Raw genomic sequence first — 72,089 nt, forward strand, 5'->3', positions numbered from 1 at the left:
ATGTGTACCACAGTTGGGAAACTCCTGGTTTAGACGAGGGGCCTGGGATTGACGTACACTTATAATCTTAATTCTGAAAGTTTGGTGCCGCATTTCATGCCACGTTTTGGTGCTTATGTCTCAAGGGCACATCTTCTCCAGGCAATTCCCAAAACCCAGCAGTGCCGTGGCTGCATCCTACTAGTGTGAATATGCAGGAGAAACTGTCTTGAAGACTCAGTTACTTGTTAATGACTTTGATTTTTGGTGATAATTTTCCTCCAGAATAACCATGACAATCTATTTATATTAATTTGTTTTACATTTTTGTATAGCTATTGAATTTTTCAGTAAACCTGTTTTCTGTATTGTATATTTTTAGATGCCAACTCAGTTTGTGGAGTCTGTTTTGGAAGTACATAGTAAATTTGTTCAACTTATCAACACCGTTTTGAATGGTGACCAGCACTTTATGAGTGCCCTTGACAAGGTAATTTTTCACAATATAATAAACACTGCACTCCAGAATATGTAATACTTTTTTTTCACCAGAGCGTGGTAGAGTTCGTTGTTCAGCAGTAAAACAATACCCTGGAGGGAACTCTCATGGAGTTCTCTTGTTTTAAAGCAAAAGGAAAAAAAGCTAAGTAATTTAGTACTCACAAAAATAGATCCTGTGTACAAAGGAAACAGTCACGTTTTTTCCAACCATCGGTATTCAAATTCAACCTCAAAGGATGGACATCTTTTTCGTCAAAAGAGCTATTGAAAATATTGAAATGAAAATGGATCCCTTATCTCCAACTAATATGAAAATAAAATATGTATATTTATAATGTGTCTACTAAGCAACTTTTAAACAACATCAAAACTACCTTTTTTTTTCTTGGCAACAATAAATTAGACTCTGATCACTGAGGTTGCCAGGTATGTTAAATAAACGTTAATTTTTTATCTTGTTAGAAATTACTTGATCATACAGAGTTGTGTCGAAACTGTTTAATTGCTCAACATAGGTAATTGCCCTGTTCTGATTACTTACCATTTTGAGGACCAAACTCTATTTAGAATCAAGTAAATATTTTGGGAGATGAGATTTATATAACTGTTTTGTAAAATGTATAGCCAGTTAAGGCATTTGTTCCTAGGTGCTACAATTAGCACCGTATAAATATAATGCAAATTAGATTATAATAGTAGAAGTAGTAGTAGCAGTTTATTTTCAAATAGCATGACGAGGCTCTCTCACGATCAGGTTTCTGGTTTCCTCAAGAAAAGATGAATGGTATCTAATGCCTTCCACCAGTTCTTAATTTGTTGGACAAGGATTATAATTTTCACATGTACAATATTTTAACTATTAAAATTTTCTTCTCTCCTGTCACCAAACTCTGGACACCTGATGTCTTAGATATTTTTTTAGGGATAAAGATATAGATTAGGATAAATATTGTATATTTGCCATATCACTTATTCTGAGCTTCTAAGAGTTATGTCTATTTTTGTCACATCATATATTTTGTTAATACAGGGCTTTTCAGGAGTTTGTAGCCATGTATCAGGATGTTGCTGAACCACATGCTGCACTGTGCAGAGGAGTTCTAAGTTTGACCCTATTCCTGTACAGATGAGTTTTGGCTTTAAGCTTCATAATGTAATATAGAAAGTTAATGGTTATCTGTGGTGATAAATATTGCCTATATCATATGTCAATTAAATGTTTGTTGAATTTTGAAGCTTAAAATCCCATATCTGCATATACAGAGTGTAGACAAGGTTCCTTCCAGAGAAGGCCTCTGTAACCCCTTTCCTCCAAAGACGACATGTGATTCAGCAATGTGGAGCCTATGGGGGTTGGGAGGGGACTTCAAACTCCTGGAAAACACAAAAAACACAGGAGTAGGGAGCTTCAGTGAAGCCCTTCTGCTTGATTTCTTTGGAAAATAACTTGTGACCCAAAAATCCTTGAATGTATGTGAGTTCCACAGGAACTAGTGTATGGTATTTTTTGGTTTTGCATATACTCAAGTTGTGTTGCAATTATTTCAATAAGACTTAAATATGAACCGCTGTTCAGAATACTAATGTTGACAACTCCCTTACTCTTCTCATCACTTATGCCCTGATTCTGAGTTATCATTAATTCCCTTTTCTTCTCCCTCACATTCAGACTCTCTCCAGATCTCATCTTTACCATAACGTTTCAAAGATCTGCCTCTTCCGCTTCTCCCCATAGTCCTTTAGATGCTGAGATACTTTTACAGTCTACAGTGTCCCCCTGAAGTTCAAATATATGCTCCTGACTTAAGGCTTTGCTGCTGTTTCTTGTATTTAATTTGCTCTATCTTTTCACTCCCCACTGTGTACTCCCAGGCCAAATTATGTACTGTTCTGATTTCTCATCTTCTTGCGCCCTTTGTGTTCTCCCATGCTCGTGTTTGTTCATCCTGCTCTCTACTTTTGGAACATCTTTCTTCCTCTTCACCTTGCATCCTCTCTCCTCCTTTGCATTCCTAATCAAAACAATTCTGTGACCTTGCTTTTCCATACCAGATCAGCCACACCATCACTGGTTCATTCACCTGCAGGTCCACCAATGTAATATACGCCATCATATGCCAGCAATGCCCCTCTGCTATGTACATCGGCCAAACTGGACGGTCACTATAGAAAAGGATAAATGGACACAAATCAGATATTAGGAATGGCAATATACAAAAACCTGTAGGAGAACACTTCAATCTCCCTGGACACACAATAGCAGATTTAAAGGTAGCCATCCTGCAGCAAAAAAAACTTCAGGACCAGACTTCAAAGAGAAACTGCTGAGCTTAGTTCATCTGCAAATTTGACACCATCAGCTCAGGATTAAACTAAGACTGTGAATGGCTAGACAACTACAAAAGCAGTTTCTCCTCCCTTAGTTTTCACATTTCAAGTGCTAGAAGAGGGCCTCATCCTCCCTGATTGAACTAACCTCGTTATCTCTAGCCTGCTTCTTGCTTGCATATATGTACCTGCCCCTGGAAATTTCCACTACATGCATCCGACGAAGTGGGTATTCACTCACGAAAGCTCATGCTCCAATACGTTTGTTAGTCTGCAAGGTGCCACAGGAGTCTTTACTGCTTTTGCTTTCCATAGCTGACTTGCTCACCTGTGCTATTTTCTCCTTGCCTTGGTCCTTCCACACTCTTGCTTAATAAATATCACCGCTTACAATTTGCTCATCGTATACTGTTTCGCATTATGTATGTCAATCATTATCTCCCTCTTCTTGTCCATTCTTCTGTTCTATGTTTGTCTTTTGTTAGGATAGTCTTTGCCCTGAAGAACTTGCAGTGTCTTCATACCTCCCTGTAAACCACCAAAGCAAAAGTTAAAGTATTTCTTAAAATTTGTCTTTATTGTGTATTTCTACATAGGCTCTAACATCAGTAGTAAACTATAGGGAACCCAAGTCGATCTGCAAAGCGCCTGAGCTGGTAAGTAACAACTATCATGCTGTAATATTTATAATAGTTTAAAACAAAAACCCAAACCCTCAAACCAATCATTATTAACACACGGTGGTCACCAAATGAAAATAATTTTCACTTACTGAATCGTCTTGAAAAATCTTTTTTAAAAATAGGCATTTAACCTATTTAACCCACACAAAATGTGCATGTTCTGAGCACACAATTTTACATGCCTTTGTTTCAAAATATGGCCTGTTGTCTCTTGTTTGTGTCATTTGTAATCTGAGCTCTGTCAGTCACGTTTTAACCCGTATTTAGTAGTTGCAAATACTTTCAAATACTGTTGTTCTCTAGCTTGACAAGTAGATTTTGTTTTGCTTTTTGTTTTTTTACTTGAGCTGGCCAAGTATTGTGACAACTTGCTGAAGAAATCAGCCAAAGGAATGACAGAGAATGAAGTAGAAGATAAACTTACAAGTTTCATTACCGTTTTCAAATACATTGATGACAAAGATGTTTTCCAGAAGGTAATCTCCAATTTTTAGTGAATGTTAAACCAGAAATGTAATTTATCTAAACAGCTTTACATTGGATGTTTGTGTTCACATTCTTTTTAAAAAAAAAATCCTTTCTGCTGAGAAAATATTTTGCTTACTTTGTTTTGTTTCATACAGTTCTATGCCAGAATGTTGGCAAAACGATTAATTCATGGTTTATCTATGTCTATGGACTCTGAAGAAGCCATGATTAATAAACTAAAGGTAATACGAACTATTCTTTCAAAATAAAATAAATAGCAGTAATAACTGTTGAAGCATGTCTCGTTTAAGGGCTTGGCTACACTCGAAACTCGAGAAAGCGCTGCCGCGGGAGCGCTTCCGCGGCAGCACTTTGAAGTGCGAGTGTGGTTGCGGCGCCAGCCCGGGGAGAGAGCTCTCCTAGCGCTGCAGGTATTCCATCTCCCTGTGGGGATTAGTTTGCAGCTCTGGGAGCCACACTCCCAGCGCTGGGGCACTGTTTACACTGGTGCTTTGCAGCACTGTAACTTGCTGCGCTCAGGGGTGTGTTTTTTCACACCTCTGAGCGAGAAAGTTGCAGCGCTGTAAAGCGCCAGTGTAGCCAAGGCCTAAGAGGGGTCAGTAGAGGGTGCCAAAATTAATTTAGCAATTGGTAGCTGCTGTTGCCAGTAGGTGATATGAAAAATTGCAGCGTCATCTGTTCTGAATTCATGTATTAATACACAAAAAACCCATTACCCAGAAAACCCCAAATATTAAAAGTAGTTCCTTATTTTGGGTAGTTGTATAAAATGTGCCACTTGACCCATATTTCCATAATAGTAGTACCAGTCAGTGAGCAAAACTAAGGCAGTCTGTTCGAAATTTTCAGTTTTGTAAGTTAGTGTTGGGCATGGACCATTTTTAGAAATAAGTTGTGTAGAAAAGCAACCCTCTTAAGACAGGTTATATAATTTTATATATGAAGGCAATATTGGCTGTAGATGACAGTGCATTAGCAATATAGAAATCTGTAAATCAGTACTGTTTTGTGAATGTATTCATAATTTAATTTTTTAAAATAAATGTGTCTAATATATTAAGAATTACCTTACCTATGAAATGTATTTAAATGTTTCATTACAGCAAGCCTGTGGTTATGAGTTTACCAGCAAGCTCCATCGAATGTATACAGACATGAGCGTTAGCGCTGATCTCAACAATAAATTCAACAACTTTATCAAAAACCAGGATGCCATTATAGATTTGGGAATTAGTTTTCAGATATATGTTCTACAGGTACTAGTGAATAAATTATTGCTATTCAGTTGTATTGCTATTCTTGTATTTCCATTAACAAAAATAATTTTCTAAAATCTAACTGATATGAATATTTCTCAGACTGAAATTGACAACTTATAAATTTGATATCACTGTTTAACAATCCTGATGATATAAAACAGGCTATTATTCCTAGCTTTTTTGGAAGATCGTCTACCCTCTACACTGCATAATGGTAAGATGGAAACAAAGGCCTTAAACGTTTTCTTACCTAGAGCAAAGGCCTCACAACAGTATGCATTTTAGTGAGTCATACAACTCCTTTTCTAACTCGTATGTCTTATAACTTGACTTGAACTATAGGACCAGTTCTTAAGAGGAAGATTTTATTTAGTGTATATGCTCCTTGGAGCTCATTGTAACATGTTGGAATGCTAATTTTTTTTCTCTCCCGCCCCCTCCCCCCCAGGCTGGTGCATGGCCTCTAACTCAGGCTTCTTCATCAACATTTGCAATTCCTCAGGAACTGGAAAAAAGTGTGCAGATGGTAGGTTAGTAGTTCCTTGCAAATTTGTAGCAAAATTAATATAAAATCTCAAACAATCACAAACAAAAATCTGATAATTGTTATTGTGAGGCCACTGTGTCTGTCAGGTGTATACATAAATCACAGTTGTCCAAGCTTCAGTTATCTGAAATGTGAATGGGTTCCCCAGATGGATTCTGATCTTTTGAAATTCCAAGTTTTCAAATTTTAGCTGTGCCCTTCTAGCTCTTCAAATAATTGAAATTTATAGGTACATGCCTCTGAGCTCAAATGCTGATTTCTTATATTCAAGGGGAAAAGATGATCTTTTCTAATGTAAACTCTTAACAGCACACATAAGTATCTTGTCCTGTGATTCAGAGGAGCCCTTGAAAACCAAGATTCTGACTGTTCTGCATGAAAGCTCTTCTTTAACTTTTCAGAACAGTATAGGTTTGCCCTGTGCTCCTTGCCTTTGTCCAAAAATCTCCATCCACCCCATTGGCATTCAGAATGCTGTATGATTGCTTTTTGCCCTCCGTCCTAGAAGTGGCACCATTTCAGAGGCCCTGTGTTTTTATTACATTCTTGTATTCTAAATTATAATTATACGTACCCTGTATATATTTAAAATATACAAAATATCTATGCTGACCTCTGTCAACATGTATGTAGGTTGTGAAGCGCATTGGAAAGAAAGCATATAGGAATGAAAAATATTTTGATGTTATCAGATGTACTGAATTGTATAGAAGTGTACATGTACACTTTCAGGATATAATCTTAAATTGATGTCTAATGGAAAACATCTATATTTGCTGTAAAGTGTCTTTTTGCTACTCAATAATAGTGTTTAAAGTGTTTTAATGAAATATTCCAATTTCAACTTTAGTGTATTAAGCAATATTAAATCTTGTAGTACATCAAACAAGAAAATATTCTCATACACTCATTCCACGAATCCTGGCACTGCTGGGAAGTCCCACCCCGTGGCTGTTATCACTGATGCAGTTCTCTAGAGGATTCTTGGAGGTGAATATACAGCCTTTTATTAGAAGGTGGCTCCTCAACATGCTCCTAGTTTCACGGCTTCTGCAACAGCTTTCTCCCTCAGACCTATTAGGAGGCCCCTTTTACTACTGTTATTAAATGGGAACATTTTTATGCTCTTCCTTTGGTGTCTTTCTTCCCTCACTGGCCTTAAGACCCACCAACAGACATACTCACCCACAAAAGGTCTCCACTGTTAGCCAGTGAAAGCAGCTTTGCCAGTCTACTCCTTCACCACTTGCACACACATAATGCTCCTTTTTCCTATGCTGTCAACAGCTATGCCTCAGCTTGCTAAACTAGCAACGCCCCCACTCAGCAATGATTCCAAAGATGTCCAGTGAGGGCAAGACTGAGGAGGAGTCAAGTAGTCCCTACTCCACTTCTGGAATTCCTTCCTTTTTGATTCTCTTTTAAAATAATCGTCTGATCCCTTCTTCATTGCCTTGGGCTTCTGTCCGCTCCCTTTTAGCATGGCTGTTCTTTTCCTCTTCCCAAGAATTTTTATTGTGCTCCAGGTTCTTGAGTCCGCATGCTCCTCAGATAGTACACTGACAGGAATTGGATATATGAATTAATAACTACCTTAGTTATGTTTTTGGGCAAAGGCAATGTTTCTCCCTATTTCCCAGGACTCTCCAATATAAGATCCTGCAAGAATTCTTTTTAATTTCTGGACACTGTTCCTCTGGGTTTTCAAGGGCCTTCTCCTTTAGTATGCACCACACTTCTCCAGAGATTCAAAGGCAAAAATGTCTGGGGGGGAAAGACTGAAACCTCAGAGAGTTGTAAGCTTTTGTGAGTTAGATTCAGATATGGACAGTACGTTAGTCTGAACTGAGCACCTTACCTTAGTTGGTGGCTTGTCATTAAAGGCTTGAAAATAGAAGCTCTCCAGATTTTCTTTTTTCTCTGTTTCCCTGGGCCTCTGAAAATAAAGCCAATAGGGAAGCTACCTAAAGCATGTTGCCCACCCGTCGAGAACTTTGATATTGAAAGCTTGAATCCATTTTCAAGGAATTAGGATTCCTGTTCTACAGCCCATATTGTGGCTTTGATCTGTCTGGTTACTTCTAGACCCTCACTGTCTTACCTAAAAGCCTTCAGTAAAATGTAGAAACCATACTAGGAAGGTAAAATGTTTGTTAAAGGTCTCTGTGATGATATATGCTATTTGAGTTCTGTGCTGTGCTCCACATATAAACAGTATTTCAACTGACCATGATTCAGGCTCACTTCACAGGTGGTGTATTCTTTGAAGGAGATCCTAGACATCACCACTGAGGAATCCTCAGAGCTGAATGAGCTTGAGTTTCCTTGGGTGAACAAGGGAAAAATCAAAGAACCAGATTTAGACAGTACAGATACTCTGCCTTTCACTCAAAGTATCTTTTCTCTCTTTTCAGAGCAGACCCAGAGGTTACTATTCTAGATGCTCTTTCCAGAAGTGCAGGCTTTCAAACCCTATGCTTCTGTCAAGCAACAATGAAGAGTGGTTGGGCCACACCCCACTTCTGTCCTTCAAGGAGAGACTAAACCTATGTTTTTCGAGTGCTTGCACGTGTCCATTTCAATGAAGGGGTATGTGTGCCCTGAGCACAGTTGCTGGAATATTTTTCCCTTAGTGGTATTCATCAGGTTGGCTCTAGCATCCCCTGATACTGTGCACCAATGGCACCAGGTGTAAGAGGCCTTGCTGAGCTTACGCCCTTCAGTTCCTTCTTACCACCCTTAACGGTTGCTGGAACTTCCCTCGTTGCTTTGGCAATCTTTTCCACTGGTTTCCTCTCATTCGTTGCATGTGTATATATTAGTTTGAAAGTAATTTTAGTAATCTTTTGTAACCGAACACCTCTAGATGTATAGAAGAGGCTTGTCCACTCCCTGGTGGCAAGGTATGCCTCCCTTGGTCACTAGGCTTTAAGCCCTGCTCTTCTTGTAGCAAGTTGATGCCATTGAACGACCTGCACTCAAGTTGCCGAAAGTATTTAGGGGAAGCTCACAGGAAGGATCGCTGTCAGGTCTGCAGGGAGTTGAAGCCCTGCCCCCCAAAAGACCAGGCAGCGAAACTGAAGGTCCTCCTGATGAAGGCAGCCCTGAGGCCAGCATCGGAGCCACAATCAGACTCTGCACCGAGTACCTCTGCGTTGGTGTGGAGTGCGTCTCCCACCAATATAGTCTCTCGGCACTGCTCCTCCTTGCCCAGGAAGAGGCACCACAAGCACTGAGACAGAAGTTGTTCCCTAATACCGAAAGGGAGCAGGCAAGGGGACAGGAATAGTGTGAGACTCATATCATGCCAATCTCCCTCTCTGGCGCTGCTGCAGCCCCAACCATCAGCATTGGCACCGACTCCGGCTCCACATACCCTGTCGAGGGATGCACCTCCAGCAGACAGCGTAGCAGACAGTTTGCTGTATTGTCCACTCTGGAGGCGTATGCGGCAGCTAGGGACTTACTCATGCTGCCAGTACCAGGATCCCCTGACATCCAGGACTCAGTGTTGTTGAGTGGCAAAGAGCCCTCCCCCAGCCTCCAAATGGCACTGAGACCACTCTCCAGGGGTAAACCCCCTCTAATTGCCTCACCCAAGGTGTCCCCACAGAACTGCTCGCTGGCACCGGATGGATCGGCACTTCCATGGTCCCCTCATCTTCTTCATCAGTGTCGGTGCTGAGGTCCTATTTTTCCCACTGCTGGGACCGCCCATGCTACTGGGACATCTAGTGCAGTGTTGCCTCCGAACATGTGGATAATGGGGACAGGCACCGATGCAGTAGCCTTTTTGGAACCTATGGGGGTTTCAGCCAGGCCAGGGCACCATCTCAAGGCATTCTTATTCGGTAACCTTAAAGGATAGAGTGCCTCTGATTCCATGCTGCAAGACACCAGACCTGGACTCTGCTGTTGAGCCCAGTACTGAGCCTGGTACCAAGCTGCTGGAGCGTGTCCCTCAGGTCACTGCTGACACAGAGGAAAGAGCAAAGTCCTTACCCGCCGCCTCTTCTTCTTCCTCAGATGAGGCGCTGGTGGCTACTAGGGTATCCCCACCCCAGGATGACTGCAAGGCCCACCAGGACTTACTAAAGCAGGTGGCCCTGAATTTGAGCATCCAGGTGGAGGTGGTGATAGAGACCACACATGGCCTTCTGGACATTTTGGCAGTGGTAGGCCCCTCCGGAGTGCCTCGTCCCCTTAATGAGGCAATCATGGAACCCGTTAGGGCTCTCTGGCAGATCGCCACCTCTCTCCCGCCAACAGCTAAATGGGTGGAGCGAAAATATTTTGTGCCTGCTAAGGGCTGCAAATCCCTATTCTCTCCCCCTTCCCCTCGGTCCTTAGTGGTGGTAGCTGCTAATGATAGGGACCATCAAGGTCAAGCAGGACACAGGGTCCCAAAAAGCTGGACTTGTTTGGCAGGAAAGCCTGCTCCACAGGGGGAGTGCAGCTCTGCATAGTGAACCAGCAAGCCTTGCTAGGTCTCTATGTTTAACACTTGGGAAGTAGTGCAAAAATTTAAGGACATGGGTTCCCTAGGGTGCCAGGCAAGAGTTCTCTTCCCTTGTAGAAGAAGAGAAGACAATGTCCCGGGCCTCCCTGCAGGCAGCCTTGGACGCCGCCTATTCTGCTGCCAGATCAACGGCCACGGCTATCACCGTGCACAGGAGCTCATGGTTACAATCTTCTGGGTTTCCTCAGGAAGTGCAGCAGAGGCTCCAGGACCTTCCGTTTGAAGCAAACAGATACTAATTTGCAGATGCTTTATAGCTCTTACGACTATAAGAAAATTTTGAAATCCCTGGGCCTGTATTCACCTGCAGCATCTAGAAGACATTATAGGCCCCAGCGGTGTGGGCATTTCTTCTCTCAACTATCCAGACACCTCCAGAGAAGGAAAAAGAACAAGGCATTCATGACATTGCAGTCTGTCCCTTTGAAGCACCCTTCACTTCAGGATCCAGTTACTTCTATTTTTCCCAACAGTCTGTCCCATTTCCTGAGCACCTGGAACCACATTACCTTGGACCTCTGGGTCCTAAATACAGAAGAATTTGGGTATACCTTCCAATTTTTGTCAACCCCACCCTCCCCGCCCCTCTCCAGAGACTCTTCTCACATGCAACTATTGGATCAAGAAGTCCAATGCCTTCTTCGGATGGGGGCCGTGAAAGAGTTTCTGCATCAGCTAAGAGGAAAGGGAGTCTATTCCCGCTACTTCCTGATCCCAAAAGCTGGGGAGGGGCCGACTGGAGGCGTCTCAGACTGATCCTAACTCTGTGACAGCTCAACTACTATCTCAAGAAGCTGAAGTTCTGCATGGTCTCCTTGGCCTCCATCATCCCTTCGCTGGATCCAGGGGACTGTTATACCACCCTCAATTTGAAAGACACACACTTCCACATATCAATTTTCCAAGGACACAGAAGCTTTCTAAGATTTGTTTTAAACCAGACCCATTAGCAATTCATGGTTCTGCCATTTGGCCTATCAGCTCCCCTGTGGGTCTTCACCAAGTGTATTGCAGTAGTAGTGTCTTTTTTCAGAAGAAGGGGAGTTGACATTTTCCCGTATCTTGACGATTGGCTGATCAAGGGTCGGGCCAGAACTCAGGGGGAGCCCAACATCGATCTTATATAATCGACCTTCCCGGCTTTGGGGCTATTAATAAATGACCAGAAGTCTATTTTTATCCCCATCAAAAGAATAGAGTTCATCGGGGTAGTTCTTGACTCTTTGCAGGCAAAGGCACTGCTTCAGGAGAACCCCTTGTTAATTTTGATAAGCTGCCTTCAGGCTCATCCGATCATCTCACTACCAGGTGCACAGAACCAGCTCTCAGATCGCCTCAGCAGGTCCTTCTCCCCTAACTATGAGTGGTCTCTTCTCCCGGATATTGCAATGGACATCTTCCAAAATTGGGGTAGTTCCCATATACGCATGTTTGCACCCCGTGACATCAGGAAATGCCAGCAGTTCTGCTCCCTGAGGGGACCCAGCCGTGGGTCTCTTACAGATGCCTTCCTGTTAGCATGGACGACTTACCTGTTTTATGCTTTCCCTCTCTGTCCCCCAGTGTTAATTCACAAGGTTCTTTCAAAGATCATGCAGGACCAAACATGAATCATCTTTATGGCCCAGAGAGCACGGAAGTTCACTGCCCGCGTAAACCTTTCAGTGAAAGTCCCAATCCAGCTCCCACTTCACCAAGACTTAATCACACAGGACCATGGCCAGCTGCTCCATCTGAACCTCATCTCTCTTCATGGATGGCCTGGAACCTTCATGGCTGAACCCCGAAGACCAGGCTTGCTCAGAACAGGTTCGTAAAGTCCTACTGGGCAGCAGAAAAACTTCCACTAGAGCGACATACCTGGCGAAGTGGAAATGATTCTCCATCTGGTCTTCCAAGCCTGGTGTTCTACCTGTGCAGTCCTCATTGCAGCTTGTTCTGGAATATCTCCTACTTTTGAAGCAGCAAGCCCTAGCTTTTTCTTCAGTCAAGGTCCACATGGCAGCTAATTCAGCCTTTCATCTGAAGGTCAGCAGTAGGTCAGTTGTCTTTCACAAGATGGTAATTTGTTTTCTCAAAAGGATGGAGAGGGTGTTCCCTCAGATAAAGGAGCTGATATTCCTCCCCGCCCGCCCGGGGACCTAGACCTTGTCTTGTCAAAACCGACGAGCCTGCCCTTTGAGCCAGTAGCAACATGCTCACTGTTGCACTTCGCTTGGAAGGTGGCCTTTTTGGTGGCCATTACGTCAGCCAGGAGAGTTTCAGAGATCAGGGGTCCGAGGTGAGGGCTTGGCCGCCTATATACAGTTTTCTTCAAATATAAAGTGAAGCTATGCCTGCATCCAAAGTTCCTCCCGAAAGTGTTTTCTCAATTTCACTGCAACCAGCCAATTTTCCTACCAGTTTTCTATCTTTAGCTGCGTGCAGATAGGGAGGAACATCTCCATTTCTTGGATGTTAGACAAGCTCTGGTATTTTATATTCAGAGAACCAAACTGTTCTGCAGATCACTGCAGTTCTTCATAGCTGTAGCAGAGAGAATGAAAGGACTCCCCTCTCTGGTCAGAGGATTTTCTCTTGGATCACGTCATGTATCCAGGCATGTTATGACCTCGTGGGGGCTCCCCCTCTGCCAAACCTGACCGCTCATTCCACAAGGTCTTGGGCCTCTTCAGTTACTTTCCTGGATCAAGTTTCTATTCAGCATATCTGCAGGGCTGGGGTCTGGTCCTCAGTGCACACGTTCTCAGCACACTGTGCCATCACTCAAGAAGCCAGAGATGAGGCCTACTTTGGTGTCACAGTTTTGCAGTCTACTTGTCCTTAAGCTCTGAGCCCACCTCCAGTGCACCTGCCTGTGAGTCATCTACGCTGGAATGGACATGTGCAAGCACTCGAAAACAGTTACTGACCTTTTGTAATTGTTGTTCTTCAAGATGTGTTGCACGTGTTCATTCCAAGGCCCACCTACCATCTCCTGTCTTGGAGTGATTGGGGGAAAAAGCAACTGAAGGGCGCCGGCTCAGCAGGGCCCTTTGTACCGGTGCTATGAGCACACGGCTCCAGCGGGCGCTAGAGCTGACCTAACAGGTGCCAGAATTTTTTTTCCTTGGTGGTAACTGTGTCAGGGTGTGCACGCGCCTACATTGGAATGGACATGTGCAACACAACTTGAAGAACAGTTACAAAAGGTCAGTAACTGTTTTGTTTTTTACTGGCCTAGATGAAAATCAGGACCAGTGCTTTGAGATTGTCAAAGGGCTATATCATTGAACTTGTCTGCTTCTGACTAGATTCATTTCAGCTTCTCACGGGATACGTTAAAGTTTACCTCCTTACTCCAGTCTATATGGCTCATTCCACGTTCATTTGTTTTGCTACTGATAAACTGATATTATTAGTACATTGTTCTGTCCTTTGATCTTTTCTTAGCTCTAAAAATCTTCTAAAAAATCCTATTGATAATGGTGCCAACTTCAGTGTGGGGGGGAAATTTCTTGTTTTCCATAGCTTGAACAACCTGCTTGTGAGATCTCGTTTCTTCCAGCATACTTATGGACAAGTGCTCTCTCTTCTTTCAGACCATGGGTTTATGGTGCACTATAAGAGCTCTCTTATGAGACATGATCCTCCTAAGCACTCAACCTCACGTTCATATCAACCAGGTGGTTCTCATAGATCACAGGTCCCACAAACTAAAGGGTTCAGTCCAACCTGGTCATAACCATTTGTTAGATTCTATATCTTCTATGCATTCTGGTATCCTTTCAACCCATCCTTAATTCTCCCCCTCTCCAGGCTTTGTTTTGGTATGGGACTAAGGCGAGACCATATACCTGCATACCACCATTCCAGCACAAGTAATTCATTTCCTCAGACGGTGGACTCTTCTCCCAAGAGCTTGCACTAAGGGAAGTCTGTTTCTGATGTAATCATGATCTTCATGAATGCAAGCTGAGAGGGGCTGGGTTATTCACCTGGGCTTCCTCAAGTACCATGTGCAAGAAGGAAGTTCCGTACGGTATCAGCTGCCTGGAATTCTGGGCCACTAGGTTCATCCTGAAGAAATTTGTTTTTCACTGGGAATCAGAATGGTCCTTGTGAAGTGCTGTAATTAGACACCCATTACCTTCACTGTCAGACAAAGGCATTCAGCTTCTGAAGAAAGGTGCTTCATGAGGGTTCTGACATAGGCCTAAAGGAAGATGAACTATGTGTGGAAGTGTCTCTGGACTAATTGATGAACAGGCAGGCAGGTTTTCTTCAAGATCTTAGAGCTCTGGAACTTCCCAAAAATATACTTTATTTGCATCTTATAATAGCAGTTCTAATGTGTACTGCTTCAGGCACTGGGAGAAGGCAACATGGAAAATAGACATCTTTTCCTTAAAGTTGTCAAGCATGCTCTCCTATACGTTTCTCCTCTTGGCAATGATGTTTAATAATGACAGAGAAGTCAGACTGGGCCAAAATGACCCAAGGCAAAATTGTCTTTTGTTGGCCTGTCTCAAGGAGAAGTCCCTGGAACCTCCTTATATTCTTCCCATAGCCAAAGAACATCCTGACCATGGAGTCCAACCAAACTCCCGAACCTGAGCTTCTTGTCCCTTTCAGCTGAGAAACGAGAAGCTGAGACTTCTGGACTTTTGCTGGGCAGATCCTGAAAGTAGATAAAATATTAGAACTAAAACTTACCAACGTATGTGATCCATAACTGAAGCCTGGCATCAGCTGTAACAAAGGCTCAGTCAAGGGACTGCCTGTATGTTTATCTGGTTTTGAGGAAAGGTTCCAGCAAAATTTCAGGTTTAGACGGTGGCACTAGGAGCTTGGAGGATCTCTAAGGGAAGATCTACTGAATTCTCACCCCTGTATTTCTAGATTTCTTCATGCAGTCTAAAGGATCGAACTACCTTTGTGCTTTCCCATACACAGTTGGAAACTCAGTCTGTTTTGCAAGCCTTGCTGCAACTTCTGTTTGAGCTTTTGGGAAATTGCTAACTTTATCCAGAGTATCAAACTAACTTTTCTTGTTACAATTACCTTTAGCCCACAGAAGAAATGAACTTGAAGATAAATCTGTTAAGGAACCTCTCCTGCCGTCCATTCCGTACAAAAAGATCCTGTGAACCACTCTGCAATGTGTACTCCCCGTGAATTTAGTTTAGTTTTTCATATCATTTCATTTCCTTCCTAGATCCCTCCCTTTGTTCTCTTCTTTACAATTTACTAATTCCCAGCAGTGCCAGGATTGGTGGATTGCATATGGTGTGAGAAATGGAACAATTTGTTCCTTACCTGTAAATTGGTTTTCTCATATATAACAATCCACCAATCCTTTATTCCCTTCTCAAAATTACTGTTTGTTGTTGATAGGAAATTACTTTTAGATGTGGATGCTTAAGCTTTAGAAGAATCTACTGGTATTATGAAGTAACCACTGCCTATTTAGACTGGGAACTGGATTCCAAGAATCTTCTAGAGAGCCACCTCAGTTACAAGAGCCATGCTCAAGACTTCCCAGCAATGCCAGAATTGGCAAATTGTGTGTGTGTGTATGTATGTGTAAAATATATATATGTATGTGTAAAATAAAGTGAAGACCAATTTACAGATGAGGAACAAAATTGTCCCATAATACTGGGAAGATACTATTAAGGACTTTTTTTAAAAGAAAAAGAGGAAACCTTCATTTTGTTCATTTCTAAATGAACATCTTTATGCCCTTGGGCCTCTTGTCTTATTGTATATATTTTCTGTGTGTGACTATAATATGAGCGTGAGAAATTTATATTGAAATGTCTTAAAATAGTCGCACCAAAAATCAGTTTCCAGAGCTCTCAATGTGACACCTTTCACAAGCACTAAAATGTATGTAAAAACATAAAGGAGGAAGAAATTAACAAGATTATTACTGTTTTGAATAATATTCTTCAAAGGTTTTTCAAGAGACCAATGGTTTTAAGTGCTTCAGGTTTTGGGTGTCTAGTTTGATGTCCCTTAAAAAGGAGACTATTTTACAAGTGGTGAGTATTCAGCACTTCATGAAAATCAGATACCTTCAAAATTCAGTGAGGGCAGCCAGAAATTGAAGCCTCCGCAGTAACTACTCATTTTTAATAATCTTGGCAATTAGATCTTGATAACTCAGTTGTGGCAGGCCTGAGATCATATTACTCTCTATAAACATCAAAATAGTAGTGGAATTTGCACTTTAACCTTGCTTCCACAGAGACACATCTGAAAACTGGGGTGGAGTGGGTGTGATTGTATTATCTGCAGTTGTTGATGGTTAGTCCTGCTGAATTTGTCAGCCTACTAGAAAGAAATGAGGCCCTTACTTTTGGTAAGAGCTAATCTGCTTACATAATGCCTTTGTTGGCTCATCAACAGTAAGCACATGTCTAGTAAAACAGGACAGCAGCAAATGTAATGATATAAAATGTAAGTAGTGAAGGAGAGAGGAAACTGGATTGCTAAGTGTTTATTTTGCTTTCCTGGGGCGGGGGGGGGGGGGGACTTAAAAGTAACCTATTTAAAAAGAGTTAGAACCAATTCTTTTTTTATTACATGTTTAAAAACATTTGACAGGGTTGTCTACATAACTTAAACATGTTAATCATATTTAGTCCAGATAACCTAATACAAATACTCTTAAAAGTGCCTACTTCAGGAGTATGTAGGCTTCAGTTATGTTACAGAATTATTCAGAAATTCAGGCTGTGCTCATATCTTGCTCTTTCTTTTTAATGCCTCATATGGAAAATTGTAGCATTCCTGTGCTTTGAAAATTAATTTTGGGACTTAGTTTAACTCTCACTGTGATGTTGAAATTTATTTTTCAACTGTTTGAAAAGTGAAACAATACTAAAGTGATCCACACAGGCTGGCCAATGCAACAGTAAAGGGAAATTCAATCCACCTTTGATGCTTTTGAAGGTCACTGTTTGCTTTTTAAGGGACATATATCTCTGTGGCTTGTTGGACCCCTGTTGTGAATAATAATGAGGGGATTATCTGATGGCAATGTTGCTTCTAGACTTGGTCCTCTTTTTTTTTTTCCTTGCGGATATGCAGAATTAAATGTTAGCTACAGCTTTTACTTGTATTTCTGACTTTATTGTGCCATTTAGAGTTGTGTTAATCAAAATATGGTACATTTTTGTTTTGATTTTATTTAGTCAGTAGGAACTTACAACTAATTGTGCTTGCTTTAGGAGGATACAAAATCTCTTTAGATCTAGCTCAAAACAGCTTCAAAGAACTCATTAAGAGAAAATAATTGTTCTTCTGAGCTTTTATTCTTCTGTAATCTCTGGCTGTCATGGGCTATGCTCTGAGAAGTCATCACCCCGATGTTGGGGAATTAAATAAAACCTGCTTTTTGAGGTCTTTCTAACAAGAACTCTTCTTTAAGCACCCACTTCCTTTAATTTATTAACATAAATATGTGTGGAGGAAATAGGTAACATAAAAATGGGTACATATTTGTCATGTACAATAAATTTCTGAAATTAGAATACATTTAATGTAAAATAATTATCTTTTACGTTTCTTTATTGATGCAAGTTATTCTGAGAGATGTTAATGTAGATTGTTTCCATATTTGTGCAGCACCATAAATAATATGTATGTATCATAATATGTAATCATTATATATGATTCGCTTTAATAGTAACATCCATCAAAACATCTAGCTCTAGCTAAATTATATCAAAACAGATGAAGTGGGTTTTCTAATTTGATTGAAACAGTGAATCAAAATTAGTGTATAAAGGATTATGATTGCATCAAAGGAAAGGTTACAAATAAAACTGTACTGTGCATATGATGATAGAAGTGACAATGTAACAACAGTAATAGTAGTAATGCAATTTTAATACCCTAATTAATACTATAATAGTAAATATTATAATTGTTATAAAAATTTTATCAATTATTCCTTTGAGATCAATATTGACAGCACTTAGATTTGAACAATACTGAGCTACAGCATTGATAATTCATATATTGATTTCTTAGTGTCATCTCTGACACATTCAGTCTCTAAAGTCTTAGGTTTCGAAATATAATATGTAGATTTAAACATGTTTGGCTAAGACATCTTAGTCAAAACTAAAAGCTCAAATTTTTCAACTTACACCTTGTAAATATATGAAGAAATACTGTGTAGTATTTTTAAATGTGTAGGTACAAAATGCTGAATATTAAGTTAGTATTTCTTTTCTACTAACTATAGTAGTAATGTGACAATGAATTATTAAGGCTATAAATAGTTATAAGTGATTTAACTGAAGATGACTTTTGTTTTACAGTTTGAATTATTTTACAGTCAACACTTCAGTGGGAGGAAGCTTACTTGGTTACATTATCTTTGTACAGGTAAAATAAATGCATATTTCTGGTGTATTGAAAACTTACAAAATAGCACATGCTTCACGTAACAGGCAATAAATAATTTTCTGTTCTACATTTACCTAAGCTCCTTTCTAATTTGGAACAAAGTTTTTTATAATTTGGCCATTTTTTACATTCATAGGTATATTAACATGGTTTTGCCCTTATCTCAAGCAGCATTTCTTAATTAATCTTTTATGATCTCCATTTTATGCATATAATTAATTACAGCCAATTATTGGTTTTAAAAAAGTTGATGTACATTGTAGGCTTTGAAAGACCATGGGAGAACTTCTGCGTTATTAACCAATGAGCTGACCTTCAACCAGCTAAGTGCTCTATACTACTTGGGTGGCCTTTTTGCTTAACATGAGTACACACGTTTTAAGTGAGACCCGTTTAAGTTAAATTGCCAACTACCATTTAAAAAAAAATTTAGTAATAAATTGGCTTCCTTTGCCTGTTGCATGAGGTTCAGCTCTGTGATTCGCAACTAGGAGGAAGCCGTTAAAAAAAAAAAAAAAAAAAAATTATGCTTATTAGCAGTGTTCTCTCTAATTTTTTACATCCATGTGCGGAATTAATTTTGTTACGTGCACCAATATGGAAGTGATGTGAGGCCAAGGGGTTCGGAGTGTGGGATGGGGCTCAGGGCTGGGGCAGAGGGTTCAGGTGTGGGGGGGGTTGAGTGAGGAGTTCGGGATGCGGGAGGGAGCTCAGGGCTGAGGCAGAGGATTGAGGTGCGGGAGTGATGGCTCTAGGGTGGGGCGGGAGATGAAGAGGTTGTGCTACAGACTGCCCCGGGGTTGCAGTGGGGAGAGAGGACTCACTCCAGCCCTCTCTCACCGCAGCAGCTTGGGGCCAGCTGAGAGACGCCTCTCCCTGGCCACTACAGCTCCAGCTGGGCTGGGCCATGGAGGGGCACCTCTCCCTGTGTGTCGAGGACTGGACATACACCTTTTAATAATCAAATCTTGTATGATTTTGCAACACAATTGTGAACTTATTATACCAGTTTATGAAACTGTTGTTTTTATTACTACTACTACAGGTGAAGTAAAAATGAACTATTTGTGTAAACCTTATGTAGCCATGGTCACAACATACCAAATGGCAGTACTGCTTGCCTTCAACAACAGTGAAACTGTCAGTTATAAAGAGCTTCAAGATAGCACACAGATGAATGAGAAGGAACTTACAAAAACCATCAAATCGTTACTTGATGTCAAAATGATCAGCCATGACTTAGACAAGGTATGTTGTAATGTCACAAAGAGAATGTGTAACATTTCCAGTCATGGTTTGTTTCTGTCTTCTCATGATGTTTATTTTGTTTAAAAAAAAAAAAAAAAGTGCTTGCCCTTCACTTATATCCATATTATTGTCCCCTATGCCTGTTCTCAGATCCCTGTGGGGAAGGCATGAGCAGCCACCTCTGGATGGAATAACCAGTGGGGAAGATAGACAAACAGACATGCTATCCAAATTCCTCACACTGGGCTGTGTGCCAGCAGAGTCTGCTGAAAAGGTAATACAGCTGAGGCAGTATTATCTTTTCTGCTGAGCCCCTTTTGTGTGCAAAACTTCTCTTTATGGCTTCAGAGGCAATAACTATCAGTGGAAACTCAGTAAGCATAGCTCCACTAGAGCCAGGCTGATTTTGGAGTAAAGAAGCATTGTAGTGGCTTGGGATGGAAACAGTGCAAAGGCACTGCCCAGATGCTGGGACCAAACTACTTGTTCAGTATGGTCTCTTAAAGTCTTAGCCCTGGTCTATATTACGAGTTTAGGTCGAATTTAGCAGCATTAGATTGATTTAACCCTGCACCCGTCCACACGACCAAGCCATTTTTGTCAACTTAAAGGGCTCTTAAAATTGATTTCTGTACTCCTCCCCAACGAGGGGATTAGCACTGAAATCAACATCACCGGGTCTGATTTGGGATAATGTGGATGCAGTTCGACGGTATTGGCCTGCAGGAGCTATCCCAGAGTGTTCCATTTTGACCGCTCGACAGTATTTTGAACTCAGATGCACTGGCCAGGTACACAAGAAAAGCCCCGGGAACTTTTGAATTTAATTTCCTGTTTGGCCAGCGTGGCAAACTCAGCAGCACAGGTGACCATGCAGTTCCCCCAGAATGTTTCTACGCTCCCCTTTCATCTCCGTCCCTGAGGTTATCGCAGATTAGAAGGTGAAAAAAATGCACTCGCCAGAACATGTTTTCGGAGCTCATGCAGTCCTTCCGCACTGGTAGGGCACAGCGTAATGCATGGAGGCATCCAGTGGCAGAGGCCAGGAAAGAATTGCTGTGTTTGCTTAACAGCAAAAGTATCATGCCTCACTAGTCATCCTGCCCGAGCCAGATTGCTGTGTCACATGCACAACGTGTTGTGTCAGCCTTGGGCGGGGGCATAACCGCTTTGTGAGCAGGAAGGCCATAGATATAGACATGGTATTAGGTAACTTTCTGGAGAAAACGTTCCTGTGCATTTGGCAAAGTCTGTGGCAAAAAAAGAGAAGCCCCATAGTGTAGTGGTTATCACATTCGCCTAACACGCGAAACATTCCCGGTTTGAAACTGGGCAGAAACGGGTCACTGTTCCTTTTTCTGACTCCCCTCCTGCATTTTTAGCCTTAGAACAGATCGTACTGTGAAATTTTACTTTGAATTCAGTCAATTATGAGTTAAATAATATGGAAGCTCTCTCTAAGTTATAGTCCTGGGTTCCTTACCCTATCAGCTGCTCTGATAAATTAATATTTTTGTTAGGGGTGGGGGGGAATTTTTATGAAACCTTTTATAGGGACTAAATGCTATCTAAGACTCTGAAATAATCTTAACATGGCCCACAGAGTGCAATCCTTCGTTCTGGATTTGTCATTCCACAAGTTGAACTGCTCCTTACTACTGGCCAGGCTTCATGAGCCACGGGAGCAAGGGGCAGGCTGGGGTAGGTGCGACCATGCGGTACTGCCAGCTGGGAGAGCAGCCTGAGGCAGAAGCCTCCAGCTTGCATGATATTCCAGGCAGGACTGAATCTCCATGAGACGAAACTTAAAGAAGAAAATGACCTGGACTCACTCCTCTTAGAGCACCGAATGGAAGGATAGCCATGTCTGTCCAGGCATCCCTGGTAGACCTAACCAAGGCCTGCCAGCTGAACGAGGCTGAGCGGGATCCCGGCTGGCAGGAGCCGGCAGATGGAGCCCCAGACTGCCGGCAGCGCTCAGCCCACTGTCTGCCTGGGGTTCCAATTATCCAGGCAGGCAGCGGGTTGAGCGGGTCCGTCAGACAGGACCCCGGAAAAAAGGCACAAAACAATTATCTGCCGTTGCTTTCATGGAAGGTGGCGGGGAGGGGACTGATGACATGTACCCAAAACCAGCCGCGACAAAGTTTTTGCCCCCATCAGGTATTGGGAGCTTAACCTAGAATTCCAATGAGCAGCGGAGACGGTGGGAACTGGGATAGATACCCATAGTGCACTGCTCTGTAAGTCGATGCTAGTGAGGACGCACTCCACCAGCTTAATACACTTACTGTGGACATACGCAATAGACTGTATAAAATCGAATTCTAAAAAATCGAATTCTATAAAATAGACCTAATTTCGTAGTGTAGACATACCCTTAGAATAAAGTAGTCCGTGAAATAAAAAATGTTTTTTGTTGAAGGTACCAAAGGCTTGCAAAAAATAGGTAGCATATATGAGAGAAATGCTATATTTACTATCTGATACACCTTTTGTCAGGGGAATGTTCTACCCTTATAGGTGCTAGACAAGATCATATAATGCAGCTGTTCTCAACCAGAGGTCTGGGGACCCCTGGGGGGAGCAGATTTCAGAGGATTCACCAAGCAGGGCCAGTGTTAGACTCCCTGGGCCCCAGGGCAGAAAGCTGAAGTCCCACTGCATGGGGCTGAAACATGGGGATCTGAGCCCTTTCTTTTACCTGAGACTGAAGTCAAAGCCTGAGCAACCTACCTTCCTGCATGCCCCAGGTAGTTGCAGTGCTTGCTATCCCCTAATGCCAGTCCTGACTTTTATATGCAGAAAACGAGTTGTTGTGGCACAGGTGGGCTGTGGAGTTCTTATAGCATGTTGGGGGAGCCTCAGAAAGAAAAACGTTGAGAATCCCTGATCTAATCTGTCTTTTCTATCTCTAATTTTCATATATAATACTTTTCATAATATCCTGTTTCTGGAGCCTCAAATTGATACTTTATCCCCACTGACTAAAAAGATACCTTTTTAACATCACTTCTGACTGGAAGGGGAATACAATGGCTTTGTAATTTTTCTTTCTGGTTATGTTTACTTTCATATGCGTCTGTCCTTTAGCTAGAGGGTTCGTGTACCAAAATACCTGTACTAATTATGTCTTCCTTTCACACCACCAAAGAAAGAAAAAGCTGAGCTGTGCACATTAAATCAGCTTACTTATTATTACATAAGTCGATGAACTCCAGGGTGCTGAAAACAGTGAAATGCACTTACTTACTTCTATTTTGCAAGTAGTTTACCAGTATCTGAACCACACAGCAGCTAGGAAAGAAAGTGCAAAGCGCAACGTATGTTACATACCATACTTCCTTTCTGTTGAAGTTCAAGAAGCTGGGAAATTAACTTCCCCCTCCCTTGGTGATAGATTCACTGGTTCAGTCTAATTTTCTTCCTAGTGGCTGTTTGACCTAGATTGTGTTTTTGTTCTGATTTATACTTAGCATTATTGTGCTTAAACTGTTTAGTTTTTGATATGCTATATTGCTTGTAACTGCTGCTCCTTAACCTTCAATATATTTCCAACACTGTGCCAAAGTGGCAAAAAATATTAATTTAATAATCTAGATTTCTTGTAGAATGTGAAATTAAAGTTGCTACCTAAGCATATGAGCCAGCCAGTGGCTAGGCAGTATTCCAAAACACTCAGTGAAGGAGCCCAGTAACTTGCCTTTTTCCTGTGGTTGGAAAATTAGTAGTACTTGTACAGATTACTTGATTGGAAACTGGTAAAGAAGATATGTGCTCATGCTACATGTCATCCTGCTGTCCGGTTTAGAGAGACATCGTCTTCAGAGCACAGTGAGCAGCTAGCATGGCAATCCAGCCTGGAGGGGATAGAAACAGATGTTTTTTGGAAAGAGCTAGGTTTAGAATGATGGGAGAACCCATAGTTGAATCCTTATGTACACTACAACTATGAAAATGTTGTAGGTGTTAATTTCTTTGTTATGCAAGCAAACCATGCAATATATAGAATGACTGTGGAAAATGCAGCTATCTCCCCAAAACTCTTCTGTAGGTAAATGGAAATCCTAGTCTCCTCTTTGGCTTAAATGCACTTTGTGTTCTCAAAAAAAAAGCTCTCCAAATTGTATTTTAGAAATACTAAAAGAAGTAGCTTCAGTAATAGAAAAAAATTACTTTCATTGTTTGAACTGATTAACACTGTTTTTATATATGGTAGTGTTCTTTCTGTTTATTTTGGTTCTAAAATAAGCTGACTTTCCAGCTCAAATAAACTATAGCATGAGAAAAGTTGAACTTCATTTAAATGGATCTTTAGAATTCCAAAACTTTAATAAGGTGCTATAGACTTCTGACCGTGCATATGAGTCCTATTTAAGTGTGTTAATTTTCCCCATAAATTGTTAGCTGTCCTTAAAATATATGTATGTTGCTTATGCTTTTTGGCAACATTTATGAATGTTAAAATACACAAATGCTTTTTTATATTGCAGGAAGATATAGAAGCAGAGTCTACTTTTTCATTAAATCTGAACTTCAGCAGTAAACGAACAAAATTTAAAATTACCACATCAATGCAGAAAGACACACCACAGGCAAGTATTTTTCAATATCTATAAAAGTCAACAGTTTAATAAAAGTGTTATTTAAAACTGACTTCATCTAAATTAATGCAAGTCTGGTGTAAACAGATGCAAGTGTATCTACAAAGGGGTTTAAACAAAATCCATTAAAAATATATTAATTAAACCAGGGCAAGGTTTGTGTGGACATGAGGCTTTACCGAGGAAAAGAAGGATGACGGGGGCTGGCAGAAGAGCTTGGGGCAGAAAATGTGAAGGGAGGGGAAACTCTCCTTTTGTCCCTTGTGGAACTGACTGTCCTTTCATCAGCACTTTGTGGCCAGAGGACCACTTACTATTGGGGGAAAAAACTAATTTGGAATCCCAATTTATTATTTTCATTACAAACTGAAAGTCTAACATGGTTATTGCAAAGGGAAGCTGGGTTCATGGACAATGGGAGAAGAGAGGTGAGATTCTGAGTCCCAGGACCAAAGAAGGAAAGAGAATTTTTTTAAAAAATTCAAGTATCAATAAAATATTTTTAAGGTAATGTTTAAAAAAAAAAAAGTCAGTATAAACTTTCCCCTGTTGTTGCTTTTTCTTTACTAAGGACTGTGTTTTCTGGTGGAAACAATTACCCTAGAAGTTGAATTTAGAATCATGAGCCATGTTCTGATATGAATAAGTTCCCAGAAGATGTGCATTAGTAAGCTATAAGTGCACTTCTCAGGTGGTTGTTTGAAAGTGTTCATGTCTCACAGTCCACCTAAAGCAAGCACCGTTAGCCCATTAATACACTCCATGATGTGTTTTATTTCCTTAACAATGATCAGAGAGGTAGCTGTGTTAGTCTGGATCTGTAAAAGTGGCAAAGAGTCCTATGGCACCTTATAAACTAACAAATGTATTGGAGCATGAGCTTTCGTATTCACCCATGAAAGCTCATGCTCCAATACGTTTGTTAGCCTATAGCAGGGGTTGGCAACCTATGGCATGCGTGCCAAAGACGGCACGCGAACCAGTTTTTAATGGCACGCGGCTGCCTGCTGGGACTCCGCGTGCCATTAAAAATCCTGCCCGACGCGGCAAGCCACAGGGTCCGCGGTCCCAGGCTGGAGCACCGGGCTGAGTGCAGCAAGCCACCGGCCCCTCTCCCGCCTTCTCCCCTCCCCTGGAGCCCTGCCGTCGTGCGTGCAGAGCTCTGGGGGCCGGGGCTGCGCGCTCCCACGGGGCAGCATTGGCTCCGCAGGGAGGGAAAGACGCTGCCTGCTCACCCGGAGCCCTGCCGCTGCGCGCACAGCGCTCTGAGAGGCGGGGCTGTGCGCTCCCGCAGGGTAGTGTATCTGGCTCTGCTTGGAGCCTCAAGGTAAGGGGTCTAAGTCTGGGGGAGGGGGTGGATAAGGGGTGGGGGCAGTCAGGGCAGGGAGTAGGGTGGGTTGGATAGGGGGTGGGATCCTGGGGGTGTGTGTGGCTAGGGGCGGGAGTCTCTGGAGAGCAGAAGTCAGGGAGCGGGGGGTGGGTGGGTGAGGCATGGGAGTTCTGGGGTGTGTTAGGGGTCAGGACAGTCAGGGGACAGGGAGCAGAGAGAGTCCTAGGGGGCAGTTAGGGTGAGGGGTCTCTGGAGGGTGTGGTCAGGGGGCAAGGACCTGGGAGGGTTGGATGAGTCTGAAGTTCAGGGTAGGGGGCAATCAGGAGGCAGCGGTGTGGAGAGGGGTTATGGCAGGCAGGGAGCAGGGAGAGGGTTGTATGGGTCGGAAGTTCTGGGGTCCTGTCAGGGGGCGGGGAGCGGTTTGATGGTGCATGGCAGTCCCAGGAATCTGCCTGGGCTTGGGGATGTGGATAAGGATTGGGGCAGTCAGGGGACAGGTAGAGGGTAGGGTCCTGGGGGGCAGTCAGGGGGCAAGGAGCAGGGAGGCTTAGATAGTGGATGGGGTTCTGGGGGGCATTTAGGGGCAGGGGTCCCAGGAGGGAGTAGTCAGGGGACAAGGAGCAAGGGGGTTGGAGGTTCTTTGGGGGGCAGTCACCCAGCCCTCTGCCCTGAGTCCTGACCCCCTGCCCTCCCCCCCCACACACACACCCAGCCCTCTGCCCTGAGTCTCGCTCCCCCACCCCCACACGCACCCCAGGCCCCTGCCCTTGGCCCTGTACCTCCCTCATACACACCCAGACCTCTGCTTGACTCCTTCATCTCCCCCCACAACCCCAGCCCTGACTTTGGCACCCCCACACATACCCAGTCCCCCCTCTGCCCTGACACCTGCACCCCCCACATCCCCAGCCCCCCACACCTGATGCACCCCCTACATCTCCACCCTCACCCTGAGCACCAAATGGGAGCTCCTGCACCCGCCCCCCCCGACATTCTAACCTGCACCCCTCGCATTATGTGGAAGCTGCCCAGGTAAGTGCCCTGCACCCAAATCTCCTGCCCCAACTCTGAGCCCCTTCCCTCATTCTAGCTCCTGGCCAGACCCTTCACCCCTAGAGCTGTGCTCAGTGCACTCCCACTCTCAGCTCAGTGCATAGAGAGGAAGAGAATGGGCCAGAACCAGGGAGAAGGTAGGTACCCACTGTATGTGGGCAGGGCCGGGACCCCTGACTGACAACGGGGTGAGCGAGTCCGGCAGCCAGGATCCCGGCTGGCAGGAGCTGGCGAATGGAATCCCTGAGTGGCAGTGCACTGAGCCACTCAGCCCACTGCTGGTCTGGGGTCCCAGCAGCTGGCCCCGCACAGCCCGCTGCCAGACCCTTGCCAGCCGGGGTCCCGGCTGCAGGCCCCGCTCAGCCCACTGCTGGCCTAGGTGAACAGAACCCCAGACCAGCAGTGGGCTGAGCGGGCTGGCGGTGTAAGATCAACATTTTAATTTAATTTTAAATGAAGCTTCTTAAACATTTTGAAAACCTTGTTTATTTTACAATACAACAAGAGTTTAGTTATATAATATATAGACTTAGAGAGAGAGACCTTCTAAAAAATATTAAAATGTATTACCGGCACACAAAACCTTAAATTAGAGTGAATAAATGAAGACTCGGCACACCACTTGTGAAAGGTTGCCGACCCCGGTCTATAAGGTGCCGCAGAAATCTTTTCTGCGTTAGCTAATTCAGATACTGCTAATAAAAATATCTAGCCTTATGCAAGAGCCATGTTATTCCCTAGACTCAAATATTGTATATACCCAGATAGTGTTGACAAACCAAAAAGGCTCACCTCTTTGATTCTTCTGAGAAAACTTGCTAATTAACATTCTCCAAAGTCCATCAGTTGCCACAATTATTGTCCTTACTTACAGATGGAAAAGGGAGATGGTTTGTCTAGAATATATCAGTAGGTCTTTGTGATCTTCAGTCAATCCATAACTTGACTAGAGCTAAATTTTAAATTCACCAATAATAGATAGACAAGAGGCACTTAATGAAACCTATCCGTATTATCTAGTCATAATTCAAGACATTTGTTAATTGTGGAAGGTTTTTGTCTTTTGAAGAACTTGGAACTAAAGTATGAATTCTATGCTAATGTTTTTCCGTTTCTCAACTACTGGAGTGTATCTATATCTCTTATATTAATGAAAGAAATCTATAGTTATTCAGAGTAATACTGTAACGTGTTTGTTGTTGTTTAATACCTTTAACTTGTTTGTCTTCATTAAAGGTAGCATTCACTACTTGGAATGCAGTATATTACAATAAATGGTAGGATATGTGGCTTTGTTAGAAAGAACAAACCCAAGAAATTGTGAAATCTCTGCTATTTTGAGTTCTGTATACACCTCTACCCCAATATAACGCTGCCCTTGGGAGCCAAAAAATCTTACTGCATTATAGGTGAAACCACGTTATATCGAACTTGCTTTGACCTGCCAGAGTGCAGCTTTTCTCTCTCTCTCTCTCTCTCTCTCTTTTCCCCCTCTCCCCCCCGGGAGGACTGCTTTACCGCGTTATATCCAAATTTGTCTTATATCGGGTCGCATTATATCAGGGTACAGGTGTAAAATCAAATTTGATGTTGTGAGCATGAGGATACACTTAGCTCTGATTTTAGCATTCCATATCCACTAAGGCAGAGATTTTATGTTAGTGCTTTTTAAACAAAAATATCTTAGAGCCTAGTCACAGCCCTGAAAGGATTACTCAGTTTGGCCCTTTTAAAATCATCAGAACTCAGAAACCTGTGTCAGAATGTCTTTCCTTACCTTTACTACTGCTAGAAAAGGGAGATAATATGGACTCACACTGAAGATTTCAAACGTGCTTATTTTTATCATACTGAATGTTTCAAAACCATTCTTGAAACTATCTAAACTACAGAACTGTGAAGAATGGGTTTCACTAACTTAAACTGAAGCACCAAGAATTCAGTGGGTCTATGGATGCAGAATCTAATCCCTCTGCTCCTTGTCACAGAATTGTACTCCAGAATGTAAACTTTATTTTTTTTTAAATTGCTTTTGACCCTTATGGCTCTGAAGATTAAGCTTGAAATTGTGAGCTAGGTGTGAACTAGTATACTGTGTGATGTTGTCTTGAGTGAACAGTGTGGAACAGTAGTTCTTCTTCGAGTGATTGCTCATATCCATTCCAGTTAGGTGTGTGCGCGCCGCGTGCACATTCGTCGGAGAAACTTTTACCCTAGCAACCCAGGCGGGTCGGCTGGGCACCCCCTGGAGTGGCACCACTATGGCGCCCAATATATATCCCAGCCGACCCGGCCACCCTTCAGTTCCTTCTTACCGCCCGTGTCGGTCGTTGGAACTGTGGAGTGCGGCTTCGCTGACCTCCACATTCCCTAGCAGCTCATTTTGCTATCGTTGTATATAGTAGTTATAGTTAATTGTTGTGTGTGTATATATATATATATATATATATATATAATTATTTAGTCAGTTAGTTAGTTAGTGTTAATAGTGTAGTTATTAGTTATAGTTTGAGGGGATCGGGGACCCCCCCCCCCGGTTCCCCGCACCGGGAGCCGGAGCTCATGCCCGGCTCATCGGGTTTCAAGCAGTGCTCGGCTTGTCATAAGCCTATGCCAGTTGGAGACCCCCATGACTCCTGCTTGAAGTGCCTCGGGGAGTCGCACTTATCGGCTAAGTGCTCAATCTGCAAGTCTTTCAAGCCGAGAACCAAGAAGGAGCGAGACATTAGATTAAGACAGCTCCTTATGGAAGCGGCCCTGACACCTCCACCCTCGGCACCGAGCACAAGTCAGCTGGTAAGCAAGGGCACCGCCACGGCACCGAGCGCTGCCACCAAGGACTCACGGCACCGGCCTCTGCCAGCGCTGAAACCGACTCCGAGCCGCTCCCTCTCCCCGAGGTTGAAGACGGCGAAGGCGCAGATCATCCCGCCAGCAGCTGCCTCGCAGTCAGAGCCTGCGCCAAAGACGGACCGCCCAGCACCGATACCTGCCGCGGCACCGTCTAAGCCGGTACCGTTGACTCCGACCCCACAAGGGCCGTCGAGTCCGGCACCTGGCGGCTCCCTGGTGCCCACCGCACTAGAGCCTGCTTCGCCATCTACTCCGGAGACGTTTGCCGCAGCGAGGGATCTGATCGCGATCACCGATGCGCCACCGCCCTTACCCCCAGCACCGCCGGTGCGGGTACTACACTCAATGGGCAAACCGACCCTGACCAGACCAGCTTCGGTCAGCGTAGCAGACCGGCACTGCTCCAGATCGCGGTCCCGCGGACGCTCTGCATCGAGGCGTCGCTCATACTCTAGACGGCGATATCGGTCTCGGCACTGGTCAGACTCCCGGCACCGATCACTCAGCACCGGTCAGGCTCCCGGCACCGATCACCTCGGCACCGGTCAGGCTCCCGGCACTGGTCGACATCTCTGGCGTCAACCCAGTACTCGCGGTACCGCTCCAGCTCACGGCACCGCGGTGGGTGCTGCACCTCCAGGAGCAGATCGAGACAGAGGGACTCGAGATCTCGGTCGACCTCCCGGCACCGAGCCGGTCGCAGGTCCCGGTCTCACTCTCAGCATCGTCACCAATACCGACACCGGTCACCACAACCCAGAGGTGTAAGGTCTGTCGGAACCTCGGCCTCAACTTTCGCTGCTCCACCATGGCCGTCTAGAGGCACGTCGGCATCCTCCCAGGCGAGTAGCTACTACGAACGGGACCAGGATCCCGAAGTACCGCTGGGAGTGTTCCAGAACCCTCGCCCGCAGGACGTGGGTTCCCAACAGTGGGGTTTTTGGACACCCTGGGCATATCATCAGACCCAGGGTGGCCCTGTGCCCCAGACCCGTTCTGCCACCTCAGAACATCGAGTACCAGAGGCCACTGTTTCCCGCCCCCCCGTGGTTGAGTCGGATAAACAGCCGCCACCAGACTCCCCGGGTCAACTGGAGCAGGAACCAGTCCAGGAGCAGGAGACCGCACAGGATGCCCTCATCCTCGGAGTATCCTCCTCCTCCTCCTCGCCAGATGAGGCCGTGGCTGGGTCTTCAGCGTCAGGGCCCCCACCGATAGACCTCAAGGCCCACCAGGACCTCCTCCGTAGAGTGGCCCTTAACATCAGCCTACCTGTGGAGGAGGTCCCAGAGGTTGAGGACCCGGTAGTGAGCATCCTCTCTGCGGACGCACCTACCCGAGTAGCCCTCCTATTCATCAAGATTATCCCGTCCACCGCCGATAACCTTTGGCAATCGCCAGCCTCCATCCCGCTGACAGCTAAGGGAGTGGAAAGGAAGTACATGGTACCCTCTCGGGGGTACGAGTACCTATACGTCCACCCTCCTCCCTAGTTGTCCAGTCTGTCAACGACAGGGAACGGCACGGCCAACAGGCACCGGCCCCCAAAGCCAAGGAAGCTAGGTGAATGGACCTCATGGGTCGCAAGGTGTACTCAGCTGGGGCCTTGCAACTCCGTGTGGCCAACCAACAGGCCCTACTGGGCCGTTATAACTATAATATATGGGCGGAGGTGGGTAAGTTCTCCGAGCTTCTACCTCAGGACTCACGCCCGGAATTTAATGCATTCCTGGAGGAGGGTAAAAAGGTGGCCAGGACCTCTCTACAGGCCTCCCTCGACGCGGCCGACTCGGCAGCCAGAACCTTGGCCTCGGGAATCACCATGAGGCGCATTTCCTGGCTTCAGGCCTCCACCCTACCCCCGGAACTACAATATACCGTCCAGGACTTACCCTTTGACGGGAAGGGTTTGTTCTCGGACAAAACGGACTCCAAATTGCAAAACCTGAAGGACAATCAAGTCATCATACGCTCGCTGGGGATGCATACACCTTCCACCCAGCGTAGACCCTTCAGGCCCCAAGCACGACGCCCATACTTCCCACCCCGTCAGAGGCAGGACTTCAGTAGACGGCGTGGCCGGATGGACCGCAGACGCCAGTCCAGCTCCCAGGGAGGCCAAAACCAAGGGCCCTCCAAGGCACCACCGGGCTCCAAGTCCGGCTTTTGAAGGTGCGCCCGGGGACGGCGTACCAGCCTCAAGACAGGATCCTTCCCCTACCTTCTCCAACCGCCTCTCCCACTTCCTCCCGGTGTGGTCCCAGTTAACTTCAGACCGTTGGGTGCTACGCACAGTGAAGCAAGGATACCACCTACAATTTGCTTCCTCTCCCCCTTCCCGCCCCCCTTCCCAGTCCCTCTTCAGGGACCCCTCTCACGAGCAAACCCTTCTGCAGGAGGTTCGTTCTCTCCTCGCAGCAGGAGCTATAGAGGAAGTACCTCTAGACGAGAGAGGCAAGGGGTTCTACTCCCGATATTTTCTGATCCCCAAGTCCAAGGGAGGTCTCAGACCCATCCTAGACCTGCGGGGCCTCAAAAAATGGATGCTCAAGTTGAAGTTCCGCATGATCTCCCTGGGAACCATTATCCCATCCCTGGATCCTGGAAACTGGTATGCCGCTCTCGACATGAAGGACGCGTACTTCCATATTGCCATCTTTCCACCGCACAGGAAGTACCTTCGCTTCACGGTCAGACATCAGCACTTCCAATTCGCAGTCCTACCCTTCGGCCTCTCCACGGCCCCGAGGGTGCTTACCAAGTGCATGGCCGTTGTGTCCGCCCACCTCCGTCGGCGGAAAATCCACGTGTTTCCGTACCTCGACGACTGGCTCCTAAAGGGGTCCTCCCAGTCGCAGGTGCGGCAACATGTTGAGGTGGTTACGGACCTCTTCTCCCAGCTAGGCCTGCTTCTCAGTGCCGAGAAATCCAGCCTGGTCCCCACACAGAGGTTGGACTTCATAGGCGCGACCCTAGACTCTACTCAAGCCAGGGCTTGCTTACCTCAGCCCCGCTTCCAGACTACCGTCTTGCTTATATGGAGCTTGCAGGCCTCTACAATCACCTCAGCTCGCACCTGCCTCACATTACTGGGGCATATGGCCGCATGTACTTACGTGACGAAGTATGCCGGGCTCCGAATGAGGCCCTTCCAAACGTGGCTTCATTTGGTATTCCGCCCGGGCAGGGACCACCTAGATGTATTGGTGACGGTCCCCTCTGACCCTCTCCGCTCCCTCGACTGGTGGCTGATCCCATCCCTAGTATGCGCGGGGATGCCGTTCCATCCACAGCCACCGTCGATGACTCTAACAACCGATGCATCATCCCTGGGGTGGGGGTCCACCTAGAGCACCTACGTACCCAGGGCCTCTGGTCGTCCCAAGAGCTGTCACTCCACATAAATGTCCGGGAGTTGAGGGCAGTCCGCCTCGCCTGTCAGGCGTTTCAACGACGTCTGCACGGCCATTGTGTTTCCGTACTCACGGACAACACAACGGCCATGTACTACAACAACAAACGGGGGAACCCGTTCGTCTCCCCTATGCCAGGAAGCTATTCGACTCTGGGACTTCTGCATAGCCCAGTCGATAGATCTGGTGGCATCCTTCCTCCCAGGGGCCAGGAACACACTGGCGGACAGACTCAGCTGATCCTTTCTATGCCACGAATGGTCGATCAGACCGGATGTCATTCATTCCATCTTCCAGAGGTGGGGATTTCCCCGCATAGACCTCTTCGCAACCAAGTCCAACAGGAAGTGCCAGGAGTTTTGCTCCTTTCAGGGTCTCTCTCCCGGGTCGATCACGGACGCATTCCTCCTGCCATGGACCCACCACCTATTGTATGCCTTCCCTCCGTTCCCTCTGGTGCACAAAGTCCTGTTGAAACTACGCAGGGACAAAGCGCATCTAATCCTGATCGCACCTGCGTGGCCCAGACAGCACTGGTTCACCGCCTTGCTGGACCTGTCTGTGGACCCTCCAATCCCACTCCCTCTCCACCCAGACCTGATCACACAGGATCATGGCAGGCTCCGTCACCCAAACCTACGAGCCCTACACCTCACGGCGTGGCTCCTGCATGGCTGAACGCGGCGGAGTTCAGCTGCTCTGCACCGGTCCAGCATATCCTCCTTAACAGTAGGAAGCCTTCCACTTGCTCAAAGTACAAGGCCAAGTGGAAGCGCTTCTCTTGCTGGTGTGCTACTCAGGGGGTGAACCCTACGCAGGCCCCGATTCCCACGGTCCTAGACGACCTCTGGTACCTTAAGCAGCAGGGCCTGGCGACATCCTCCTTAAAGGTGCACTTAGCGGCCATATCCGCCTTTCGACCAGGAGAGGGTGGCCGCTCCGTATTCTCCCACCCCCTAGTCGCTAGATTTGTTAAAGGCCTGGAGCGTCTCTACCCCCCCGCACGCTGCCCTGCTCCTACCTGGGACCTTAACTTAGTCCTAAACAGGCTCACACTCCCACCATTTGAGCCACTGGCGACTTGCTCGCTCACGTACCTGTCATGGAAGACGGCCTTCTTGGTGGCCATTACATCGGCCAGACGGGTCTCCGAGCTAAGAGCTCTCACAGTGGACCCACCCTACACCGTCTTCCATAAGGACAAAGTACACCTGCGACCCCACCCGGCGTTCCTCCGTAAGGTTGGGTCTGCCTTCCATACCAACCAGGACATCTTCCTCCCGGTCTTCTTTCCGAAGCCCCACTCTTCTCGGAGGGACCAACAGCTACACTCCTTAGATGTACGCAGAGCGCTCGCTTTCTACATTGAGCAACAAAGCCGTTCCGGAAGTCTCCTCAGCTGTTTGTGGCGGTCGCAGAACGGATGAGGGGTCTACCAATCTCCTCTCAGAGGATTTCCTCCTGGGTGACTGCATGCATTCGCGCATGCTACGATCTAGCTCGTGTCCCCTCTGGCCACCTCACGGCACATTCCACGAGAGCTCAGGCGTCGTCGGCAGCCTTCCTGTCACACGTGCCTATCCAGGAGATACGCCGTGCAGCGACCTGGTCATCGGTCCGCACATTCACCGCACACTATGCACTAGTCCGACAATCAAGAGATGATGCGGCCTTTGGCGTAGCAATTCTAAATACCGCCACATCTCACTCCGACCCCACCGCCTAGGTAAGGCTTAGGAATCACCCAACTGGAATGGATATGAGCAATCACTCGAAGAAGAAAAGACAGTTACTCACCTTTGTAACTGTTGTTCTTCGAGATGTGTTGCTCATATCCATTCCAAACCCACCCTCCTTCCCCACTGTCGGAGTAGCCGGCAAGAAGGAACTGAAGGGGGCCGGGTCGGCGGGGATATATATTGGGCGCCATAGCGGCGCCACTCCAGGGGGCGCCCAGCCGACGCGCCTGGGTTGCTAGGGTAAAAGTTTCTCCGACGAACGTGCACGCGGCGCGCGCACACCTAACTGGAATGGATATGAGCAACACATCTCGAAGAACAACGGTTACAAAGGTAAGTAACCGTCTTTTATGAGAGGTGTGGACTATTCTATTCATTTCAATATGTTTCAACTCTCAAGATAAAAATGTTGGTGTTTTGTAGTGTCTGCTACTTACTTGTCTGCTGATCACTCTTGTAGAAATGTGCAGCTAATGTGTTTATCCCACAATTTCAGTTTGATTTCCACACCTCCTAAAATGTCCAAAGATCTAAGAGTTCCAGCATATCTTTTTCCCTTGCTAACTTCTGCTGTTATTGCATTGTTAATACAGAAATCTAAGACACACTGGAAATAGATAATACAGAAACAATATGCAATTACTATATGTGCTCCAGTATTTATTTTTATATTCCTATTCTTATTTAGTAAAATATATTTTAAAATTTAAATGAAACTGTTACAGAAATCCCAGTCTGCCAGTATAAGAGAATCCACAGACCTTGTTACTGACCCTGTTCAGTTGCCATTTGCTTCTGAGTATATGAAGCTTTGCATGTAGAGCCTTTAGAAAAGCCCATTCAAAGGTTTTGCAAGTAAGTGTGTGTGTGTGTGTGTGTGTGTGTGTGTGTGTGTGTGTGTGTGTGAGAGAACATCCGTACAGGGTCAGAGCAATGGTTTGTGGTGGGGGAGGGATAGCTCAGTGGTTTGAGCATTGGCCTGCTAAAGCAAGGGTTGTGAGTTCAATCCTTGAGGCAGCCATTTAAGGATTTGGGGATTTAGTTGGGGATTGGTCCTGCTTTGAGCAGGAGGTTGGTCTTGATGATCTCCTGAGGTCCCTTCCATCCCTGATATTCTATGATTCATCTAGGCCAGTATCTGTCTCCTGAAAGATGGATGTTGAATTAGAAGAATCCCATCAAAGCCTGAATTGATTGTTACCTTTTCTGTTTAAAGTATACTCAGCTAAAGCAGTAGCAACTTCGTGTTTCCACTCAAGGCCTCTATGTGGTTCATATTTGGGCTTCACTTGCCAGCTTTCAGAGTTTCTATGAAAAATCTTTTATAAAATCATTCTTTAGTAAGACTGCTAGATTCTTCATTTTTTTTGTCATCTCAAGGTTGTTGTTAAAACTTAGCCAGCTACAGGCACATCTGTATTAAAATGGAAATAGGATTACATGTAATTTTGTTTCCTTTACTGAGCATAACATCTTGAAACCATAGTATATTCTTTTTCCCTCTACCAGGATCTTTACCTTTATTCATCTCTAGCTCTCTTGCCTTTTGCATGAAGTCCAGGCCCCATGGCCTCACTTTCAAGATTTATTTCAGCTGTCATGCTCCTTTATATGTGCTCCTTTTCTCCTCCTTTATCCTTCCACTTTAAGCCTTTCTGAAGCTACCCTTGCATTCTTATCCCATTCTCAGATTTTCATCTTCTTCCGTGGCACCTCTTGTGCTTTGAAATTCCCTCATCTCAGACACCAAGCAACTTTCCTTTCATCTTTCAAGAACATCTTCCTCCTGAAAACACACCTCTTTTATTGAGCCTTTTTGCACTGATCTCTTCAGACATCTTCACCACTTCATGATAAACTGTCTTATCTGCCTGAACTAATTAAGGTCCTCCAGGCAGGAGCATCTGTCTTTGTTATATAAAACACTGATCACTTGAATCATAATTTATAGATTCTAATCTGACTGAAACAGTAAGCATTTCTGCCTGTGTATATGGGCGAATAATAAGCTGTTAGTATAGATTGAGAGAGGTTTTTTTAAACAATTCCTCATTAGAGGGCTGGTCTACACTAGGGGGAGAGATCAGTCTAAGATACGCAACTTCAGCTACGTGAATAGCGTAGCTGAAGTCGAAGTATCTTAGATCGAGTTACCTACCGTCCTCACGGCGCGAGATCGACGTCCGCAGCTCCCCCTGTCGACTCTGCTACCACCATTCGCGTTGGTGGAGTTCCGGAGTCGACAGGAGCTCGTTCGGTGATCGATATATCGCGTCTAGATGAGACGCGATATATCGATCCCTGAGAAATCGATTGCTATCCGCCGATACGGCCAGTAGTGAAGACGTACCCAGAGAATGCTAATTCAAAAGGATTTACATTTAAGAAAGGGATTTATAGAATTTTAGGAGAGCTTTATAGTTTTAAAAGTGAGCAAAACTGCAAATACTCAGAGCTATAATTATGTGTTAATATCATGCTTTTTGCAGATCAGGCTGCAGTACCTGTACAATCTGTTCCTGAAGTTAAAATACCAAGCTCCAGAGGGATCTGTTGGTTGTGGGTGTTCCACAAAGTGTTCCAGTAACACACACACAGCAAACCTTCGTAACTTCACATACAATGATAGCACATACAATCCAACAGGATATTAATGTTCAACAGATCAAGACTTTTAAAATGATATCTCACAAGGCATACTTTTTACGAAACATATCATAATTTTATGACAGTGGTGAATATGGGGGTTCCAGGGTGTTGCTTTGAGGTACAGAGTGTCACAAGCAGTCATTGTAAATTACAGCAATCTTGAGGCAGCCCTAACTGCACAGAGAGACTGGTGTTGCACATTAACTTCACTGAGATCAAGCCAATGCAAAAAGTAAGCTTTATGCTACTTTAGAACACCCCTCTCCCCACCATTCCCACCCCAACTTGCATTTCGTGTGCTGTAATCATAGACAAGAATCTTGCCCAGAAGCACTAAAATTGAGATTTAACTAGCTTTCATTGTTAAAATTTGACTTTTTTTTTTCCTTTAGCAAGGTCAGAAGCATTGTAGGTGTTTTCTGAATGTTTAGTGATCCTAGTGTGTTTGCAGCATCACCATTTTTCCCATATTTCAGGAGATGGAGCAGACCAGAAGTGCTGTAGATGAAGACAGGAAAATGTACCTTCAAGCTGCTATAGTCCGTATCATGAAAGCACGTAAAGTGCTGCGACATAATGCTCTTATTCAGGAGGTAAGAGGAAATGCTGTCAATTATTATGATCTAAATGAAAAGTTATATGATGACTGAGTGCTGTGTTTAATCACAAAACTGAGGCAGTGTATACCTCAGAACTAATATTTTAATAACTGGTAAGAATTTTTCTAAATTGCTTTAGTTCAGAATGTAGGAGTTTTACTTAAGTGGGAATGTTTAGTTGTGGTTATCCTGTCACGGGCATTAATACATGTATAATTTTCACAGGATACCCAACAAGCCCAGAACTCTTATGATGAGGCTGGATTTCATTTTGCTTTATAGCTCAGATTTTAAAAGTGTGTTGAAATTTTAGACTACATCTCAATTTTAAGGGGAGACAAAGTATCTGAATTCTCTAGACTGCATTGATTCTGCCCCTTTTTCTTCATCCCCACCCCCAAGACCGCCCCAGAATGGGCATCTATCCAGAGCTGTACAGCCAGAATTTTCTACAGTCAGTAGTGAACTGGTATATTCAGCTTGAGATCTGAACACCCACCTTCTGAAAATCAGTTCCTTAATGTATCTTAGTTTGAACTCTCCAAAATTGAGAAACCCTGAGTCTTAGCCGCTCTTGAAAACCCTGGCCTAGGTGATCTTTCATCACTTAAAATCACATAATTATACTATATGATAAACCATTTACATCCTATAACAAAATCCAATCATAACCAAGTAATATAGTAAGTAAATCGGTAACCCATTCCATCTCAGTATCTACCTTATTCCTTCTGCACTCCTACCTTGCCTAAAAGACAGGTGAGCCTTGCAGCATACCTAGGTGGTAGTAGATTTAGGCTATTTTGCATCAAGAGAAGAAATGAATTACCAAGTCAAGGGGGTTTTACAGGAAAAAAACTAGTTGGCAGCTCCTTCCCATACATAACTGAAGAGCGCTACTGCTCAGATGCCTGTGCAGATCTCCACTCTGGCAGTGCAGAACAAGGAAGGACGCAGTCTATCAAGATCAGTCCTGGAATATTTAGAGCTTTATAGGCAAAATCAACACTTCAGTTTCCATCCAGAAATTGAATGGCAACCAGTGAAAATCACACGGCAGTGTTGTCACTTATCTTGTTGACACTCCACTCATCAAGTAGTCAGCTGTAGCTTCCAAATAGACTTAGAGTAGACTTTTCAAAAATGCCTTACTGACTTAGGACCATAAGCCCCAATTTCTAAAGGCACTTAAGAGCTAAAGTCACTTTTGAAACTGGGCCTTAGGATCCGAAGTCACTTGGATGCTTCTGAAACTTTTTTCCAAGATGCAGAGCAAATTATGCATAGTGTTTATAGAAGTCTAACAATTAACACTAAGTTGGTGCAGACTAATTTGTTTAGGCAAAGAACAAGTCACACCCATATGATACATGTTCTAAAACTTTAGCTTCTTAATTGTCCAAGTTGAAACGCTTCTTTCCCAGTTCTTGCAACTTTTTTATTTCATGTCAATGTCAGTGCGTTCAGATTTCTTAATATTACCTTCAGTCCCATTACATTTTTCTAGTAAAAATTTTCACTTCTTTGTCTGAGACACTTGTACCTCTTCCTGTAGGTACTAATGGCAGTTCATATGTGGCCACACACCTTCCACCAGGCACCAGATTTTCTGGCTGGCAGCTCAAACAGAAGAGTGGCTCAGTACTCCCACTTTAGCTATCCCAGTGCTTTTAAAGCTTTTTTCCAGTAGCAGCAAGCACAGACTTCCCCAACATTCTCACCCCACTCCCGATTAGGGAATCAAAATTTATAGAGCTCTGAGCCCTGAATGTGATCACCCGTTAAGCTCCTTCCTGTTTCTCCCTACTTTCCCACCATTGTGCAGCAAGTTAAATAAAGCAAGTAAAAGGCCAAGAGGAGCTCCATCTATGAGGAGACCCTCTTAGGACACACAGAAGGGGAATGTTCTACGAGTTTTTCTCAGTATATACACCCTTGCTGTCCCACAGGAAGGGACTTATAGTCCAAACCTGTAGGGGACTCAGCATCCCACCCTACACAAGCCAAGACTCCTCCGGAGACATCTCAGCACAGGGTAGTCAGTCCTCTCTTTCACCTGAGACTCACCATGCCAAAACATCCCCTCACCAGTTAAGGATTTTTCAGACCATCATGCTTCTCAAGAGGCTGAACAATCAGATCAGTGAACAAAGCAAAACTTAGCCTGGAGACTCTAGCTTCCACCATCACTGCAGTCTTTCCAGTAGACTTTCTAATGATTATGGGCCTAACAGATGCTACCTTTCATAGTCCAGTCTAGACCTGTTATCTGGAATTTCCTTTGCCTACAGAAATCATTGCTATCAATACAAAACCTTATCTTTTAATCTGTGTACCCCAAGGTGCTTATGAAGGTATTGTTAGTAGCCAGTTTGAGTAGTTCAGGGCTTCATTTTGTACTAGTGTTTTTAGAGCATAATCCAGGATACCTTGCGGGAAGATTAGGAGGACCCTCTCCATGCTTTTGGCATACAGATATGTGATGATTTAATACCTAGCGCTCTTCATCAGTAGATCTTAAAGTGCTTTGCAAAGGAGGTAACCATCGTTACCCCATTTTACTGTTCAGAGGAATTAATTCCCTTCTTAAAGGATTATTTGTGTAAGAGTTGAAATAGGTACAGAACATCAAATGACCCAGAGGTCTCTGAACCAAAAAGTACTCCACTATGATGTCCACAGGGAGCATACAGTAAGATCCAGACACTGATCTCAACACAACTGTCATCCATCTGTCTTCATCTGCATTTCCTGGGTGTTCTGATTTCATGCTTAGAGGTTACTCCACGTACAAGACTGCATGTGACAAAGTTTCAGGGATTCCTTTTGTGAGCCTGGAATCATTCCCAAAAAAGACATGAAGAGTAAAAACAACATCAGTAGTGATCCGATCCTTCAGTTGGAGAAAACATGAAGCCCTTATGGTGGTAAAATCCTCCCTCAGTTTCCTGACCTTGAATGCCAGTCTTGAAGAATGAGGGCCCTCCACAATATACAAGATCAGAAAAAGTCTTCAGAGCATCAACTTCCCAAAGATGAGTGGCCAGCTGGGCCTCTAGGATTTCTAGGATCACCAGAGGAAGGAGCATGCCTCTGTGGGATATCATGACAACCATATCATAAATAAATCAACAGTGGAGCATACCAGAAGTTCAAGTCAAAGGGCTTGTCTACACTACCCGCCAGATCGGTGGGTAGCAATCGATCCAGCGGGGATTGATTTATCGTGTATAGTATAGACACGATAAATCGACCACTGAATGCTCTCCTGTCGGTTCTGGTACTCCACCAGAACGAGGAGTGCAAGTAGAGTTGATGGGGGAGTGTCAGCTGTCGACTTACTGCAGTGAAGACACCGCGGTAAGTAGATCTAAGTACATCAACTTCAGCTACACTATTCACGTAGCTGAAGTAAAGTATCTTAGATTGACCTCACATGGTAGTGTAGACAAGCTGAAGTGATACAGAGCTTCGTCTAAGCAAAAGAGGCATTCCACCCAAAAAGGGACAGTGAATACAAGCAAACTGACTTAGCTATCGGTGAATAACAGAGGTCCCTGAACCAAACTCCATCTGATGTCCATTGAGCTAGGACGGGGTGAGCAAACTACAGGCCGCGTCCGGCCCTCGAACTCCAGCCAGGGAGCAGGGTCGGGGGCTTGCTCCACTCCGCATGTGCATGGCTTTGTGCAGCTCCCGGAAGCAGTGGCATGTCCCCCCTCCAGCTCCTACGCGTAGGGGAAGCCAGGAGGATCAACACACTGCATCCACCCCAAGCACCAGCTCTGCAGCTCCCATTGACTGGGAACTGCGGCCAATGGCAGCTGCAGAGGTGGTGCCTGCGGACAGGGCAGTATGCAGAGTTGCCTGGACAGCACCGCGCCTCCACATAGTAGCCAGAGGAAGGACGTGTTGCTGCTCCAGGTACTGCGCCTGTGGATGAGGCAGCATGCAGAGCCGCCTGGCTGCGCCTCCACATAGGAGCTGGAGAGGGGATGTGCTGCTGCTTTCCAGAGATACCTGAGGTAAGCGCTGTCCAGAGCCTGCACCCCGACCTCCTCCCGTGCCCCAACCCCCTGTCCCAGGCCTGATCCCCCTCCCACCCTCCAAACCCCTCAGCCCCAGCCTGGATCACCTCCTGAACCCCAGTCCTCGCACCCCCAGTCAGAGCCGTCACCCTCCTGAACCCCAGCCCCCTTCCCTGAACCCGTCATTTCTTGCCCCACCCTGGAATCCACACCCCCAGCCCAGAGCCCATATCCCCTCCCACACCCTAACCCCTTTCCTCAGCCCAGAGTCCCCTCCTGCACCCCAAACTCCTCATCCCGGGCCCCACCCCAGAGCCCACATCTCTAACCGGAGCCCTCACCCCCTCCAGCATCCCAGTCCCCAGGCTGGAGCCCCCTTCTGCACCATGAATTCCTCATTCTTCTTCAAGTGATTGTTCACGTGCATTCCAAGCAGGTGTGTGCATGCTGCGTGCACACCAGCCAGAAGATTTTCCCTTAGCAGTGTCCATAGGGTCAGCCTTGACACCCCCTGGAGTGGTGCTTTCATGGTGCCCTATATAGGAGGCTGCCGACCCTCCACCCCCTCAGTTCCTTCTTATTGCCGGTGACGGCCAGCTGGAACTTTGCTCGCTCTTGGAACAAACCTAGCAGTGTCTCGTCTAAGTGTATATAGTTGTTTTCTCTCACAGTTTAGAATTAATGTTAGTTGTTGGGGGGCTTCCCACCCCCAAACGTACTCGTCGCCCTGCTGGGTCATGCCTGGATCCCCAGGGTTTAAAATCTGCACAGACTCCAGGAAGTTTATGCACTTGTCCTGCACCTCATCCTCAGTGCGCAGTGCTCTGGCACCTCTATCAAGACAGGAGGCCCGGTCTAAGACCTCTAAGTCCCGGCATCACAGAGAATCGGGACATAGAAAATCGTCCTCTGTGCGTCACCGATCACCATCTCTAGTGCCTGCAAAAAAGAAGAGGCTGGTGAGAGACCGTTCACCTCACCAGGACCTTAAAAGGCCGGTAGCGTCCACGACTGCGGTGGGACAAGCCGAGCCACAACTGCATCCTTCCAAGGTCCCATTGACTCCCGCTCCAGTGACGGTGCAGTCAAGTCCAGACCGGTCTAGATCCCTGGACCTCAGCGAGGATGTGCATCTTCCATCGATGCTGGAGGCATTCAAGACGGTCTCTGACTTATTACGCCTCCCAGTGCTGGCTTCTTCACGCCAGTGGAAAGAGCTGCCAGACACTGCCCGACCCCCAATCCAATCAAGGGGCAAGCTGGCCATGATGTCACCCCAGTCCCTGCCTCGCACCGCTGCGGTAGCACTAGCACGGAGAGCACACTCCCCAGCCTCGTGGTACCGCTCCCCCTCAGTCTTCCTATTCAGAGACCTCGGACTCGGAGGCTGAATCCTACCACTCCAGTAGATCGAGGAGCAGGAGATGGGCTTCTCAGGCAAGCCAACGACCTTACTTAGTGCAGTGGCAGCAACAGTAGTAACCGCCCTCCCAGTGACCATTCCAGACTCCCTGGGCCTACCATCAGTCCTTGGGACAGGTGCACAGCCCGCGCTCCAGGTCTGTGTCGGTCTCCTCAACGTCAGTGGCTCCAGCGCAAATGTCTCCACCACCGGCACTGCTGTCCGACAGGAGTGTGCCGCAACAGAACCTGGCACCACCTAGTCAGACACTGGCACCGACGGGGACCATGTTTCCGACACTGCAGGCACTGCCCAGCATGCTTCGTCATTAGACGTTGACCCTGGTACCAGCCGCGGTGCCGCATCCTACATTTGCACCGGCCACGCAACCAGAGTACCATGTGCCGCAGAACCCTGCAGAGGTTCAGGGTACAGAGGAAGTTCCTTTGCAGGTGATCTCCTCTTCTTCGCTGGATGAGGCAGTTGCAGGAACTTCAGCGGCACCGGCCCTAGAGGACCACCGGGTGCTTCAGCAGCTACTTAAGCATGCCGCTTAGAGCCTGGCAATCCAAGCGGAGGAGATCGCGGTGGATGTAGATCCAGTAGTGGACATCCTGGCCCCCTCAGGCTTGTCTAGGGTTACTCTACCGTTTGATCAAAATGATAGCAGATACGTCCCGCATCTTGTGGCAGATGCCAGCTTCATTGGCCCTTACAGCCAAAAAGACAGAGAGGTGCTACTTTGTACCCTCCAAGGGCCATGAACACCTATATACCCACCCTCCCCCGGACTCTCCGCTTGTGAATGCGGCCAACCAAAGGGAGCGTCAGGGATTCCAAGGGTCTACACCGAAGAACAAAGAGGCAAGAAGTTGGACCTCTTTGGTAGAAAGGTGTACTCAGCGGGGGGTCTGAACTTACGTATAGCCAACCAGCAGGCTATAGTGAGCTGCTATGGCCATAATACATGCTCAGCCTTATCCAAATTCGCCTAACTCCTTCCCCAGGAATCGTGAACAGAATTTTCCGCTATGGTAGAGGAAGGGAAGCTGATTTCCCGGGCATTCCTCCAAGTGGCCCTGGATGCAGCAGATGCAGGCTTCCACATACTGGCAACCAGGCTGGTCACGCGGCAGGGAGCCTGGCTTCAGGTCTCAGACCTTCCGCATGAGGTCCAACAGACCATCCAGGACCTCCCCTTCAAGGGGTCCATGCCCTTCTCCGATAAGCTACGGAGCCCTCATCCGTATTAAAGGACTCAAGGGCTACCTTACGCTCACTAGGCCTGCACACCCAACTACCCAACGCAGACAATTCAGGCCGCAGCCAGCTCCACGGCCATACCAGCCCCAGAAACACCCGGAGCCCTCTCATAGGTGAAGCAGAAATGACAGAAGGAGGCAACAACAGCCCTCTGGCCAGTCATCTGGCCAGCTGCGGCCTCCTTCAGGGACTAGACCACAAATTTGATGGTGCAGTTGAGGACGACCTACCAGTCAGGACTCTGGATCCCACCAACCCTACCTTTTCATCACTTCTGTCCCCCTTCTATGATGCCTGGTCCCGAATCACATCGCACAGTTGGGTGCTCCACACGGTAGAGAGGGAATATTCTATCCAATATCCCTCCCTCCCACCCCACCAGCCCCCCCTCCCCGTCCCTCTTCAGGGACCCCCCTCACGAGCAACTTCTAATTCAGGAAGTGCAGTCCCTCGTAGTAGGGGCAGTGGAGGAAGTCCTCAGGAGCTCAGGTGCAGGGGTTTTTACTCCTGCTATTTCCTAATACCAAAGGCAAAAGAGGGCCTCCAACTCATTCTGGACTTGCGGCGTCTGAACAAGTTTGTAAAGAAGCTCAAGTTCCGTATGGTCTCCCTGTCCTCCATCATCCCCTCGATGGATCCAGGAGACTGGTACGCCGCCCTCAATTTAAAGGATGCCTACTTCCATATCGCAATAATCCCTCAGCACAGACATTATCTCAGGTTCATAGTGGGCAACGCCCATCTCCAGTTCGCAGTCCTGCTTTTCGGCTTGTCAGCCGCCCCAAGGGTCTTCAGAAAGTGCATGGCAGTTGTAGCAGCTTTCCTGCACAAGCATGGGACTCAGGTGTTTCCCTGCCTGGACGATTGGCTCATCAAGGGCCACTTCAAGGCACAAGTGGAGGCTCAGGTGGTCTTTATCACACAGACCTTCCTCAAGCTCGGTCTCCTGTTGAACAAGGCCAAGTCTACCCTGTCTCTTGTCCGATGGATAGAGTTCATAGGGGCAGTTCTGGACTTGATGCAGGCCAGAGCATACCTACCGGAGGCCAGGTTTCAGTCCTTGTCCAACGACATCCTCGGTTTCCGCCGTTTCCTGACCACCACAGCGAGAAACTGCCTCAAGTTGCTGGGACATATGTCTGTGCGCTCCGAGATGGTGAGCCATGCCAGTCTCAGGCTGCACTCTCTTCAGTCCTGCTTAGCATCTGTGTACCGACCAACCAGGGATGCCCTGGACTCAGTGGTGATGCTTCTCTGAGTGGTGCTGGATTCCGTCCAGTGGTGACCTGACCCGTGGGTGGTCTATGCAGGAGTACCCTTCGCCAGCCCTCAGCCAGCCCTTTCCTTGGTGACAGATGTGTCGAATCTGGGGTGGGAGGCACATCTAGGGAATCTCAGGAGCCAAGGCCTTTGGTCCCCAGAGGACCTCTCCCTACACATCAACATCAGGGAGCTATGGGCTGTTTGCCTTGCCTGCCTCACTTTCAATTCTCGCTTGGCGGCAGGTGTGTTGCAGTGCTCATGGACAATACCTCGGCAATGTTCTATATCAACAAACAGGGAGGTGCAGGCTCCTCTCCCCTGTGCCGGGAAGCCCTCGCATTATGGGACCTTTGCGTGCAGAACGCAATTCACCTAACGGCATCCTACCTCCTGGAGGTGCAGAATGACCTGGCAGACGCCCTCAGCCGCTCGTTCAATGGTCACAAGTGGTCCCTTCGCTGAGATGTGGCACGCTCAATCTTCCATCTCTAGGGTTATCCCCAGATAGACCTGTTTGCCTCGAGGGACAACAGGAAGTATCGACAGTTCTGCTCCCTCCTGGGGCGCAGTCCAGGGTCTCTAACGGATGCCTTCCTCCTCTCGTGGGAAGGCGGCCTGCTTTACACCTTCCCTCTGATCCCCATGGTCCCCAGGGTACTCCTTAAGATACACAGGGATCACGCTCGCGTCATACTGATAGTGCCGGCGTGGCCGCACCAGAATTGGTACACGTTGCTGCTGCACATGTCCATACAGGCACCCCTCACGTTGCCCCTGCTCCCGGACCTGATCACAGGATCGGGGCTGCCTCTGCCACCTGAACCTGGAGTCACTCCACATCACAGTCTGGATGTTCCATGGCTAAACCCAGTGGAAATGCAATGCTCACAGCAAGTTTCTCCTCGGTAGCAGAAAACCCTCCACCAGGACCACATACATGGCCAAGTGGAAACTTTTTTCCATCGGGGCTGAACAGCAGGGACAGGCTCCATTGCTCCCCCCGATCCCTCTCATCCTTGATTACCTACTCCAGTTGAGACAGCGAGGATTTTCCCTCTCTTCAGTTTGGGTCCACATGGCAGCCATCTCCGTGTTCCACCCAGGAGCTGAAGGTGGTTCAGTCTTCACGAACCCATTGGTTTGTTGCTTCCTCAGGGGCCTCGATAGGCTGTTCCCGCATACTCGACAACCAGTCCCGGCTTAAGACCTTAATTTGGTCCTCTCTGCCCTCCCGGGGCCCCACTTCGAGCCACTGGCTACGTACTCTTCGCTATATCTCTTCTATAAGGTCTCATTTCTCGTGGCTATCACCTCGGCCAGGAGGGTATCGGAGCTCAGAGTGCTGACGTCCAAGCCTCCATACACTGTCTTCCACAAAGACAAAGTCCAACTCGGGCCACACCCGGCGTTCCTTCCTAAGGTGGTCTGAGTTGGACTTTGTCTTTGTGGAAGACAGTGTATGGAGGCTTGGACGTCAGCACTCTGAGCTCCCATACCCTCCTGGCCAAGGTGATAGCCACGAGGAATGAGACCTTATAGAAGAGATATAGCAAAGAGCACGTAGCCAGTGGCTCGAAGTGGGGCCCTGTGAGGGCAGAGCGGACCAAATTAAGGTCCTAAGCCGGGACTGGTTGTCGAGCCACAATCCTCCAACGCAGAGTGTAGGCTGTATTCCCTGGACATTCGCAGGGCCCTGGCACTCTATATTGAATGAACTAAACCGTTTAGGAAATCAACCCAACTCTTTGTAGCTGTGGCCAACAGGATGAAGGGGCCCCCCATCTCTTCACAGTGTATCTCCTCATGGATCACTGCTTGCATCTGCAAATGCTACAATCAAGCCAAGGTGCCTGCCCCGCCAATCTCAGCCCACTCCACAAGGGCACAGGCCTCCTCTGCGACATTCCTGGCTCAGGTCCCAACACAGGAGATATGCAGGGCTGCCACGTGGTCCTCAGTCCACACATTCATGTTGCACTATGCCATCACGCACCAGGCCAGAAATGATGCAGCCTTCGGCAAGGCGGTGCTCCAGTCTGCAGTGAACTCCAACCCTGCCACTTAAACTGAGGCTTGTGAGTCACCTGCTTGGAATGCACATGAACAATCACTTAAAGAAAAAACAGTTACTCTCCTTTTTGTAACTGTTGTTCAGATGTGTTGTTCATGCCCATTCCAATACCCACCCTCCTGCCCCTCTGTCGGAGTAACAACAAGAAGGAACTGAGGGGGGTGGAGGGTCGGCGGGCCCCTATATAGGGTGCCATGGAGGTGCCACTCCAGGGGGCGCCAAGGCCGACCCTGCGGACACTGCTAAGGGAAAATCTTCCGGCTGGCATGCACGCGGCGCGCACACACCTGCTTGGAATGGACATGAACAACACATCTCGAAGAACAGCAGTTACAAAAAAGTGAGTAACCGTTTTTTTCTGGCCCCACCCGGAACCTGCATCCCCAGAGCACTCATGGCTCGCCATACAATTTGCATACCCAGATGTGGCCCTCAGGCCAAAAAGTTTGCCCACCCAAACCTAGGATGTCCCCTGCTGTATCCAGTTGCAATGTGAAATTGTTTTCACAAGGGAAGCAAATGAGAGATTGCTGGCAAAAGATACTGTTGCGCTCAGATAGCCAGGTCTGCTTGTATTTGCTTTTTTTCCTCTTCTTCCATTACTAGGAAGATGGTTGCTTTCTCCTTTTTAATAATTTTCATTGTCTCAAATTGCCTACCGGGGTAGATTTTCAAAAGCACCTAACTGACTTTGAAATATATATCCCATTTTCAGAAGTGACATAAGCACTGAGACTCTCACTGAACTTCAGTGGTAGTCATACAGCTTGATTACTGAGCAGCAAAAAAAAAAAAAAGTATACTCCTCTGAAGTAATAGATCCATCTAGCTTCTCTCAGACCTTCTGTTCTCTCGAACTGCCCAAGAGTGTGGACAATACTCTTACAAGTGTTGAGACATAGCTGAAGAAATCATCTTAGGTCTATGATGTCTTCCACAATCATTGTGTATCTAGTTATCATGGGTGAATAGGTTTTTTTAATTTATCTACCAGTGTTTGAACACATCTGATGTATGAATGGAAAGGGCATGGTCAAGCCCCAGAATCTTATGAACCAGTCTGAGCTGCCTTGAGTAGTTACAGGAAGAGAGGCATAGCCCAAATGTCTCACTGTGGGGAAAGTTAGTCGCAGAAGAAGATTGTTTCTGTAGGCCAAATTAGGCGTTTCAGTGCATCTGTCCAATTCCTTCGAAGTCGGGGGCTGAAGCAGCACAGGTATAATTGATTAGAACTTAGCAGACAATTTTGGTTATGATGCATAAGGAAGTACAGAATCTAGCTTGTCCCCTCTTAGCTTTGCAGGAATGAAAAAAGTGAAGTATAGTTATGGGAAATGTATTATCTAATGATTACTGAGGATAATTAGGACTGTCAGGCCACGATGCCTATTACAGAAAGTGGCTTCTAGTTTTTTTCATTCAAAGTACGGGCTCTATCAACCCCAGCCAAACTGCTACTGAAAGGCTCCATTTTTTCTAATTTGTCTTTTTGTCCTGAATAGTGGAGAATGGGAGAGTGAGCTGAGGTTCTTTTTAATGGTTTTAAAACATGTAATTTATGAATGGATAACATGTTTTGTCTAAACAAGCATGCTACCAAGTGTTTCATAAAATGCTTATCATTTGGTGTATTTTTGTATTTTTCCGTCTTCATATATATATCTTTAAACTGTTAGTGATGGCTATTCAAAAGGAAAATGAACTTGTTTGCTAATATCCTTCCTTTTTAAAAGAAAAACTAAAATTACCTTTTTTTGCCATGACAAACAACCAGCCGTAGTTAGGAAGATTGATGAAGAGAAAACTGTGCTTAGCTCTGAGATCCCATGGTAGATTTAACCTCTTCAGTTATCTCTTTACGTGTAATCTTGAGCACAATTCATTTGGCAATCAGACTATAAACCCACATTAAAGGAATATTGTCAATCACTTCAAATTGCCTCAACATTTTTTATAAAAAACAGTTATAAAACCTACGACTAATAATTATTTTAATTATAAATTCTAATTGAAACTATTCTTTTACAAATAACAAACTATAATATTCACAAATGAAACACTGCAGTACTGGTAACTCGGAAGTGAAACTGACCTAACTGATTTCTACTGTATTTGCCAAGCTGACAAATGCAAAAAGTAAACAACATAATTAGCGAAACACACATTGGATTTTTTTAAATGATTTTCTTTTTTTTTTATCCAAGGCAGTGATTTTCAACCTTTTCATTTGTGGACCCCTACAAAATTCACATGGATGTGCAGAATTCTTAGACATAGTCTGTGGACCCCCTGGGGTCCATGAACCACAGGTTGAAAACCACTGATATCAGAAGTTAATAATATAGGTAAAGAAATGTAGAGTATATGGATTTTAAGTTGAATGTTTCCCTTTATCTGTTCTGTGACAAGTTAACCAAGGGGTGCAACTGCAAGTTACAATTTTCCATTGATGGGTAAAGTAAACTTAACCAATAAAAGAAATAGATAAAGTCAGGACAGAAACAATCTGTGTGTGTGTGTGTTTTGACCTTAGTACATGATGGAGGCTTTCTGTCTCTCGGAAATATAGTATGTAATAATCATTTTTGTGGTCTTTTTTTCTTTAGAGAAAATTTATATTGCATTTGCATTGAAGCGATGTTAATGAATAAGTGATATATTAAATGCTTTTCTTCCACAGGTAATTAGCCAATCAAGAGCTAGGTTTAACCCGAGTATCAGCATGATTAAGAAATGTATTGAAGTTCTGATAGATAAACAATACATCGAGCGAAGCCAGGCCTCAGCAGATGAGTACAGTTATGTAGCATGATGTTGCTGTCCAGCAGGTGTGGTTGTAAGAGATGATTGCTATCACTATTTGGTGTGTTCCTGTGGGAAGAAGCAGGTCTGTGCCTCCATAACTGGTCACTTGGCAGCCCCTGTTTTTCTGCTGTTTACAACATCACCAGTGCCACGTCATGAGCGTCAATGAAAATGCCTATAGATATTTCAAGCTCATGTCATTATGACATTTCTTAAAACTTTACTAAAAGAATGAGTGAAGTATTGCTGAAATGTGGAAATTTGGTTGGGTACCATGCTTTTTTTTTTTTTCCCCCTCCTTCACGTTTGCAGTTGATGTTTTTTAATGTATCTTAAAAGAAAAAGTTAAACTAAATATTGTAATATGACAGATATCCTAATAATTGTATCTACATTAAAATGTAAAATAAAAAAGATGAACATGATACTGCTGCTTGTCAAATAAAAAAAAATAAAGAAATAGAATGTGTCTCCAGGTTAATGATTATAAAAGTAGCTATGAAATCATGGCTATTAATATTCTGTGGCCCTAGAAGTTCTGAAAACTGTCAGTTATGTTCATATTTTTGAATTTCCTCCAGTTTAGCTCTTTCATGAGGACTTGTTTATACGGAGCTGAATACTAAACACAGTAAGTAAAACAATATTTTAAAATAATATGTTGAAGTACATGTTTTGATTATCTCGGATCAGGCTAATTTTGATATATTTTGTCAATGTCTAAAGGCCATATGTATATGTTCATATGTCTCTCTCTCAATATACAACAGGAGAATAACCAGGCAATTGAGATAATTAAAGTCTCATAATTCATGAAGTTAGGGTGATTATCATAAATCTCCAGTCATCACATTCCTGGGAAGGAATATAATTGACCGGTAATTCAAAATTTGCTTGTTATTTCTCTTTATATACTATATATGTGGATCGAAGCCCTACATACAGAAGGCACCTGCTGCTTCTGCTACTCTCCAGTTCCTGAAGAGGATTTCTGTCCTTTCTCCCAAGGGCCTAAGGCACATTTTATTCACTCCTTTCTCCCACTGCTTCCTCTCCTTTGCTAGCTCCCTACTGTAGGAGTAGCCTTCCTCTGTTCGCTCAGGCTGTTGCTCAGTCTCTCATTTCCTAGACGATGCTGATGTGAATTACCTAGTTAGGTACAGTAGATTGGCTTATGTGATTTAATACCAGAATCTGTTGACAATATGCTAAAACATTTTGTTTACATGGGTCTTGCTGAGCAAGTAACAGTAATGGACACTACACATTTCTGCATATATATGGTGCATGCTTTTAGTAGCATTCTTAGGTTAATCTAGATTCAGAACACCCGGCTCACTTCCCAGAATAATACCCACTACTGAGCTGAGTGATAGAATACAGTAGGTCCCCATTATGTAGAGTAGGAGTTCAGTTACTGTACTTTCAAACACATGCATTCCAAAGATGGTACTAAAGCTTCTTAAGGCAAGTCTATATTTTATTTTCTCTTGTGACTTCTCTGTGTACTAGACAGCTCCTTATTGTCCAATTTTCTAATCCCATGTCTATACTCTCACGAGAATGTTTAGTATAAATGTGTTTACAGATGGGTCTTGCTAGTAGAATGCTAACATTTCATCTGGTCAGAGACAAACTTTTACAAACCATCTTTTACAGAACCACGCTATAAAAAACAGAATTTTTGCTGAGTGCGCTCCGGAACAAACATCTGGGGCTTCAATGTTACCTTATCTCTGGAGTTTTTTTAGACAAGTGTACTACTTAGTCAAGACATGTCTAGTCATTTTAAAAGATCCATATATTCCAATATAGTTGGCATTCCCATACAATATCTTTCATAATTATACACAAACTGAGACAGTGCCCTTCTCTTGAAATGTAGCTGTAGCTATGCAATGCTTTGAATTTTACTTTAGAATTTTTTCCTGTCCACACCCTCCCCCCAGGGAAAAAGTTAGGGAAAAGATTCAGCCTTCTCCAGTTGGGTTAGTTCACTGAAGTCATTCTTGGCACAGGGTGATATCGCTTACAGCTTTGTGCTACAGCCCGGCAATTAAACAACCTGGCAAGTGTCATCTCAAAACACCAGCAAGCTACAAAAAGCGGAAGGAAAAGGCAAATTTTAAAAAATGCTACAGTCTGTGTGTTCCATTATGGGACAAAATTAAATCTGAGGTTTTCGTCTGCAACAAGCCTGTTAATATATGTGATTTGCTGGTATATTTGCAACCATACTGCTGGATCTGAAAAAGTTATTTTGTCCAGCATCTGGGAGCAAAACTTTTTTTCCTGATATTACTGTGACTCTTAATCGGCATTATTGATCATTCCTACTTTGAGAATATCCATTTAAATCTAAATTTATTTTTAAAAATTAAGGTGTGTCCTGTGTTTTCTTTTACAGATCAAACTGCATTATTTGTAATGTTGAACTTTGTCTTGAAACTCTCAAAAGTGTTGTATCTATGCAATGCCGTGCAATGTATAAGAGGAAACTTTCAAAATAGCTTGAGAGAACGCATCTTTCATAATCTAAACTGGTATCTTCCAATTATATCTTTAGGACAATAACATATAGGCTGATGACTAGGGGGTAAAGAAGGAATGTGGGGGAGTGGCCACACTAATTTTCACAAATCTGTTAAGTACCTCACATTAACTGGTAATTAATTAATTTGAGGTACTCAAGTCTGGTGAAGACACCCTTCAGGAGTAATTGTTCCTGATCTGATTGGTATTTAGGTTCACTGTGATATATCTGAAGACATCTAGAGTGGCATGAGCTGAGACAAGTTTCGCACAACTCCAGGGAGCTGATGAGACAACATAGTTTTTTATACAAGACACAGCACGAGCAGGAGTCAATAAGAATTTCCAATCTGATCATGGTAATTTTGAAACTATGCAGGATTGACCTTTGCTTTCCTTAACCAAGAGCAAGTTTGGACTCTGCGATAAGTACTAAAGACTATGCTGCATGGTGTCCAGAAGCTAGACAAGCATAAACTGTGGTATACAAATGAGGAAAACAAATGACGTATAGGATTTATGTACCTTAATGGATGTGCATGTTGCTTTGTGAGGAAATAAAGACAAGCTCCCTGCCCTGTGAATCAAATCAAAACTAAAATGACACCAGACCACAGGAGTTAAAGAGGTAGGGAAGCAGGCTATGGGAGAGGCGGTTGTTTTGGGGAAATCTAGTTTCCTCAAATAAATATATGTCCCTGGGAGTGCTCCATGGTATGATGTGCATGTGCCCACGCGAGATTGACCAGGGATTTGAGTTAGTCCATGCCTGCTTTCAGCATGACCTCACCTCAGAACAGAAGCTGGAAATGGATGATGGGATGGATCACTTGGTGATTACCTGTTCTGTTCATTCTAAAGCACCTGGCGTTGGCCCCTATTGGAAGACAGGATACTGGGCTAGATGGACCTTTGATCTGACCCAGTATGGTCGTTCTTACATTCTTAAGGGTATATAGGGAGGAGTGGATCGCTGCCACTCCAGTTCCTTTTCAACAGCCTGTGGTTTGAGACAGAGCAATTCTGTGTTCACTGCTTCCTAGTGGCTAATAAGTTAGTTTACCCTTCCATTATTGATATTTCTTTATGCTTATTATTTCCTTATTGGCATAAATTGTTGCCTTTGGGGAGGTCCCCCTTCTTTTACTTCCCCCCAGTTTCCAGGACTGAATCCTTTGCTCTCTTGGCCTCTTATCTGGGGTACACCAAAGGCCTTGGGAGTCAAAGTTTGCCAGACCTGCAATAGGTTTTTCCCCTGGAGTAACAGGCATTCTAGCAGTCTCAGTGTGTCTCATGTTCCATCCAAGTGCAAAGAGTTTATGGGATGTAAAAGCAAAGAGAAGGAAGTAAGATTCAAGCTCTTCGTGCAACAGTCCCTAAGGCCTGTGTGGGATCTGACTCCCCCAGTACTTCAGTACCTATTGGAAGCTGAAACACTCCAAATAATAATTAATAAAAAAAGTCTCAGTCTTCTGAGAGAAGAGGAGGAGGTAGGTCACTTCAGAGTTGTTACTGAGGAAACTTTGTGTCCTGAAATGGTACCTCCAAGGCTCCATTAGACGACAGCACAAGAACCTCGATAATGTCTAAACACATCCAAGGATAAACCTGCCAGCTAGAATTGCCAAGATCCATCTTCTCTGACATTCTTCAGGAATCAAGACTCATCAAAATGTAATGACGAGAAAGTCCAAGGCATCCTGGTCTCATATAGAGCCCTCTCTTACCTATACTCCTTCTCTGACACCACCTTCCTCAGGCTGTATGCACCCAGAGAGTAGAGATCCCACCTCGACAGTTCCATAACTCTACATTAGCTCACTTCTCACCCCATGCTTCTGCTCTTTGAGTAGAGTGATGTAGCCTTCTGCAAATCAGCCAGCAACTGCCCAGTTTCCCCAAGGCAACCAGAATCATCACTTCTAGTCCTCACTGATGCCAGCAAGAACCATATGGTCATCTCATGCTTTATCTCCCTCAACAGTAGATAAACTGCCCCACATTGCCTTCGAACTGCATAGAAATGTCTTCTAGTATGCAAGACAATAATATAGGTGGCTAAATAAGCTTGAGGCAACAGTGTTTACTGTTATCAATGATTACTATCATGCAATGCAATAATTAGCTGAATACAAATTGAAAATACCAGACCCTGCGTACTGTATGCAGTTTAAGTGAAATGTCTACATTAGTAAGGAAATATCCAAGAGCTACCTTGGCCCCATTTACAACAAAAGGAGCTCAAGAGTAGTGAAAGAACTTAGTAATACTGGCTCTGGGTGTTAATAGAAGCCAGCTATAATACATACGTTGAGATTTTTCCATAAGTATCATGTAAAATGTTGAGGCTTTAATATACCATCAGGGAAACCTGACAAATGTTGCAAATTATATTTCAATTGAGCTTCACTGCCTTTGTTAATATGCAAATAGCTGGAGAGAGTGCAACACCATTTTTACCTTGCATTGTACAACAAAGTGGCACGTGTAAAGAGGCTTGAGCATAAGCTGAGGCTTTAGATGCTAGTCTATATGTGATCCTGCTCTTAAGTTCATCCCAGATCATGGGAAAGATGTAGTTATTGTGTGGGGAATAGAATATTAATCTTCTACACCCTTCCCCTTGCCATTCCAATAAATAAAATGCATGTAAGACAGGAAAATCTGCAGAAGCATCAACCTTCAGCTAAATAAGTACCACGACAATCATGTAGCTTAACCAGGAGATCTTCAACCATCTAAAAATCAAAAGAGAGTCCTACAAAAAGTGGAAAATAGGTCAAATTACAAAGGATGAATATAAACAAATACTACAAGTATGTAGGGACAAAATTAGAAAGGCCAGGGCACAAAATGAGATCAAACTAGCTGGAGACATAAATAGTAAACGAGAAAACAGTCTACAAGTACATTAGAAGCAAGAGGAAGACCAAGGACAGAGGGGGGAAATAACAACAGAAAAGGTGGAAATGGCAGAGATGCTTAATGCTGCCTTTGTTTTGGATTTCACCAAGAAGGTTGGTAGTGATTGGATGCCTAACATAGTGAATGGCAGTGAAAATGAGATAGGACCAGAAGAGGCTAAAATTGGGAAAGAACAAGTTAAAAATTACTTGGACAAATTAGATGTCTTCGAGTTACCAAGACCTGATGCATCCTAGAATATTCAAGGAGCTGACTGAGGAGATATCTGAGCCATTAGCGATTATTTTTGAGAAGTCATGGGAAACAGAGATTCCAGAAGACTGGAAAAGGGCAAATATAGTGTCCATCTATAAAAAGGGAAATAAGGACAACCTAGGGAATTACAGATCAGTCAGCTTAACTTCTGTACCCAGAAAGATAATGGAGAAAATAATTAAGCAATCAGTTTGCAAACATCTAGAAGATAATAAGGAGAGAAGTAATAGTATAGATTTGTCAAAAACACATCGTGTCAAACAACCTCATAGCTTTCTTTGACTGGGTAACAAGCCTTGTGGCTAGGGGGAAGTGGTAGACATGGTATATCTTGATTTTAGTAAAGCTTTTGATACTGTCCCACATGACCTTTTCATAAATAAACTAGGGAAATGCAACCTCAATGGAGTTACTATAAGGTGCGTGCAAAACTGGTTGGAAAACTGTTCCCAAAGAGTAGTTATCAGTTGTTCACAGTTAGCCTGGAAGGGCATAACGAGTTGGGTCCCACAGGGATCAGTTCTGGGTCCGGTTATGTTCAATATCTTCATCAATGATTTAGATAATGGCATAGAGAGTACACTTGTAAAGTTTGCGGACAATACCAAGCTGGGAGGGGTTGCAAGTGCTTTGGAGGATAGGATTAAAATTCAAAATGATTTAGGCAAACTGGAGAAATGGTCTGAAGTAAATAGGATGAAATTCAATAAGGACAAATGCAAAGTACTCCACTTAGGAAGGAACAATCAGTTCCGCACATATAAAATGGGAAATGACTGTCTAGGAAAGAGTACTGCAGAAAGGGATTTGGGGATCGTAGTGGACCATAAGCTAAATATGAGTCAACAGTGTAACAATGTTGCCAAAAAAGCAAACATCCTTCTGGGATCTATTAGCAGGAGTTTTGTAAGCAAGACATGAGAAATAATTCTTCTGCTCTACTCCACTCTGATTAGGCCTCAACCTGTGCCTCTGCGTGCCACATTTCAGGAAGGATGTGAACAAATTGGAGAGAGCTCAGAGAAGAGTGACAAAAATGACTAAAGGTCTAGAAAACGTGATGTATGACGGAAGATTGAAAAAAATGGGTTTGTTTAGTCTGGAAAAGAGAAGACTGAGAGAAGGCATTTTTCAAGGCAGTTTTCAAGTACCTTAAAGGTTGTTAGAAGGAGGAGGAAGGAAAAACTGTTAACTGCTGAGGATAGGACAAGAAGCAATGGGCTTAAATTGCAGCAAGGGAGGTTTAAGTTGAACATTAGGAAAAACTTCCTGTCAGGGTGGTTAAGCGCTGGAATAAATTACCTAGGGAGGTTGTGGAATCTCTATCATTGGAGATTTTTAAGAGCAGGTTGGACAAACACCTTTCAGGGATGCTCTAGATAATACTTAGAACTGCCATGAGTGCAGGGGCCTGGACTAGATAATATCTTGAGGTCCCTTCCAGTTCTATGATTCTATGAACTATAAGTTGAGACAACAAAAAGCAGATCCTCCTAAAATGCCTCCTATTCTCAATATAGCCATAATGTCTATTCTTTCACTCTTACTCTGTCCAGCCTCTTAATATATTATTGCTTACAGGGAGAATGGATGCATAAAAATAGGTTAGGAGGATTTCCAGCTGACAAGGTCCTGTTTTCAGCATATTCAGCGAATGGCAAATACTATGATTATCCTCCTCCTGATGGAAGCTAGTTACTCTAATATGCATAAAACCACTTTCCTCAGCAGCTGTGAACTAGGGCCCAAGCTTGCAGCAACTGGGCAGGGCTAGTGGGGGTGGGGTTGGGTGTGTTTTTTAAGGCAGCTTTGAAACTGGCTGACGGCCTCCTGTATAACTTTTCATTTTATTTCCATAATGGCCTGTAACTTACTATCAGAGGTGTTAGTCTGGATCTGTAAAAGCAGCAAAGAGTCCTATGGCACCATATAGACTAACAGATGTATTGAAGCATGAGCTTTCGTGAGTGAATACCCACTTCGTCGGATGCATGTAACTTACTAGAAGCATATGGTAACAATGCATACACGTCATATATTACAGATACATATTATTTCTCAGAGAAAATTTTTTGATATTTAATTAGCAAGGTGCTGGTATAACATTAATTTTCAACTCTATATCTACACTGTTCGAAAGAGAGACACCTCACTCTTCATCCATAAACTCTGTACTCAAGTCCATCTCCCCTGCTTTTCTTCAGCCTGGTAGTTTATTAGATCCTGCTAATAAAATCTGTGATCAGCACAGGGAAGGAAGAGGGAGGTTGGAGAAGAGACTCAAATGTGCCCAAGAAATTCACAGGGTGGTAAATTGTTGAGTTGCAGTATGCAAATTAGAAAAGAGGCTCCTGAGGCAGCAGATCTGAAATTTACAGAGTCATGTACAGTATGTAGTCATCTATACTCTAGAGTGATCTCAGAGATGCCAGGTAAAGGGATTAGTGTCCATTTTTGTCCAAAGGGACTTTCCCAACCTTTTAATATATTGGTGATATATGTCTAACCACTGCAGTAGCCACAAAATGAAAAGAAAAGACACTATTCCATGTGTGAAATTCAGTGCATGAATTCCACAAGTGCTGGAAGAAATCTGAGTCACCTCCTGTGATTCACAGACATGCCCCTTGGAGCTGTTGAAAGATGCCTGAAAACATAACAGCCTGGAGAACAGAGATTGCCACTCCAGATTGGCTGAAGAAAACCTCCCACACAGCTGGAAACACATCATAGTCTTAAGAAATGTACTGTTGACTGGGTGGACCTCACAAACTACTGCTCGCTGCCCATTCATGAGCAAGATCATTGCAAAATTAGCTGAATCATTCCCAAATGCACCTATCCTCAGCTAATAGCCTGGATCCCTTCGCACTTGGCTTCCAGACCAGGTTGTGGGTGCCCTCCACACACTTAGGGACAGGAGGAGGTCATCCAGCAGCATCACAAGGCATGATGATGAGTCTTCCTCTGTTTGGGCATTTCATATTTGAAGGGAGAAAAGCATGCATGTGATTTTACAGTGGGAGAAGGAGTAGAGATAGGAGTCTGAGGACTGAAGAGAGAGGGGGATGTGGGTCTTGGTTCTGAATGGAGAAGCATTTGCCAAAAAGGGGAAGAGAGTTGCTGGCTTTTGTGGGCTCGCTGACAGGATGTCCCTGTTCTTTCCCACACCCAGGCATCAGTTCTGGAGTTCAGGCTTGTCAGGGCTGGAAAATCTGCAACCTTTCCTAGTGCGGCACCTGTGAGTATGGGGCTACATGTCCTAACATGCCGTGCTTTGTCAACTACTTTGCAGAGAGAATCAATGTCTGTATCCTGCAAAGCAAGACGGTTTGGATTATGTAGTTCCACACTCAGGTGGGGTGCCAAAGGAAGCTGTGGGCTCCATGCATTGCACTTAATTCTAAAATAAACAGAGACACCAGTGTTAAAATGTGTAGTCATGCTCCAATGAACATAGAAACTCTGTGTGGCAGATACGACATCAGTGACATCTGAAAACTCTCTACATAGCCTTGAGGTGCAGTTCTACTATACAAGTCTGAGCATATTGGACTTAGCTAGGACTTGTCCTAATGGTTCATTAAAAGGTTCACAGTATAAAAAGAAAGTCCTTAACAGAGTTGATTATATGAGGCAGCACCATGAAGGTCTTTCTCTAGGCCATAAATATTACTTCAGTATGAACAGTACAATAGCTACCTGTTCACTTATTAATTTCTTTTTAGGGCTGGTGGCTTGCTACAGTAATGTAAAATTCAGACACTTAAACGGTTTCAAAACTTTTTGTGGGTTTTAGTTACATGCATTCTGTTAAAATCAATGGAAATAATGAGACTGAAATGTTACCAGCCCCTTCAAAATTTTCTTATTGTTTAAAATGGCTATTCTGTTATTCCACACCCATAATAATGTTTGTTTTGCTGAATTCTAAATATAGTAAAATCATGTTCTTTTCAGAAGTGACTTCTCTTGGCTCTCCCCTAGCCTTTATCTAGTTTGCTATCTCTTTGCATAAGGAACAATTTGGGTCAGTAGTGAAATTTTCTAACTTTATAGAATGTAATGTAATTTATTTATTATTTATTTCAATACTGTCCTCCGTGTCCTCTGGGAATAACTTAACTGGCCCTTCTCCCAAATCACTCTTTTGGCATCACTGACTTCTTTTAAGATGGCATCTTAATATAAAACCATAAAAATCATATTAAAACCTGCCTGAGTTTTTATCCAGGCAATGTGGGGCTGTGGTTTCACTTCTAAGGGATATTGCAGGCTCTTAATCAATGTTTCACACGTTAGAAAGGAAAATTTTCATAACATTTGGTAATGTTGGGATTTTTTCATTACACTCCAGTAATCCCATGGCTTGGCTAATGTGCATCTTTATTTTTATTAAGTGCATGTTAATACTTATGAAGATCTCCATTTAGCTACAGAACTGGTACAATATGGACAACAGCATGATACCCTATCAATGTGCCTCAGCCTTACTTTGGAACATTACGCTGGAGAGGCCAGATGAAGGAACGGCACAGCACAATGGGTTGTTTTGTCTTTATCTTAGTCCTGGATCTCTCTGCTGAGGCTGCCTCCAAAGAGAATTATAGATACATGTCCAATGGGACCTGAACTAAGATCACCAAACACAGGTGAAATTATAGTGTGGACTGGGACATGCTCCCACTCCCAGTTTTTTAGCTTTCAGGGGCCAGTTCTTTTCTTCTCTGCATTGTTGGCTGGCTGGGAAGGGTGGGGGAATGTGGCTGACAACAGTCAGAATTGCTTTGATCAGCAACCCTAAGGCCCAGATCAACAAAAGTTTTCAGATTGGAAGTTAGGAGCCTAAATATGTTTATGGATCTGGGCCCAAGTTTTTAGCTCTCATGGCTGCAGAGAGAAACTTCAAAGCATGTCCCCTTAAGGGCTCAAACACCAGAGGCAAATAAAAGGAAAGCAAAAATTACTGCTTTAAAAAATCTCATGAATTTTAAAACAATCTCCTGCCATATGGGGCCTGGCTCATGGTTTTTGAATGGTACAGGTGGGCAGAACTACAGCAGATACCTCGCTGCACACTCCAGCCAGCAACAATTCCTGTGTTCTCCTAAGGGGCAGGTGGAAGGCTGTCCAGAGACACCTCTCCTCCTAGGTAAAAGGTACAAAGAGGGGAAAGACCTTTGGGGGTATCTTGGGAAGACAGATAGGGCTCAGCACAGTGAGTGGGGAAATGGAGAGAAGGGGAAGGTTTGAGAGCTGGAACAAAGGCAGGGTCTCTTGGGGAGTAGGCCCCTCTTAGCGTTGCCAACTGTCATGGTTTCTTTGGGAGCTTCATTATTTCGGGCCTGCTAGAGCTAGTCCCATATTGACAAGAGACGCTCCAGCCCTGCCTGGGGAAATACCCTCTCTGACTGCCTGTCTTCCCAGTGGGGGCTGCCGCAGGACACAGGAAGAACTCTCTCCCCACTCCCTGGGGAGTAGAGTTTTTAAGTGAGAAAGGGAACAGCTGAGACCATTCTCATGGGTGGGTTAGGTGGGAGCAGAAGTTGCCCAGCAGCTCAGGATAGCTTCACTCCCTCCTCTTCAATGAAAAGTGAGTCACTCTGCTGTTCCTCCCTAAGTTCTTTCCATCTGTACAAAAGGAGGACTGAGGAGGAAGTCAGAGCCTCTGAAGCTAACACTGCCACCCCCCAGGGACATGCAGAGCATCTGAGGTGGGGCTGGGCACAGAATTAGTTAATCATCAAGTGGGGGGATCTGCACCATCAGGCAGCTCAAGAGCACCTGCAGCACGGGCCAGAATCACCTTACTCAGGACATTTGGGAAAGCAGCAGCCCTGTAAGTATCCCATGCAATGGGGGTGGGGAGGGCAAAAATCAAAAGTGGACGAAATTCCGACAATAGAATCTTTAAAAAAAAAAAAAAGCCAAGATGTTGGGCCAGTTTTGTGATTTTTTGAGGCCTGACAGGGTATTGAACCTTGGGGGCTGGCAATATGGACTTTGTGTACAGACGTGGGTGGGGTAGGGCAACTTAAAGAGGGAGCTGGTGAGTGCTAGGTGTGGCAGAACCTGGGTGGGGAGATCTGGCAGAGACAGTGGGGAGGAGGGGGTGGAGCTGGAGACTCTGGGTTTTCGGGCAGGGAAACACAAGAGGTAGGGGCAGTGTTGCAGGGTTTTGAGGAAGGAGCTTGTGCTGGGAGGGATGGGAGATTTTGCACAGGAAGGGGAGGATGAAGGGGGTGGCAGGAGGAGCAATGGAGGGGAAGCATGTAGGATTGGGGGAAGAAGAAGAAGGGAGAACGTGTTGTTTGTGAGGAGGTAGAGGGGAAAAGTTGGGGTTTGTGCAGATGGCGGGAACATTCATGAGGCTCCCTGTGGGGTCTTATGCTCTGGGGGGAGGGCATTTTTCCTTCCCAACTTCATCTGTTATATACTCCAGTGTCACCAACTCATTCACAGAGGTCGATAACCCTTACTTTGTTACTACCCTATCAACATGGCTAATTCAAGCCAAGTTCCCTAGCTCTGAATGCCGCTGTGCTCTCATCAGTCCCTTGTGTCACCCAGTGCTAAGACTTCCATGGCTTTCTAGATGATTATTTGATAGCAGGAGATCAGATTTTTCTGGCACTGCCATTATATCTAGTGTTGTCACCATCTCCTTCTCTTTGTCACCTGACTCCAACTTAGCCTTTCTTTGCCTCAGATTCATAGTTTGTCCATTCTGCTGAAATGAAGGCAGAGGCCGCATCAGGTATCCAACATTTGGGGCCCATGCAAGTTTGTTTGAGGCCTGTGCTGCTCGTTAATGGGAAAAAATTGATGGAGGTGTTATTGCCAATTGTGACTTCTCTCTCTGCTCTCCTAGCAGGCACCACTCTGTGAGGATCTTTTAGGCACAGATTTATAAACTTGGGATATCATGCATTTTTTTCTAATGTATCTTAATGCTAAATAGGGTTCTAATCAATATGATTCATACCTTCCATCAGAGGGTTAAATCATTTGGAAAGCCCTGGCCTGAAAGTTCAGATGTCCCAGAAGTTTATCTCCTCCAACTCTTATTTCAGCAGTCGCTTGGCTTCTAATCCTGCTAAACCTTTGAGGTCAGTGGAAGTCATAGGTTCTTTGCAGCACCCCACAGGACTGAGTCCATCTATTATAGATTTTTCATTTAAACAGTTTGTACATGGAGGGTAAATGGAGGAGATTTTGGTACACATTTAGCATAGTGGAACGGGTAAGAAATTGCTTTCAGGCTCCACATTTCATATGTGAACCACCACATCTCATAAAGGCCAAGGCCTCGGGCAGTAGACTCTGATTTTTTAAAGAAACATCCATTCATCATAGAAAGCTGTGAGCCATGGCAGCTCCAGAGTAGTAATCAGTGTTACGTATGGACCCTGATATACCCATAATTAACTGACCACAGACATCCCAGAGACTTCGCAGCAATGTCTGAATTCCATGCCAGTTGGACTGTGCTGTGGAATATTGACGAGAAACTCAGAAGGTTTTTCTTCAGTTTTTATTGAATCTGCAGAGTAAGCACCTTGGCTAACTTTTTTTCCCCCCAAGAGGTTTCATATTTAATAAATTCTGAAAGTCGTAACTCTTACATCCTTCTTCAGAGCTGAAGGATGAGTGTGCTGTGAATACAGGTATATCACAAAGTAATATTTTTCCCTTATCTAGGTGTTCTTCCCCCTAAAGGCTGAATAAATCATTAGGCCTCAATTTCTCATAGAAACAGCCCACAATGCCACCAAGCAAGCACTTTGCCTAACCCCACTTTATTTTATCTGTACTGCACACAAATAGAAACCTTGCAGCTAGTTTGATCCACTGTAGATATTGTCAAGTAAACATGCTTCACTGAGCCAACTTTCATAATACTGAAAACTATTTCAACTCCACCTCCTTTCCAGAAACATTGCTGTGGTTTATTAAATCTGTTTTTTAAAGTGTTGTGTACTGTAAGAGGTTAAACCATATTTCTTCTGAATACAATCTGTCCTTCCTCTTCCATTCAGCTGATGAAAACTATATTACTCCTTCCTGAAGACTCAGTTCTGCTGCAAAAACTACAAGAAACCAGCCAACCGACAACGGCTGTGAGGCAGCCAACGATAACTGAAAAACATTCAGACAATTTGAAACAGTCAGGAAACATTAGGGCTAACCTCTTTCACCACAGGATCTTATCTTTGTTACCCTCATCCTTCCTCTCCATTTTTATTGGTTACACTGACTTGTCTCTTGTTTCAAATTAGAGATGGGATTTAGGTCAGTTATTGGCTTTGCCACAGACATTCCTGTGTGATCTTGGGCAAGTTACTTGATCTCTCTTTGCTTGAGTTCTCCATATGTGACATTGGGATAATAACACTCCCTTTCTGTCAACCATTTATCTATCTTGTCTATCTAGATTGTAGGTTGGTAAGGGCGGGGACTGTGTGACTAGCACAATGGGGCCGTGATCTCAGTTGGGGTCTTTAGGGGTTTCCATAAAACAAGTTTCTTATTTAATAATAGATCATAAGCTGTTCAGTGCAAGGACCATGCTAATGTGTGCCTTTTCAGCACGGGGCTGTGCTCCTACTGGAGTTTTTGTGTACTGCTTCAGTGCATATAATGATGTTAGTAACGTTAAGTCTGCTAACAACGAGAGGGACGGCTGAAAAGCTGTCATCTCAAGATAGTATTTCCCAGTGGGTTCTGAGAAGGTGGAAGATGGGTCATGGTCCCAGTGCAGAGGAGAGGCACTAGGGTGAGGGGTGGTAGGGCAGTGATGCTGGAGAGCGATCCTGCCCTTCACTTACCCTGTAGCGGCTCCTGTCCCGTGGGGCTAGCCCAGCTTCCCAGTTTTGTCATTGTGACCTAGCACACAGGGTCGCAGCACCACTCAGGTTTGGACAGGCCATCCCCATGATGGAGGGGAAGCTGGGCCAAACCTAAGTGGCACTGTGACCCTGGTCGCAATGATGAAAGCATGAAGCCATGCTCTGCCCCCCAGAGTGCGTGCTGGGCGGGCTGACAGTTGCTATCCAATTCCTCATCCCAAAGTCTTCTCTCTGTAACAGGCTAGGATTAGGGTTGTGGTACCTGGACAGAAGGGGGCTGCTGCTGCAGGTGGTCAGTGCCCCACTGGTGAGTGAAGAGGTGACTCTGGCCACTGGCCTAAGACTTTAGAACACACACCCTGCCCTGAATTTGGGCTCTGAGTGAGTCACAGAAAAGACAACCTGCAGTTGGTGGGTTGCCCTCCTAAGCAGTCTGACAAGACAAGAACTTGTCCCTCCATGTCCTCACCAGCATATGGACACTCAAAGTTAGCGTCTAACTCAACCCCTTTCTGGAGTTTGGGTTATTGATGACATAACAACAATCCCCAGCTTAAGCTTTCTCCCCAAATGAGGCTATTTCTAGAGTTTTCCTTTTCTCTTATAGTTCCTTCTTCATTAAGAAGAGAGCCCTCCCTTTCCTCCTTTCTATTCTAGTTGGAGCAAATTGGCCCCAACTCACAGCATGATTTAGCAGTAATGACCATGAACCTTAATAAAGCAGGGTTTCAGCACCTGAGCTCCGAGTGACTTGACAGAAGAGGTCCATGTTCCTAGACAGGTTTTTAGAATGTGTTACCCTGTTACAAGGGGCACACTATAGTCTATAAATATTCAGAGTGTAAACATCAAGGAGGAAGATAAATTATTTAGTGTACCACTGGGGTATATTCAGGAGTGAGTGAAAGAAAGAAAGAGAAAACTCAGGCTGAATAGCAGAAAAAGCTTATTTTCCATGAGGTCTGTACAATAGTCTCCCATGGGTAGTGATGAGAGCCCCAGTATTTAAGACGTTTAAAGCTAGAGTGGTAAAGCATTAGGAAATGCACCCGGGGGAAGCATTTTGCATTGACAGGGAGCTGGAATTAGCAACCTCTACTAGTTATTTTCTATTTCTGTTTTATTGTGATTGAGACGAGGTGGGCATCAGGGATTTCCAGCTGTGAGGAATATAAATTAGGATAAGAATCAACAAATAGGGATAAGAGCTTTGTCCTTTAGGAAAATTGAATACCCTAAGATTGCATTAAAAAACAACCTAACAAGACTAGTATTTAAAATAAAAAATTAAATCTCTCCAAATGGGCTGTACCAAGGGACAGAACGGAATTATTTGCTTCATTGTGTTCATTTTTTTATTACATGGCTTTAATCCACAATAGAAGCAGGGGTCATCTAGTTTAGAGGGGTTATGTTTTGTGTTTTGTTTTGTGAAGCTTCTGCTTTCCAGAATGAGCTCCACAAACAATTGTCTCCTTTTAAATTATTTAAAGTGACCTCATGGCTTTCCTCTATATAATAATTAATTAGGGCCCTGATCCTGGATGGGATGAGGATGCTTAGCTCCACTGAAATCATGCCAGCATGACGGGATCAGGTCCTAGATTAACAAAGCAATGCTCATAAAGCACTCTAAGTACTAAGCAATTTTCATTATAGTGGCAGTTGTAAATGCTGATGGCACAGTTAATGAGATATTGATTGAAGGAGAGACTACTATATGTTGTTTGAAAACAACGGACAATAGATTGGATGGTGGGTCACACTGGGATTTGCTGAGGATGCATAACAGCTGTTCCATGGTGTGCAGGAGGCACCGGGAAGAAGAGGGAGGAGCAGGGATGGGGTGCACTCTGGGGAGTGGGTGGGAAGAGGCAGGGTGAGGGTGGGGGCTTGGGGGAAGGGGTGGAAAGGGGCAGGGGCCGGGCGAGGGCAGAAAGAGGTTAGGCAAGGGTGGGGGCTTGGAGGAAGGGGTGGAGTGGGGCAGGGCCTGGGGCAGAGGGGAGGTTGAGCACCCCCCGGGTAGAGAGGAAGTTGGTGCCTATGTTTGTTGGAAAGCTTCAGCTACAATGGTTGAGTCATTTCCGAGAATGAGATGGGGGGGGGGATTTGTTGGTTTTCCCAGGTTAAACGATTCTTACAGCTGTTGCATTAAGAAGCTCTACTACCTCTAAGCTTGAAATTTGACCAGGAGGTTGCCCTAGAGGCAGAGACATGCCTTTTGCCATATCTGTGAAAATCAGCCAAAATTTGACCAAGACATAAGCCTCTGGAAATTGCAGTCCGTACATGCTCAGTAGAGGTATATCAGAGTTTGGCAGCTAATTTTTCTGATTCAATCTGTCCAGGGCATGCTATGTCCCAAGACTGCAGGTGTTGAGCAGGACTTTCCTGGCAATTGCTTCTCCTGGCTTCTGGGGGCCACTGCAATGCCAAGGACAGGAAATGAGAATAGAGAGAAAATGTGTCTTTTGCTGACAGTGCTCCCCTGCCAGTGCCCAGGCTGTATGGAGGAGAAGAAGGAAACAGCCTGACTGGAATGCAGAGGATTCAGGAGCTAGTGATGAAGATAGATGGAGAGGGGAATGACCACATACTATTTTTTCTACAGGACCTTCCCTCACTCAGTGCACAGGATGCAGTGTTGCCAACTCTCATGTTTTTTTTAGTGTATGACAGGATTTTGGCTGAGATGGAAACCAGTCTCACAATGACACAAGAAATTCCAGTCCTCTAGCAAATATGAGCCCACTGGCTGACTGCCATACTTTCCCACCTCCTCGGGCAGAATGCTGCAGGCAGTGCACTCTTCCTCTCCCTTTTCCCTTCCCTTCCACACAAGGATGCTCAAACAGGGTCAGACCAATGGTCCATCTAGCCCCATATCCTGTCTTCTGACAGTGACCAATGCCACATGCTTCAGAGGGAAGGGACAAAACAGGACAATTATCGAGTGATCCTTCCCCTGTCATCCAGTCCCAGCATCTGGCAGTCAGAGGTTTAGCAACACTCAGAGCATGGGTTTGCATCCCTGACCATCTTGGCTAATTGCCACTGATGGACTCATCCTCCAGGAATTTATCCAATTCTTTTTTTGAGCCCCATTATACTTTTGGGGGCTCAAAAAACCTCACAACATCCCCTGGCAATACGTTCCACAGGTTGACTGTGCGTTGTGTGAAGTACTTCCTTTTAAACCTGCTGCCTAGTAATTTCCTTGGGTAACCCCTGGTTCTTGTGTTATAAGGGAGGTGAAGAGCCCCTATACTTCCCACCCCCTAGTCTGGAAAGGGGAGAGTTGACCCTGGTGGATAGCCCCCAGGTCTAGGAGTTGGAGGTGAAAGGTCCTAGGTGAAAGAGAGGTGAGGTGGGGGAACTGAACTGATGGGGACTAAACTCAGGCTGGGGAGTGAACTAAGAAGGGGTGAACTGATGGAGCCTGGGGGTTGGGAGGGAGGAGCAGGGGATGGGCAGATGAGGGAATGAAAACTCCTTCAGCAGGGGCCAAAATCATCTTTGCCAATAAAATTGGGAGAGTGGACAACACATTCTGTCTCCCTCTCTCTCACCCACTCACACACACACACACACACACACGAACAGAACAAAAAAACAAAACAGAACAAAAAACAAAATATGATTTTTTAAAAAAATCTTTATCATTAAAAAAAATCTCATGATTTTGGGGGGTCTGCCTTGTTTATCTCTTAAATGGGGTTGAGTCAGGCTTTTTGATCTCTTATGGTTGACAACACTGAGGATGAATCTGGGCTGTATACTGAATGACCCATACCCTATTGCAGAAGTTGGAAGGTGTTTAGTGAATAAGGCAGGGGGTCTTCAGGAAGAAAAAAGATGGTCTCATGATGAAGGCAGATGAATGCTGCCCAGGAGAACTGGATTCTATCCCTGCCTTTGCAAACAGTTTCCATGTGATGCTAGTCAAGTCACTTAAATTAAACTTGTCACAAGTGGTCACTAGCTGTGTTCATCATTTTTGGGTGCCCAATATGAGATACAGAGAGCTAGATTTTCAGAAGTGCTGAATGCTCACAGCTGCAACTGAAGTCAAGGGGAGTTGTGCTTTTTACACAAAGTGCTATTAAAAATTCGGAAAAGGTAAACCTTAGGTTTCTCAAGTTGAGCACCCAAAATTAGTGAATGCCTGACAATTTTGGCTTGAATTTCCCTCTCGTTCAGGTATCCATCTGTAAAACGGGGACACTCATACCAACTAATCTCAGGGCAGTGTTGTGAAGACTAATTAATAAATGTTATGAAGCACTCTAACATTTTGAATGTACCATGGAAATATCCATGAGGAAATTAAAAAGTTTGCCTTCAATACATGGCTTGGATGGTAAAAAAGGCTTGGGGAGCATGCATTGAAAGTGCAGGATAAATTAATGAAGTGCACAGACAGCATTAATTCTGGCATTTCCTAGCTTTTGAGTGTGTGACTTTGCAACTGTAACATTCTTTTACTGTAACTTTTCGTATGTAATATTTAGGGAATGTCTGTAGCTCATATGAGTAGACAGTAAACTCTTTGGGACAGGAACTGGGGTGTGTGTGTGTGTGTGTGAGAGAGAGAGAGGCCTCACACAATGGAGCTCCGAGGACTTTAAACATCATTATAATGGAAATATTCATAATACTTTTATAAACAGTAAGGACCTAATTATGGTACCACAGTATATGAGGAACTCTTGTTAGTGTCAGTGGAGCAATAGGTGTGCAAGAGTAGCATAATTGGGCTCCAAATTAAAAAAAAAAAAAAAAAAAACCTCCACCAATTACGAGTGAAGGCTATAATTGTAGGGCTAGCGTGTGTGAAAGTGCTATAGGAAGAGGGCTGGGCACTCATTCAGCAGTGAGATTATCCCTCAGTGCTGAGAAGGCTGGGACATTAGACTGTGCATCACTGACCATGCACAGCCACTGACAAAGCAAAAGCATGACAGAACCACTCCACCACTTCCTAGTGCAATCGGCATGTGTGTCTTTTAATAACTGATGGCTCTGGGAATTAACTACCATTTAAGGGATCAGCAGACTGAGCAAACTGAAGCTCTGTTATGTTATTAAGTGCCAGAATAATACCAAATTACAGGGGTTTTACTCCACCGCATAATGTTGTATTACTAGTTTAAAACTCCTGGAAAGACAAATTAAACTTGCTTGCAGAAACCATTGTGCTGGAAAAATAAATATTTATCTCCTTTTTTCCCATCTCACAGCAATTTCTCTCTGGTCAGCCGTAGATACCAAAAATTGCAGTGAATGTACAGGGTTAGCTGTGTCAGAAAAGGAGATTAATCTTCAAAGCAAGTGCCTTCTCTGTGATAGCAGAAAGCAGAGATGCAAATTCAGAATTGCCTTTGTGATGCTCTGCTGGCACGTGTCACTGGAGTAGTAAATAGCATTGTCATGGTATAATTCCCCACTCTGAACCTTAGCGTCCAAAAGATGGGGTACCAGCATGAATTCCTCTAAGCTCAATTACCAACTTAGTACTTGTAGCGCTGCCACCAACCAGGAATTCCAGTGCCTAGTACACTCTGGTCCCCCCAAAAACCTTGCCCAGGGACCCCCAAGACCCAGTCCCTCTGGATCTTAACACAAGGAAAGTAAACCCTTTCCCTCACCGTTGCCTCTCCCAGGCTTCTCCTCCCTGGGTTACCCTGGAAGATCACTGTGATTCAAACTCCTTGAATCTTAAACAGAAAGGAAAATGCACCTTCCCCCCTTCCTTCTCTCTCCCCTTCCCAGATGCTCCCTGAGAGAGACAGTAATCCTAACACAGAGAGAAATTAGCCTCTCTCTCCCCCTTCCCTCCTTTCTCCCCACCAATTCCCTAGTGAATCCAGACCCAGCCCCTGGGGTCTCACTAGAATAAAAAAAAAACAATCAGGTTCTTAAACAAGAAAAGCTTTTAATTAAAGAAAAAAAACAGTAAAAATTATCTTTGTAAATTTAAAATGGAATAGGTACAGGGTCTTTCAGCTATAGACACTGGGAATACCCTCCCAGCCTAAGTATACAAGTACAAATTAAAATCCTTTCAGCAAAATATAAATTTGAACTCCTTCCAACCAAATACACATTTGAACTCCTTCCAACCAAATACACATTTGCAAATAAAGAAAACAAACATAACCTAACTCGCCTTATCTACCTAGTACTCACTATTCTGGACTTATAAGAGCCTGTATCAGAGAGATTGGAGAGAAACCTGGTTGCACATCTGGTCCCTCTGAGCCCCCAGAGAGAACAACAACCAAAAACTAACAGCACACACAAAACTTCCCTCCCTCAAGATTTGAAAGTATCCTGTCCCCTGATTGGTGCTCTGGTCAGGTGACAGCCAGGCTCACTGAACTTAACCCTTTACAGGCAAAAGAGATATGAAGTACTTCTGTTCTATTAACTCTTACTTATCTGTTTATGACAAGCATTGACTGGACCCTGTGGTCAGGAACGTACAACTGCTTCCCAGC

General features: G+C 44.8%; 1 protein-coding gene across 1 annotated transcript; it reads left to right on the forward strand.

Moving 5' to 3' along the window:
• The first annotated feature begins 368 nt into the window (after nucleotides 1-368).
• LOC127044363 (cullin-2) lies at nucleotides 369-51,453 on the forward strand. The gene is made up of 11 exons (XM_050939132.1): nucleotides 369-469; nucleotides 3,405-3,464; nucleotides 3,839-3,967; nucleotides 4,115-4,201; nucleotides 5,084-5,236; nucleotides 5,688-5,765; nucleotides 18,621-18,687; nucleotides 19,793-19,956; nucleotides 24,450-24,551; nucleotides 38,074-38,190; nucleotides 50,904-51,453. Exons 1-11 carry the CDS (start codon nucleotides 452-454, stop codon nucleotides 51,033-51,035), a joined length of 1,107 nt encoding a protein of 368 aa, XP_050795089.1. The 5' UTR covers nucleotides 369-451; the 3' UTR covers nucleotides 51,036-51,453.
• The last annotated feature ends 20,636 nt before the right edge of the window (nucleotides 51,454-72,089 follow it).

The sequence above is a fragment of the Gopherus flavomarginatus genome, chromosome 2, assembly GCF_025201925.1.
Source record: "Gopherus flavomarginatus isolate rGopFla2 chromosome 2, rGopFla2.mat.asm, whole genome shotgun sequence".
NCBI lineage: Eukaryota > Metazoa > Chordata > Testudines > Testudinidae > Gopherus > Gopherus flavomarginatus.

What these genes read in the sequence shown, in the direction of transcription:
- LOC127044363 (XM_050939132.1), top strand. An exon ending in TCTGCAAAGCGCCTGAGCTG is followed by an intron (nt 3,465 to 3,838) that starts GTAAGTAACAAC and finishes TTTTTACTTGAG; the next exon opens with CTGGCCAAGTATTGTGACAA. An exon ending in CCATGATTAATAAACTAAAG is followed by an intron (nt 4,202 to 5,083) that starts GTAATACGAACT and finishes GTTTCATTACAG; the next exon opens with CAAGCCTGTGGTTATGAGTT.